This window comes from Salvelinus namaycush, chromosome 38, assembly GCF_016432855.1.
Source record: "Salvelinus namaycush isolate Seneca chromosome 38, SaNama_1.0, whole genome shotgun sequence".
NCBI lineage: Eukaryota > Metazoa > Chordata > Actinopteri > Salmoniformes > Salmonidae > Salvelinus > Salvelinus namaycush.
The window spans coordinates 12,009,813-12,077,974 of NC_052344.1; the positions used below are offsets into that span (position 1 = coordinate 12,009,813).

General features: G+C 44.9%; 1 protein-coding gene across 1 annotated transcript; it reads right to left on the minus strand.

The window, feature by feature from the left end:
* Positions 1–2,010: 2,010 nt before the first annotated feature.
* On the minus strand, positions 2,011–36,706 carry LOC120031836 (protein bicaudal D homolog 1-like). Its single transcript, XM_038977655.1, has 10 exons — positions 36,491–36,706; positions 12,657–12,869; positions 11,823–11,975; positions 11,178–11,654; positions 8,218–9,249; positions 7,747–7,941; positions 7,256–7,407; positions 6,753–6,963; positions 2,586–2,671; positions 2,011–2,137 (listed from the first exon to the last, which is right to left on the minus strand). The coding sequence occupies exons 1-10, from the start codon at positions 36,704–36,706 to the stop codon at positions 2,011–2,013; spliced, it is 2,862 nt and encodes a 953-aa protein (XP_038833583.1).
* Positions 36,707–68,162: the final 31,456 nt, after the last annotated feature.

Sequence of the window (68,162 nt, forward strand, 5' to 3'; positions counted from 1 at the left end):
AATTTATTGTCTTTGAAGTGTAGGCTTTACATGGTTAAATATGCAATAAAATGATTTGAAAGATACCATACATTTATATATTGCTGTCAGAATGTCTAATGGTTTTTATTGAGTTGTCGAGTAGTGTTGAAATTGTGCAAACCAGTCCGTTAATCTTTATTATGGGACACACATTCAGTGCTTCATCTTTGTGCCCTGAGTACTATACACTCCAGGTACAGAAAAAGTAGCTTGTAACAATCATCATTTTCTTCATAGCTTACTCTATGTCCAGTTGGCCTATGTATACCTTCAATGGTATTTGAACCATCTGATACGTTTAAAGAAATCTTCAGATAAGGGAGAAATACATATGGTGGGGAAAATAGACATAGCGACCCACAGCGTTACAACATACAGAATACTCCTGATATCCTCATTATTGAGACATTGTGACTGTTAACTGTACCATCCGCTAAACAGATGCGGAAGACACATTTCGGGTTGAACGCGTTCAATTGTGAAACTGACTAGATATCCCCTTTCCCTTACTCTCGCCATTGGGCTCCAAAGCCAGTTTGCTCTCCCAAACGAATGCCTAGGGTTTTAGCTCTGTGGGTTAATACAGTCTCAGGCTGGTTACACAAAACCCCTTCCTTCTCCTTCATCTGCTTCGTGTGATGTCTGAGAAACCTAGTGGGAATGGAGCAGACAGCATTCACCAGAATAACACAAAAGCATGTCAAAACCCAACGTTTTTGAAACCTTACTGCAGTTAGCAACCACAGTTCTGGTCAGAGATCCTGTAGAAACAGAATGTTCTGTCTAAAGCCAGGCTGAGGTGTGTGAATTCATCCCATTTTGCCACGCCTCTGAGCTGTGACTGAGTGGACGTTTTATATAGATGGTTAAAAGTAGCTGGGTGGTGGTTTGAGAAAAGCTCAAAATTGGTATTTCTAGGTTAGGATACATAGCATCATGGTTGAATACAGTACAGCATAAACTGCCAACTACCTCTACTATTACTACCACTACAGTGCTACTAGTACTACTATTCTATAGTGAAAGCTGTCTACACTCCGATCCAGCATGGTTACTTCCATATACAGGATGTCGAAAACAAAAGGCAATCTTGGATAGAGATCTACTTTCAACATCATTATTTAACCCAGTGGGGTTAACAGTCAATCACAGCTAGTATTGGAATGCATTGGTCAGTTTGTGCTTGTTATTCAGGAGGTTGATTGAGGCCTTCAGAGAAAGAGGAAGGACGAAATGTACGTCCCGAATGGCACCCTATTCCCTATGTAGTGCACTACTTTGGGGAATGTGGTGTCACTTGGGACGAAGATGATGTTTCAACATAGATACTGTAGAAGCAAGGAAGGACGATGATGGTACAAACACTGTCAGCCTTTACAATGTTTGTAAATCTCTTATCCTGTAAAACACATTAAAAGTGCAATAGAAACATATTCATATACCGTAGGGTGCGTGAGCGAAGTGCGTTTTAAAGCAATTCCAGAGAGTATAAAAAACAAGCTACGGTCTTGGTGAGGAGCGATGAAAAGAGAAGAAAATGACTTAAACAATCTGTTCGTGAAAGCTAATACTTTTTACATGCATTTCAAATACACAGTTATGGCTTTGTCCTCTGCCACCTTGGCGTTTGCTACATACTGTATGGTACCGTCAATGATCGTACAGCTAGCTAGCTATACATTCAGCAAAACCCAACAGTTGTCCACCTCTTGACCCCAACAAAATAATCATCACTGGTCGTAACATAGAAGAATGTTTTAACAACCCCAAAACACCATAGATAAAGACATGATGAACAATGACTAATAGCTAGCGTGGTAGCAAAGATGGCGGCATGTCGCTCTTTTCTCCCACAAACCCTCAGTCAGACAGTCTCTTATAAGTCTTTGTGAGTGTCGTCCTTCTCTTCCACAGCGAGAGGCACTGCTCTGGCTCTGCCCTGCAGAGTCCTGTGATGGGGTGCGAGGTCAGGGTGTAGTAGTCCCAGGGTTATAGAGGACCAGGGGGACAAGGCGGCTGGGCGAGCCAAAGGAGAGGCACTCGTGGGGGGCCGCTGCGGTAGCTGCTCAGCGGGCAGTGAGCTCGGTGCTCCTGGATACCTGACACAATGCTACATCTGGGAGGAGCATGACCAGAGACAACCAGAAGACAAGAGGAAGAGGAGCGGAGATAACAGGAGATACACTGTACCTGACAAAGATCTCAGACATCTACCTCGATTACTCACAGACAAAAGGAGGTATCAGTGATGATTTACAATGGTAGGTCATGTTAGGTCAAAGCATTAAAAAAAACTCACACACACAAAACACACAGGATTGATTTCCTGATGCTGTACCCTGGCTATACTGTACAAGCAAAATTACATGGAAAAATGTACTTAAACTGTAAACACATGCAACGTTTCAGTCCCATGTAAAGTTTTAGCCTGGTCCCAGATCTGTTTGTGCTCTTGCCAACTCATTGTTTCTTTGTGGCATGATAATGAGTGAGGAGTTGGCATGATAGCACAAACAGACTGGGATTCAGGCTAGTTTTAGCCTGTACTGGTCTAATTTGTTTACCTGCTGGCTTGGGAGGCCTTCTCCCACCTTAGCTGTGAGGAGACTGGCGGCACTGTGGCAGCAGACTTCTGACGATCTATGAGAGACTGACAGATTAGATGGAGAGACAGTACTGTAGAGAGGTGACAGGAATGGGGAGTAGGGAACATCACAGATGATCATATCCAGGAAAGAAAAATACAGACTACTTACCAAAGAAAATCACCCCAGTGTCAGCATTTTCAAGAAGCACATTCAACATTTCTGCCAGAATGTTCCTATTCTTAAATAGTCTCAAATGCCTAAAAACGAATGTATTTGATATATTGTACTGTTCAACGGAATGTACGCTTACGGTATGCTATGATGAACCCGTGTGCTTGTGCAATAACTGAGCAGGCTGTGTAAAGCATTCCTCCCTAACCCATGAGAGATGTTCAAGACCACTCAAAACAGAAAAGACAACGACACGCAAAATACAGGTCGTTTATACATGATATTTACAGTATATACGAAGAGTATGAACATCGCACTGTACACAGGATACAGCTTTCCAATACTCTGTGTTATATACACATGCATATAAAGTGCTCAAAAGCTAACAGGCTGACAATCAGTGGTAACTATTAACAGTCTGCCTGGAAATGGATATGGCGTTAGCACAGGGATTGGCAATGTTTCACATTATGAAAGACTCCTGAAACAGAGCAGAGGAGGAAAATGGCATTCACTGTATTCACATAGAGGGAGAAATCACAGGCCAATAGACCTGGTGGGAAACAAATCAATCTGAAAGGAGAAGGAGGAACAACGCATTTGACAGGATTAAGAGCCTCTTGCATGTACGGATGGAACTTTGATGTAGCGGGACCGAAAACTGGAATGAGTTTGGTGTGTGTGTGTGATGTGTGCGTATTGGAGCGTGTGAGTCGGGCGGAACGAGGAGGGTTTCACAGAGAGGAGGTCACACTGGTTTCCTTTCTTGAGAAGCTAAGACAGCGACCCCTAGCATCTATTTGATATTTGACAATCCTTCACTTTTTATTCCCTTATTGCAGAAAAGATCTATATCCAGCTAATTTACCCAACGATGGAAATGTTCCATATTATAACCTACACTATACTACAACTACAAATGTGTTCTGCTCAAAGTAACAGGTATACAGTGTTGTGCCAAGGCAGGTAGATGGTGCTAACGTGATGTAGCGTAATAAATTAAGCAGAGTAATACAAACTCCATGTATAAAAATGTGAAGGTCACTGAGGTGGTTCCCACACCAAATCTACAGTGATCATTGTGTTTCTGTACAGTCACCATTAGATGACTATTGGAGAAAAAAACATTCAACCAGCTCAATCAGCCCAACAATGAGTGCAAGAACAGTCAGTATTTCTGTTATGGAAAAAATGTAAATGTTCACCTAACGGTGTGAAAAAGTAGTAGCTAAGAGGAGTCCTGTCAAATGCGTTTTTTTTGCTCCATATTGCATGTTATAACAAAATGTTGGGGTATATGTAGATCACTTGAACCAATGGAGACTGGGATTGTTAGAGTATAGACAGAGAGTTGTTGTGGTACTCTGGGCTCCAAACTTGGGACTGGTGGGGGAGGGGGAAGGGGAGACTGGACTGGGCCAATACTAGAGAGGGGAGTCAAAACAGGGAGAGACTAAGGAGACTTTTCTGACCAGCATCCCATTGACAGCCCAACTAGCCAAAATCTATAACTGACCCTTACCTTAACCAAACTCATAACCTTAACCTAATTTTAACCAATTCAAAAATGAAATATCGGTTTGCGCGTCAGCCACGTCCCCTTAGTTCTTCCCGTCAAAACCAAACTGTGCATGGATTGGGCCAAAGTTGGCAAAGCCTACTCACTGGCCAACACCCAGTACCAGTGTATCCCTCATCAAGAGCACTGTTTACAGACACTTATGCGGATCATCTGGCAAGGCTTTGTTATTGTCCATTCTAACCTATTGGATAGGGCCAAAAAAAACAATGTGAAAACTGCTGTTGTTGGCATGAAAAAAAGAGTTGTGAAAGAAAAGCAGTGAGCTGATAGAAATGATGTCTGATCAGTCATTGTCGTTGCACTGATCAGGTGCTATAGTTGTTAAGGCACACACATACACAGGTGACACACTATCACGTGTGCAGAAACTGTGGAATCCCATCTATGCATCATACAGTAGCTCCACACTAACTAACCCATAGCCTAAATGTCATTCAAATGTTTGTCTATATTTCTATAACAGTGTAATGATAATTCTGGTTAACAACACATCCTTGTTGAACCCCAGTTGAAAAGTGTGTGTGTCAGCTTCCTGAGTTTTCTATCTATTAATTACATTCATCCATCTATGCTGCTGTGTTCCTCTGGAGTTACCCTCCGAGGCACTAGGGGCGCTACGTAGACACAGCTCACTGTCTGTCTCGCCTACTGATATGAAACCCAGAATCACCCATCTCGCTCTGTCTCATAATGCTATCATTAAAACCATCATGGTGTGCTGATTCCAGGTCATTTATGTTACAGGTTTAATATGATATTCAACCTCGACGGAAGTCTTCAGTCTAAGTTCTGAATATACAGTGATATTACAAACTGCCATTGGGTGGTGCTAGACTCTAAATATGTGCCAGGTTTACACAGCAGATGTGAGGATGATTGCAATAACATTGTGAGGACAGTGTTACAGAGCTGTGAGTAATAACTGAACAATTACAAATAGCAAACAATCCACAATCATTGACCTGTCTTATCCAGTACTTGCTTTGAATGACATTTGGTTACAGTATCTGTGTGATTTTCATTAAAAACAGAGAGAGAATAACACTGTCAAGTGGTTGATCTGTGGAGACCTCAGTCCAACATTTGAACAAATTCCTTCAAATGTCCAGTTAACCTAAATGTCCTTCTCATCTGTCTTTCCAAACAGCGGTAAGGTCCTGCACACATATTCACTTGCTTGTGTGGATGGTGATTTGATTTAAAGGGCAAGACCAAAACTACTGTGTATGTATAGTCTGAAAAGTGTTCTCTCTCCTGTAGTTTAGACCGATCAACAGTCTGTGAATAAGAGGAAGGCAGGGCCACTTGTGCTCCATGTTGTGTTAAATCCCTGAGCAGAGTCAGTCTGAACATTCACGCCGATACAGAGCCTCATCCACACGCTGCATCGAACACCAGAGGCTTAGGCACAAGAAACAAGAAACCAGTCTGTCCTCCTCTCTGTGAGCCCCACCCACTCCCCCAGGGGCTGATGGGAAATGTAGTTTAGCGCCATTAAAGAGGCTGATGGGATTTGTAGTAGTGTCAGTGAGGAGGTTGATGGGAATTGTTGTTTAGTGTCTGGGAAGGGGCCAATGGAATCTGTAGTTCTGTTAAGAGAGGAGACGCATTGGATTTGTAGTGTTGTCAGTGAGGAGGTTTATGGGAACTGTAGTTTAGTGTCAGTGAGGGGGCCGATGGGAACCGTAGTACCTAGGGTAGAGTGGACTGTAGCTGCTGGTGTGGCTATATGAAGTGTGGGGGGTGTATGAAGAGGATGGGATATATGATGAAGGAGAGTAATGAGCAGATGAAGGGGTATAGGAACTGGAGGGGGTATAAGGGGAGGAAGGGGTGTAGGAACTAGAAGGGGTATAGGAACTAGGAGGGGTGTAAGAAGAGGGGGTATAAAGGGCTGAGGTACGCGTCAGGTTGGTAAGGGGGTGAGTTCGAGGGGAGCTCCATGTCAAGCGGCGAGACCCCAGTATGGGAGAACGGTAGGGGGAGGAGGGGGCCGAGCCAGGCTGAGCACCCCTGCTAGGAGACGGCCGTGTGTCTGAGGAGTAATGCCTGGAGAGCCCAGTACTGCTACGTTCTAAACTAAAACTATGGGAGTCGAGACTGAAACTGTGGGAGTCGACCTCTAACGTCCGGACACCCAGTGCCCACTGGGTGTGAGCCAGCCTGTGGGGGGTGGATGAAGGGGTCCAGGAGGAGGAGGGCGCCTCCAGGGAGGGGGGACTGCCTGGTATTGTGGGGCCTGAGGGGGCCGTGGAGAAGGGGCTGAGAGGGTGTCTATGATGTGACGTAGGGGAGCTCAGAGCTAGGGCTGTGGCGTCTGTAGTAGCAGAGGTCAGGCTTAAGGGGGCGCCAGCGCCGGTGGTGGGGCTGGAGGGAGGACCAGGACTTACTTTGGGGGTGCTTCTCTTCATGCGGGCCACCTTGCCGCCGCGGGTGCAGTGCGACTGTTCCTGGTCGAAGGCTAGGTCCTCCAGACGCTGGGTCAGGGCTAGTTTCTGCTGGATGGCCATTCGCAGGAGGGAGTTCAGGGTCTTCTTCTCGTCCTCCGCCGCAGCCAGCTGCCTCTGCATCTCGTCCAGCTGAGTCACATACTCGTCACACCTGAGAAGTTTCAAGGAGAGGGGTTGGGTGCTTGCAAAAAACAAAAGTTTTGGTTACAAAGCGTAGGTGGAGATGGATTCAGAAGAAATAACATGATAAGAAGAACTAGAGAAGAGAGAGAGAGAGAGAAGATTGGAGAGAGCGGAGGAGATATAGTAAGGGTAGGATGTAGAACTAGTCTATCCTTTTAACAAGCTATCCCTGGTCCTTGGTCTCTCACCTGGTAGTGAACAACAAGAAGTCAATAAAAGAAATTGAGATGAAGGGATAGAGAGAGGAGAGAAATAGTCACCTGGTGGCGAACATAGCTCTGAGCGATGAGAAGGTGGCAGCGTCCTCCTTCAGGGCCTTCAGTTCGTTCCTCAGCTTCATCATGGTGTCTGTCACCATATGCTTCTCATTCTCATACTTACTCTTCAGGTTGGCCAGGGCATTCTCTGCAGTCTGTAAGAACAAGGGAACAGGGACATTTCTTGAACCTTTATTTAAACAGAAAGTCCCAAGTCTGAATACATTTTTCCCCAAGGGAGTTTGAATTTGCAATTGTTTTCCAAGTGAGGACATTAGTGTGACTGTGACAGCAGCCTCTATATACTCTATATATCTCGATGGCTACTGTAGCCTGCTAGCTTTGTGTGAGAACCATCTACAGCTTTCGGAGATTTCTCGTGACCAGCCTCAAAGTAGATTCTAGCAAGGCCGTGTTAGACAGCGTTTGACCAGCGTGACGCTTAATCCAAGTTCATAGTCATCCATGTTTTGGACACCCTGTCCATGTCTGACCTGTTTGTTCGCTTTGAGCACCAGTCTGAGGGTAGCTATCTGTTCTCTCTTGGTGCTGAGCAGGGACTTGAGCTTCAGTATCTCCTCCATACAGGCCTCTTTGTCCTTGTCAAACAGTGGGGCCAGTTCCCTGGCTGCAGCCCTCTGTCTGGACAGCTGGAGTGACCGGTCCACTGCCCTCTGGAGGTGCCTCACCTACAGCATGTTCATCAAGGGAGATTGTTAGCGAACATTAGCTGATGTTGTCATATACACTCAAATCTGTGTCTGTTAGCTTCATGATGACCATTTGAAAGTTTAAAGGTGACACCCGGCATACAAACTGTGATAAACTGATTCAGGTTTCAACTGCTAATGAAAACAAAGATGTAATGATATATGCTTGCTAGTAAATGTATTATGAATTGTGAAATTATATTGTGTGTAAGTATGGCAAATGCTTAGTTTGACATGTTTATTCAAATGATTCACCTGCTCTCTGATGATGGCGTTGAGGTTATAGATGTTCATGGGTTCCCTACGCAGGTCTCCAGCTGGCTCTACCGCAGGCGACGATGATGATGAAGATGAGGAAGAGGCACTGATGCTGGGGGAGCCCGTAGGAGGGGTGCGGGGTACAGGACTGTCCCTGTCCCTCCCCCCGTCCCGGCCTCCCTCTCCTGACAACCGCTCTTTGGATGGAGATTCCGAGGGGCTACGAGACTCCGCCGCGGACGACGAGGTTGCCGCGGCAACGGCTGCGAGCCGCCGGGCGAGGCGGGGCGTGAGTAGAACGCGGGTGTCGTCACCCTTGAGCGAGGCACTGATACCCCTTAGTCCTCTGCCGTGTCTGTAGTAGTCTAGCATCACCCGGTTGGGCGTCTCGTTGTTACAGAGGCAGACGTGGTGGTAAAGTTGAGCCAGCTCCTCGCTGAAGGTGACCAGTTCATCCTGTGCTGCGTTGAGCGCCCCCTGGCTCTCGCTGGCCATGTTCTTGGCTGTTCTCAGCTCCGTCTCCAGGCCCCCTACCTTTTCCCTGCCTTCCCGGCAGCTCCTCTCCAGCCTCCCCACCTGCTGCTCCAGAGATCTGTGCTGGGCCTCTCCCCGCGTCCTCTCCTCCACCCCGCCCTCCACACACTGGTTGTACCTCTCTCTCAGCGACTTCAGCTCAGCCTTTAGCTCGACCACCTCGGTTACAGCCACCCTGTATTTACACTGGAGGATTTCCAGACCCGGGGTCTGGTGGCAGAATGCCTGGCCCCTGCTGTGTATTAATCCCTTCTCTTTCTCCTCCTCTTCCTCTTCTCCCTGCTCCATCAGGGCCTCTCGGTTGAGGTGTGCCTCCTGGTCGTGCTGGGCCTCCTGGGTGAGCTGGGCCTCCCGGTGCAGGCGCCTGAGGGCGGTGACTCTCTCGCTGAGGCGTTGGGCCCTCTCGTGCTGCTCGTTCAGGGCACCCTGTGTATGCTGCAGCTGCGTCTGACACTCTTGCAGGCTGATCAACAGTGCTGTTTTCTCTCGCTCCACCTATGGACACGCACGCACACACACACAAACACACACACAGCGATTTTCAGCCTATTGTTAAACTAGTAGCATTCTTTATCTCCAGCCCCATAACCTTAAACAAGCTGCAACATTTCCCTGCACACTCAGCACAGTCCACCACATCCCCCAGGCAACCCCCTGCTGAAAAGAAACAGCACAGACAAGCATAGGTGTTGGTTTTGCTGGTGACCAGCCTTCAGCAAAACCAGCATCAAGTCATATCATGCTGGCTTTCAAAGTGATGTTTAATTCCTATTGGAATCCAGCCAGTGTGGGGATACCCAATAGTTGTACCTTTTCTCTACCCACAACATGTATTCAGAACTGGAACAGGCATGCAATAAGTCCAACTAACAGATTGTATTAGTTTAGAAAAATGTATGTTATTTATCTTTGTGTAGCATAAGATTAATCAATCAATCAATGTACATGCAAAAACACAACAAACAAAATAGATATTGAAACAAACAATAAAAAAAATCTACTGCAATAGAGCATGCTGGGAAGTGTAATAATGATGGTCATGGTCAGGCCAGCTTGACCAGCTAGACCATGCTAGACCTGCATGGACCAGCTTGGTCACTTGCATACCAACATCACCAGCATAAGCTGGTATGTGTCCAAAACACAGCGAAGGCTGGTCACCAGCAAAACCAGCTAGACTATCCTAGTAAACCAGCATATCCAGCTTAGACCATGCTGGACAGACTAGCTTGACCAGCTAGACCATTCTTGTCAGACCAGCTTGATCAGCATCCGACCAGCACTAATCAGCATAGACCAGCAAATACCAGCATGGACCAGCTTGAAATGTATGCTGGTCTATGCAGTCTTTTTCAGCAGGGCCTAAACCCTGCACACTACAGAGGGAACAGTACACCTTGCACACTACTGAGGGTGAATCGATAGTCTAGTGTGTCAGTGAGGATATAAATAAACCTTTCCTCCAGTCCAGCCAATCGGATAGAGGCTGAGGGAATGTGTGGGGAGATGCAGTTTCACCTACAGGGACTGCAGTAAATGGTTGGACACATATCAACCCCACACACATCCTACTGCATCTTCATCTCACTGGCCCACTGGGCTGGAGGAAACTACCGAAGAGAAGACACCCACTATAAAACAAAATGGCGGACATTTAGATTAGAGTCCATGTAACAGCCAGTGGTTCAGTAACAACTGTTCCCACAACTTCTCACTGGTGCCTCTCACTGGTGCTTTATTTGACTGCTGGGATAAACTGTATTATTTATAGTCTTAAAAGAGGCAGAGAAAGGGAGGGGCAGGCCGAGAGAGACAGAGAGATGGAGAGACTGAGAAGAGAGAGAGCGAGAGAGAGAGAGAGACAGAGAGAGATGGAGAGACTGAGAAGAGTTAGAGCGAGAGAGAGAGAGAGAAAGAGAGAGAGAGGGAGAGAGAGAGAGAGAGACACAGAGCGAGAGAGAGCGAGAGAGAGGGAGAGAGAGAGAGAGAGAAACAGAGCGAGAGAGAGCGAGAGAGAGAGAGAGAGAGAGAGAGAGAGAGAGAGAGAGAGAGAGAGAGAGAACAGGAATAGAGAGAGAGAGAACAGGAATAGAGATCTGCATGCAGTGAGGTTATGTCAGCAGTCTCTCTCACTGAATAATTCAACACTTATTCCCACATCTACAATATGAGGCTGCTGAGGGGATATGGACGTGTTCATTTGTACAGTATCGGTGTGTACATGTGTTCACTTTGTAATGCTGTTTATCATTACATTAATGAGTTTGAATGAGTATGTTTATGTTTGCCAAAGTGTTCTGATATCCTCCTGTGTGTCTTTGTTACATGCTTATAACACTGAGAAATCTGAGTACCAAACTCTAGAGGCTCCCGAAACTCCACTCTACTCATATAAACTGAGTGAACTGTACTTCTCCACCCACCTGTAGCAGCTGCTGCTTGAGCTTCTGTATCTCTGTCAGGTTCATCTCACTGAACAGATCCGACACCATCCCCTCTCCTTTCCTCCCCGCTCCCCGACACTCTCCATTGGCCCTGGGCAGCGACCCTGTCCCCGTCCCAGTTCCTGACCCTCCATGTAGATGCCCGTTACACCTGCCTGGCTCCTCTGAGCTGGGCGACAGGGCGGAGACAGGTGTAGCCGTGCCACTAGGTGGAGCTGAGGTGAAAGTGAGGTGGGCGCTGCCTGTGTATTGGACGTCACACAGGCTGAGGTGGTGGACCAGCTCCTTGCGGAGGTGCTTCTTCTGCTCCCGCTCGCTCTTCAGGGAGTCCAGGGCCTCCTCTAGCTGGGCCTCGGAGATGTCTTTGAGACGTAAGGCGTCTTCTAACTGGCTGTTCAGCAGCTCGGTCTCCTCCTCCAGAACCTTGATCTCATGCTTTAACCCCTCGTACTCCACCTGAGGGAGGGAAGAAGCGAGGAAGGGGGGTGGGAAGGAGGGAGTGGAAAGGGGGAGGGGAGAAAGAGGTAAGCAGAGAGGGAGAGGCATCATGTGGTGTTAAGTATGGGGATACTGTGTGTGTGTGTGTGTGTGTGTGTGTGTGTGTGTGTGTGTGTGTTCTCTCACCTGGTTCTGTTTGAGAGTGGACACTAGTTTCTGCAGGGTGATGTTCTCCTCCTCCAGCTCAGTGTAGTCCTGTAGGAGTCGCGCCTCTCTGAACTTATACTCCCTGATCTCCTCTCTCATCCGGCTCCGCTGCAGCTCCAACATCTCATTACTCTACAGGACAGACACAAACACCAGGGCTTTAGTTATCACACACAACCCAGGCTACTATCAAATACACAAGGCATGTGGTTATTATCACAAAACAACACGGGACTGGTTTACTATCAAACACAACAAGGATTTACTGTAAAGCATTTTGTGACAAATGTTGACATGAAAAGGACTTTATAGCCTAGGACACCGTAAATACATTTTATTGATTGACCGATTGGCATTGATAGCGACACACACTAAAACGTGTTTAAGATCAAATAGTGGGCCTACCACCACCAATAACTGTGCATACATGCATATAGTAAGTAGCCACTTTTCTCAGTATGTCACAGTTTGTTTTATTTTGAGTGTGTTTCCTTAGGTTACCGCTGGAGGGCACCCTTACCTTGTTTCTAGTTTCCAGGTTACCCTGATTGTTTCTTATTGGTTTCACCTGTGTTTGATTTCCCCCTCTGTTCACCTGGTTGCCTGGGTATTTAGGTTCCTCTGTTGGCCTGGATCCTTGCTTAGGTCCTAGGTTTTGTTTAGTGCACTGTTGCCTTGTTTCTGTCAAGACTTTAAGTAAAGATCTGGATTTACCCTTACCTCTGCTTGCTGTGTTTCCCTGCGACTAGGTTCGAGTTTGTACAAGCATCATTGTAACAGAGTCTCAGAGACCTCTAACCCCTGGTGCCTCACCTCTCTGAGCTCCTGCAGCAGGGTACTGAGGTGTTCGTTGTCGGCTTGTGTGTTGACTGTGACGGCCCGGCTCTGTTTGAGCTCTGACTGGATCCCCAGAAGGCGACTCATGTAGTATGCCTCCTTAGTGGCTGACTCCTGCAGGAGGGTCTCTTCGTTGGTCTCCCCGTCCGCAGCCACCTTACGCTGGGTGGAGAAGGTCTGGCCAAATGCCTGGGGAGGGGCAGATGAGGGGCGAGAGAGAAGTTATGACGTTTCAGTAGCATAGAATCACATCATAGGATGTCCTGGTTATGTAAATGTTATTTTCTGACTTCGATAACATTTATTGATAGGCAAAGAGCAACCACCATCTGAAACTCTTCCACCATTTAGTCTGGTCTGGTGTACATTGCAGACAGCATAACAAAACCCCACAGGGTCAGACTGAAACCAGTTGAGGCACACACACACACACACACACACACACACACACACACACACACACACACACACAGTAGATTCATTGTGCAGCCCTAACACACACACACACACACACAAAATGGAGAGAGGCAAAGAATCCTGCTCCCCTCTGAGCTTCTAGAAGCAGAACACCGAACACAGCACGTTACTCACTTTTCGGTGTGGAAGCACTTTAAATGATGTGGTGCTAAACCTAAACGTAACCTAAATATAATGATCATGTAAATACATACGATTAAGTGCACTTAACGTAAAGTCGGACAAGAGGACAGACAAACGTAATATTCCCTACAGGGACACTGAATAAGTACAGTCTACAGAAACAGCCATGCAGGGACTCCACAGTGGACTACCACAGGCTATTAGTTCAGCTTCAGCGGTGGGATTCAGACTCACGGTTCCACACTGTAATAGAGAGAGTCATGATTTTGCACAGAGATGTATTTGTGTAAACTAACAGATTCCGCATACTTAAACATCAGAACTATTGGAGATACTGAGGAACGTTTGGATGTTGTGTAGTTTATGACTGTTATATATTCTGTTTTGAAGCTGTTTGCAACTGAAAAGGGACGAGACCTTTTCTCCAGCGTTTGAAGGTTTAAAGGTCATGTGTGGTTTGATGATGATGATGATGATGATGATGATGATGATGCACTGCCCTTCACCTGCCAACACGCGCGTTATATATATATATATATATATATATATATATATATATATATATATATATATTTTTATATATATACATACACACACACACACAAAATCATACACTATGTCAGATGTCACTATATGCTAGCTTTTTATGAAAGGTGTCCTTTAATAAAGAAAGCACATAAAATTTCAGCTGGATTTCCAAATGCAAGTACAGTACATAGTAAAGAGAAATACAGCACCTACAGTTGAAGTCGGAAGTTTACATACACTTAGGTTGGAGTCATTTAAACTCGTTTAAACCACTCCACAAATGTGAATGTCCACAAACCACTCCACAAATTTCTTGTTAACAAACTATAGTTAGGATATCTACTTTGCGCATGACACATGTCATTTTTCCAACAATTGTTTACAGACAGATTATTTCACTTATAATTCACTGTATCACAATTCTAGTGGGTCAGAAGTTTACATACACTAAGTTGACTGTGCCTTTAAACAGCTTGGAAAAATTCCAGAAAAGAATGTCATGGCTTTAGAAACTTCTGATAAGCTAATTGACATAATTTGAGTCAATTTGAGGTGTACCTGTGGATGTATTTCAAGGCCTACCTTCAAACTCAGTGCCTCTTTGCTTGACATCATGGGAAAATCAAAAGAAATCAGCCAAAACCTCAGAAAAGTCTGGTTCATCCTTGGGAGCAATTTCCAAATGCCTGAAGGTACCACGTTCATCTGTACAAACAATAGTACGCAAGTATAAACACCATGGGACCACGCAGCCGTCATACCGTTCAGGAAGGAGATGCGTTCTGTCTTCTAGAGATGAACGTACTTTGGTGCGAAAAGTGCAAATCAATACCAGAACAGCAGCAAAGAACCTTGTGAATGTGCTGGAGGAAACAGGTACAAAAGTATCTATATCCACAATAAAACAAGTCCTATATCGACATAACCTGAAAGGCCAGTCAGCAAGGAAGAAGCCGCTGCTCCAAAACCACCATATAAAAGCCAGACTACGTTTTGCAACTGCACAAGGGGTCAAAGATCGTACTTTTTGGAGAAATGTCCTCTGCTCTGATGAAACACAAATAGAACTGTTTGGCCATAATGACCATCGTTATGTTTGGAGGGAAAAGGGGGAGACTTGCAAGCCGAAGAACACCATCCCAACTGTGAAGCACGGGGGTTGGCAGCATCATGTTGTGGGGGTGCTTTGCTGCAGGAGGGACTGGTGCACTTCACAAAATAGATGGCATCATGAGGGAGGAAAATTATGTGGATATATTGAAGCAACATCTCAAGACATCAGTCAGGAACTTAAAGCTTGGTCGCAAATGGGTCTTCCAAATTGACAATGACCCCAAGCATACTTCCAAAGTTGGGGCAAAATGGCTTAAGGTCAAGGTATTGGAGTGGCCATCACAAAGCCCTGACCTCAATCCTATAGAACATTTGTGGGCAGAACTGAAAAAGCATGTGCGAGCAAGGAGGCCTACAAACCTGACTCAGTTACACCAGCTCTGTCAGGAGGAATGGGCCAAAATCCACCCAACTTATTGTTGGAATCTTGTGGAAGGCTACCCAAAACGTTTGACCCAAGTTAAACAATTTAAAGGCAATGCTACCAAATACTAATTGAGTGTATGTAAACTTCTGACCCACGGGGAATGTGATGAAAGAAATAAAAACTGAAATAAATCATTCTCTCTACTATTATTCTGACATTTCACATTCTTAAAATAAAGTGGTGATCCTAACTGACCTAACTGACAGGGAATTCTTACTCGGATTAAATGTCAGGAATTGTGAAAAACTGAGTTTAAATGTATTTGGCTAAGGTGTATGTTAACTTCCGACTTCAACTGTATATTACCCATGGCAAGCAACTGGTCTACCAATCTATGGTCAAAGAGGTGGGTCATACCTATATACATGCATGAGGAATAACTTACACTATGACCGCATACATCAAGTTAAAAGCCACATTAAATCATTGTTTTTTTACACCTCTATGGGTTGAGTAAATGTCATCCTAAACGAAACAATGTCCCCCTACAATTTCATTACAATGGCATCAACTCTTATCGCAGCCACTCACTTTAAGTGGAGAAGAGAAGCTGAGTTTGAATCCCAAATGGCACCCTATTCCCTATATAGTGCACTACTTTTGACCAGAGCCATATGGGCTCCATATAGGAAATAGGGTGCCATTTGGGATGCCTACCCTAACGCTGGTCATCCAATTTCCTCTGACAGTAGAGTAGAACATTCTCCCCGCTTGACTAGAGACAGATGAGGCGTTACAAAGCAGAGCAGAACAAGCCACAGTGCCACCAAGCCTTTTTATTTGCTGCAAATCCCAATATGTAGTCTCTCTCGAGGCACTCTGTCTGGCTAGGACATACATTATCCTAGTGTGGCTATGTCTCTGACTGGCTAGGACAGACATTATCCTAGTGTGGCTATGTCTCTGTCTGGCTAGGACATACATTATCCTAGTGTGGCTATGTCTCTGTCTGGCTAGGACATACATTATCCTAGTGTGGCTATGTCTCTGACTGGCTAGGACAGACATTATCCTAGTGTGGCTATGTCTCAAATGAGACCCTATGTATTCCCTGTGTAGTGCACTTGTAACCAACATGAAACATTGACTCAGTTGTGTGGTAGCCTATATGAGCAGTGTTTCGAACAGACATTCCATGGGATAGAGATCATGTTGAACTGCATCCGTGGGCTAACGCTTCAGTATGACTTAATATTTCAGCACCAAGGACAGTGACACTAACGGTACAAACGCTTACAAACTGGTCACCTGGTTTGCATGTTTCAGTTTGCTATACACTGAGTCATTGACAGCAATTCCTGCTTTTTGATATCAGGAAGTGGTGAGAGGAGAGGAGATGAGATGAGAGGAAGTGTCTCATTATATTATCCCTCAGAGGAGAGGACACTGTCTCTGCTCCTTCTAAAGATAAATAAATGACATCATTTACAGGAAGAGGCTGAGTCAGCAGACATACTGCTAGGATGCTCTAGTGAGGGAGAAGCACAGAGAAGCTTTAGGGCTGTAGTCTAGAGAGGTATTAAGAGCACATGGGAGGGTTTATGGCTCTAGTCTAGAGAGGTATTAAGAGCACATGGAGGGTTTAGGGCTCTAGTCTAGAGAGGTATTAAGAGCACATGGAGGGTTTAGGTCTGTAGTCTAGAGAGGTATTAAGAGCACATGGGAGGGTTTAGGGCTCTAGTCTAGAGAGGTATTAAGAGAACATGGAGGGTTTAGGGCTGTAGTCTAGAGAGGTATTAAGAGCACATGGGAGGGTTTAGGGCTCTAGTCTAGAGAGGTATTAAGAGAACATGGAGGGTTTAGGGCTTTAGTCTAGAGAGGTATTAAGAGCACATGGAGGGTTTAGGGCTGTAGTCTAGAGAGGTATTAAGAGCACATGGAGGGTTTAGGGCTCTAGTCTAGAGAGGTATTAAGAGCACATGGAGGGTTTAGGGCTGTAGTCTAGAGAGGTATTAAGAGAACATGGAGGGTTTAGGGCTTTAGTCTAGAGAGGTATTAAGAGCACATGGAGGGTTTATGGCTCTAGTCTAGAGAGGTATTAAGAGCACATGGGAGGGTTTAGGGCTCTAGTCTAGAGAGGTATTAAGAGAACATGGAGGGTTTAGGGCTTTAGTCTAGAGAGGTATTAAGAGAACATGGGGGGTTTAGGGCTCTAGTCTAGAGAGGTATTAAGAGCACATGGGGGGTTTAGGGCTCTTTCCAACAGACAGACACACTCAGGGATGCCTGGTCAAGCAGTCAAACACAGTCTATGGTCCTCATCCAAAAGATGGTGGTGACAGTAGTGATGGAATGATCAAACCGCAGCTGCTGGTTCTGAAGTCCGCCCCTCTACAAGGTGGGCCCGGTTGAAAACATGGCAGTTCAAACCCGCAGGTTGGTATTGGTTTCCACAGAGAGGCAGACTGTCTGAGACGTAATCTGATGTCATCCCCTGTGCTTTCTCTCTTCTCTCTCTCTCCCTCTCTCTCTCGCTCTCTTTCTCTCACACTGTCGCTCTATTTTATGTTTGTCCTCGTCTCAGAGAGAGATAGTGTGTGTGAGAGAGAGAGAGCAAGAAAGAGAGAGAGAGAAGAGAGAGGAGAGAAAGCACAGGGGATGACATTAGATTACATCGTATACCATGGAAGTGATATTAGCCTCTCGATATATTGATGATCAACCGGAGACGTTTCCTGGAATCTCCAATATGACAGAAAGTAAACAATACCACAGACAATAACAGACTGTGGCGTCTGAGGTGTGTGTGTGAGTGTCTGTGTGACTTGTGTGTGGCGTGTGTGTGTCATTATAACATTGCTACAGGAAACTGGGTCTGTTTAAGTCCACTTCTTCACTCTGGTTCTCATCACAGACTGTCACGTTCGTCGTATGGAGGAAGAGAGAAGGACCAAGGCGCAGCGTGATACGAATACATTCTTCTATTTATTAATAACGAAACAAAGAACACTTAAACAAACTAATCAAAACAACAAAACGAACGTGAAGCTATATATATATATAAAGTGCAGACACAAGCAACAAATACATAGACAATAACCCACGAAATCCCTAAAGAATATGGCTGCCTAAATATGGTTCCCAATCAGAGACAATGATAAACAGCTGCCTCTAATTGAGAACCTGTCACGCCCTGGCCTTAGTTATCTTTGTTTTCTTTATTATTTTAGTTAGGTCAGGGTGTGACATGGGGGATGTTTGTGTTTTTTGTCTAGTCTAGGGTGTGTGTATTGTCTAGGGGGTTTTGGTAGAGTTCATGGGGTTGTGTTCAGTGTAGGTGTTTATGTAAGTCTATGGTTGCCTGGATTGGTTCTCAATTAGAGACAACTGTCTATCGTTGTCTCTGATTGAGAGTCATATTTAGGCAGCCATAGGCATTAGGTAGGTTGTGGGTAATTGTCTATGTTTGACGTTAGTAGCTTGTGTCTACACTTTCGTTTTGTAGCTTCACGGTCGTTTGTTGTTTTGTCTAGTTTGTATTAGTGTTCGTTTCATCTTCAAATAAATAGAAGATGTATTTATATCACGCTGCGCCTTGGTCCTCTCTTTCACCTAAAGACGATCGTGACAGAACCAATCTAGGCAACCATAGACATACAAACACCTAGACTAGTAAACACCCCATAAACATACAAAACCCCTAGACTAGTGAAAACACATAAATCCCCCATGTCACACCCTGACCTAACCAAAATAATAAAGAAAACAAAGATAACTAAGGCCAGGGCGTGACACAGACAGATGTTCCTGTCATTCAGAGGTCTCTAACCACTTACACTCACTCATAGTCCAGGTGTTACATAGAAATCTGTGCCCCCAGAAATCTGTGCCACTCACTCATACAGTCCTACAGTACTCTTCAGGTATCACTAAGACATTTGTTTTACTGTTTTGTGTCCTACTTTCAGAGAGACATCCTCCTGGCACAGTACCTTAGGGACATCTCCATCACCCGCTCAACTTAGAGAGCAATTATTATTTTTTAAGACCTTTACTGGCCCAATAGTTACATCATTAAAAGAAAAAACTTTACTTCATTTTAACGTACCTAGAAAATGTTCACTTAGCCCACTCCTCATCTACTGTACATAGAACCCCCCTGATGCCCCACACCCCTACAAAGTCCCCCAGACGGTTCACCAGCCCCCATATACTGTACATGCTCCAGTGTGAGCCGAGCCCGCACCAGCCCCAGCAGCACAGCTCTGGTGTCCCTACACTCTTCCCCTGCATCTCATGTTTCCTGGTGTTCCACATTGCCATTTTTATCTGCCCCAACAGGTAGTTTACTAGGCAGTCCCTTCACCTGTTGGCTACGCCTTCCTAGGCCTTCCAACATGTAGGTCCGGAGTCAACCCCAACCTTAGCCCTGTACATCACCACCAAGGACAGAGTCAACCCCAACCTTAGCCCTGTACATCACCCACCAAGGACAGAGTCAACCCCAGCCTTAGCCCTGTACATCACCCACCAGGTCCAGAGTCAACCCCAACCTTAGCCCTGTACATCACCACCAAGGACAGAGTCAACCCCAACCTTAGCCCTGTACATCACCCACCAGGGACAGAGTCAACCCCAACCTTAGCCCTGTACATCACCCACCAAGGACAGAGTCAACCCCAACCTTAGCCCTGTACATCACCCACCAGGGACAGAGTCAACCCCAACCTTAGCCATGTACATCACCCACCAGGTCCAGAGTCAACCCCAACCTTAGCTCTGTACATCACCCACCAGGGACAGAGTCAACCCCAACCTTAGCTCTGTACATCACCCACCAGGGACAGAGTCAACCCCAACCTTAGCCCTGTACATCACCCACCAGGGACATAGTCAACCCCAACCGTAGCCCTGTACATCACCCACCAAGTACAGAGTCAACCCCAACCTTAGCCCTGTACATCACCCACCAGGTCCAGAGTCAACCCCAACCTTAGCCCTGTACATCACCCACCAAGGACATAGTCAACCCCAACCTTAGCCCTGTACATCACCCACCAGGGACAGAGTCAACCCCAACCTTAGCCCTGTACATCACCCACCAGGTCCAGAGTCAACCCCAACCGTAGCCCTGTACATCACCCACCAAGGACAGAGTCAAATCCCAACCTTAGCCCTGTACATCACCACCAAGGACAGAGTCAACCCCAAACGTAGCCCTGTACATCACCCACCAAGGACAGAGTCAACCCCAACCGTAGCCCTGTACATCACCCACCAGGGACAGAGTCAACCCCAACCTTAGCCCTGTACATCACCACCAAGGACAGAGTCAACCCCAACCTTAGCCCTGTACATCACCACCAAGGACAGAGTCAACCCCAACCTTAGCCCTGTACATCACCCACCAGGGACAGAGTCAACCCCAACCTTAGCCCTGTACATCACCCACCAGGGACAGAGTCAACCCCAACCGTAGCCCTGTACATCACTGTTACGGGATTTTTGTGTTTAATGACTAAAATATGTATACATTTGACTTAGAATTATAACTAAACAGAATACTACTATATTATTGTAAGAATGAATCTTATTATAATCATAAGGTTGAATGTTATGTGTTCCTTGTTAGAAAGAATGGGTTTATCTTCAGACAGGCTAGAATGATGTCTCTACCCAGGGAGGGGAAAGACCTTGGGTTGGTTGTAGATAGTTTAACAGGTGGCAGACAGTAATGAGAACTCGAACTATACTGCCATTGTATCCAAGAGGAGGATGGACATTAAAACCTATGACATCATCTTTATTATATAACCTGATGTAAAATGTATTATGATCAGTACTCTCGAGAATAAACGCTATTGATTGATTGATTTTAAGACTGGTTTCTGTCCATTTAATGCTGATAATTATCTTACAAATTCGTATTTATGGGCAGAGTGTTTTAATTGAATTGGTTGATAAACAGGAATTAAAATTCCTTTAACAATCACCCACCAAGGACAGAGTCAACCCCAACCTTAGCCCTGTACATCACCCACCAAGGACAGAGTCAACCCCAACCTTAGCCCTGTACATCACCCACCAAGGACAGAGTCAACCCCAACCTTAGCCCTGTACATCACCCACCAGGGACAGAGTCAACCCCAACCTTAGCCCTGTACATCACCACCAAGGACAGAGTCAACCCCAACCTTAGCCCTGTACATCCCCCACCAAGGACAGAGTCAACCCCAACCTTAGCCCTGTACATCACCCACCAAGGACAGAGTCAACCCCAACCTTAGCCCTGTACATCACCCACCAGGGACAGAGTCAACCCCAACCTTAGCCCTGTACATCACCCACCAGGGACAGAGTCAACCCCAACCTTAGCCCTGTACATCACCACCAAGGACAGAGTCAACCCCAACCTTAGCCCTGTACATCACCCACCAGGGACAGAGTCAACCCCAACCTTAGCCCTGTACATCACCCACCAAGGACATAGTCAACCCCAACCTTAGCCCTGTACATCACCACCAAGGACAGAGTCAACCCCAACCTTAGCCCTGTACATCACCCACCAAGGACAGAGTCAACCCCAACCTTAGCCCTGTACATCACCCACCAGGTCCAGAGTCAACCCCAACCTTAGCCCTGTACATCCCCCACCAGGGACAGAGTCAACCCCAACCTTAGCCCTGTACATCACCCACCAAGGACAGAGTCAACCCCAACCTTAGCCCTGTACATCCCCCACCAGGGACAGAGTCAACCCCAACCTTAGCCCTGTACATCACCCACCAAGGACAGAGTCAACCCCAACCTTAGCCCTGTACATCACCCACCAAGGACAGAGTCAACCCCAACCTTAGCCCTGTACATCACCACCAAGGACAGAGTCAACCCCAACCTTAGCCCTGTACATCACCCACCAGGGACAGAGTCAACCCCAACCGTAGCCCTGTACATCACTGTTACGGGATTTTTGTGTTTAATGACTAAAATATGTATACATTTGACTTAGAATTATAACTAAACAGAATACTACTATATTATTGTAAGAATGAATCTTATTATAATCATAAGGTTGAATGTTATGTGTTCCTTGTTAGAAAGAATGAGTTTATCTTCAGACAGGCTAGAATGATGTCTCTACCCAGGGAGGGGAAAGACCTTGGGTTGGTTGTAGATAGTTTAACAGGTGGCAGACAGTAATGAGAACTCGAACTATACTGCCATTGTATCCAAGAGGAGGATGGACATTAAAACCTATGACATCATCTTTATTATATAACCTGATGTAAAATGTATTATGATCAGTACTCTCGAGAATAAACGCTATTGATTGATTGATTTTAAGACTGGTTTCTGTCCATTTAATGCTGATAATTATCTTACAAATTCTTATTTATGGGCAGAGTGTTTTAATTGAATTGGTTGATAAACAGGAATTAAAATTCCTTTAACAATCACCCACCAAGGACAGAGTCAACCCCAACCTTAGCCCTGTACATCACCCACCAAGGACAGAGTCAACCCCAACCTTAGCCCTGTACATCACCCACCAGGGACAGAGTCAACCCCAACCTTAGCCCTGTACATCACCCACCAAGGACAGAGTCAACCCCAACCTTAGCCCTGTACATCACCCACCAAGGACAGAGTCAACCCCAACCTTAGCCCTGTACATCACCCACCAGGGACAGAGTCAACCCCAACCTTAGCCCTGTACATCACCACCAAGGACAGAGTCAACCCCGACCTTAGCCCTGTACATCACCCACCAAGGACAGAGTCAACCCCAACCTTAGCCCTGTACATCACCCACCAAGGACAGAGTCAACCCCAACCTTAGCCCTGTACATCACCACCAAGGACAGAGTCAACCCCAACCTTAGCCCTGTACATCACCCACCAGGGACAGAGTCAACCCCAACCTTAGCCCTGTACATCACCACCAAGGACAGAGTCAACCCCAACCTTAGCCCTGTACATCACCACCAAGGACAGAGTCAACCCCAACCTTAGCCCTGTACATCACCCACCAAGGACAGCCTGGATCAAGAAAACAACAGATGCTGCACTGTCTCCCCCCCCCCCCCCCCCCCATAGAACAAACACCCCCCCACTGATGGATCAAGGTGCGTCACGTATCTGTTCTTAGCGATAGCCCCATAGATCATCAGTACGCTTCTCTATCGGAGGCTTACACAGGGTAGCGCCAACATCCTCTCAGAGAATAGCCGGGTCCCAAATCCCCCGGCCACCCTGTTGCCCTCAGCCCATGCAGATGCTCTTTCTGAGCCACCGTCACAGCCACCGTCACAGCCACCGTCACAGCCACCGCAGACAGAGCCTTTTTGCCTGGCTGTGCAAAAGGCCCCCAGCTCCGGAGTCTTGAACTATAGGATAATTTCCCTCACCCTCCTGGTGTTCCCCCGGCGGTCCAGTCTCTGCTTAATCCCCAGAATCTCTCTCAACAAGCGTGGTAGTGCAGAATGGACGTGCTGCAGCAGCCTGGTGGACTCTATGGAGGAATCCTCCACCATGTCGCGGGCCGGATTTCTACCCAACCTCTTCTTGCAGGTGACCCAACTTAGTGAACCACGCTCTCACAAGCTAGCAGAGGTCAGCACTCTGATCTGGGTAAGTGGGTGGTGAAAATGTTGCTCCTCCATTATCCATGCTCCTGGCTGTGCAACATCTCTGTGAACACCCAGAGCACAGCGCAGTATTAAGGAGTAATGGCTGACATATATCGACCTGTTCCTGTCGTACCCAAGGTCCCCTGGCCTCCTCAGAACAGCCCAAGCCGTGTCTATCCAGGTACAGAAGTCTCTGCACAGCTTGCAGACAGAAAGCTGTCACTCTGGACCCAATGTCCACCAGCCCTTGGCCCTCCTCATGCAAACGAAGGTGTAACGCTGCAAAAGGCAGAAAGGGCAATACATTTGCCATTTTAACAGACACTCTGATCCAGAGCGAGTGCCTATGTAGCACATGGGGTGTGAAACTTACTCCTCAGCCTTAAGTGTCCCGCTTGCGTCACCTCATTAGCTGGCTTTTGAGGTGGCGTGATCAGCTAAGACACTTGAGGGAGGATGGTCACGTGTGTTTGGGAGGCAGAGGTCCCGAGTTCGCGCCACACGGGACTGGACCACGCAGACTGACTGCGAGACCACACCCTGCGGAGGGAGCCACCAGACGGCAGCAGAGAAAGAGACAGACTGTCTGCTCCTCTGAGACAGATTGTCTGCTCCTCTGACAGAGCACCTCTCAGTCTTTATAGTCTCATAGGACACCACGGTCTGCAGAGAGGATGGCAGGGAAAGTAGCTTTTAATGATTACTATAACAACAGACTATTTTACATTCTCCCAACCTCTCTCTTTCTACCTCTCACGGCCAGCCTGACAGAGAAGAATGGGAGAAATATTAGCATTTTGAAATTGTTTCTTGCACTTTGCCTGTTTTCACCGTCTCTTTCTATCACTTGTCTTTTCCCCTCTCTCTATATACACTGCTCAAAAAAATAAAGGGAACACTTAAACAACACAATGTAACTCCAAGTCAATCACACTTCTGTGAAATCAAACTGTCCACTTAGGAAGCAACACCGATTGACAATAAATTTAACATGCTGTTGTGCAAATGGAATAGACAAAAGGTGGAAATTATAGGCAATTAGCAGGACACCCCCAATAAAGGAGTGGTTCTGCAGGTGGTGACCACAGACCAATTCTCAGTTCCTATGCTTCCTGGCTGATGTTTTGGTCACTTTTGAATGCTGGCGGTGCTTTCACTCTAGTGGTAGCATGAGACGGAGTCTACAACCCACACAAGTGGCTCAGGTAGTGCAGCTCATCCAGGATGGCACATCAATGCGAGCTGTGGCAAGAAGGTTTGCTGTGTCTGTCAGCGTAGTGTCCAGAGCATGGAGGCGCTACCAGGAGACAGGCCAGTACATCAGGAGATGTGGAGGAGGCCGTAGGAAGGCAACAACCCAGCAGTAGGACCGCTACCTCCGCCTTTGTGCAAGGAGGAGCACTGCCAGAGCCCTGCAAAATGACCTCCAGCAGGCCACAAATGTGCATGTGTCTGCTCAAATGGTCAGAAACAGACTCCATGAGGGTGGTATGAGGGCCCGACGTCCACAGGTGGGGGTTGTGCTTACAGCCCAACACCGTGCAGGACGTTTGGCATTTGCCAGAGAACACCAAGATTGGCAAATTCGCCACTGGCGCCATGTGCTCTTCACAGATGAAAGCAGGTTCACACTGAGCACATGAGCACATGTGACAGACGTGATAGAGTCTGTAGACGCCGTTCTGCTGCCTGCAACATCCTCCATCCTGACCGGTTTGGCGGTGGGTCAGTCATGGTGTGGGGTGGCATTTCTTTGTGGGGCCGCACAGTCCTCCATGTGCTCGCCAGAGGTAGCCTGACTGCCATTAGGTACCGAGATGAGATCCTCAGACCCCTTGTGAGACCATATGCTGACACATGCACATTTGTGGCCTGCTGGAGGTCATTTTGCAGGGCTCTGGCAGTGCTCCTCCTTGCACAAAGGCGGAGGTAGCGGTCCTGATGCTGGGTTGTTGACCTCCTACGGCCTCCTCCACGTCTCCTGATGTACTGGCCTGTCTCCTGGTAGCGCCTCCATGCTCTGGACACTACGCTGACAGACACAGCAAACCTTCTTGCCACAGCTCGCATTGATGTGCCATCAGGGATGAGCTGCACTACCTGAGCCACTTGTGTGGGTTGTAGACTCCGTCTCATGCTACCACTAGAGTGAAAGCACCGCCAGCATTCAAAAGTGACCAAAACATCAGCCAGGACGCATAGGAACTGAGAATTGGTCTGTGGTCACCACCTGCAGAACTACTCCTTTATTGGGGGTGTCTTGCTAATTGCCTATAATTTCCACCTTTTGTCTATTCCATTTGCACAACAGCATGTGAAATTTATTGTCAATCAGTGTTGCTTCCTAAGTGGACAGTTTGATTTCACAGAAGTGTGATTGACTTGGAGTTACATTGTGTTGTTTAAGTGTTCCCTTTATTTTTTTGAGCAGTGTATATTTCCCTTTTTCTCCCGCTCTCTTCCATTTCTCTTTATCTCTCCTTTTTTCCTCCCCTTTGTGTCTTTAGACAACTACTCTAACCGAATACTAATGGGCCGTACCTCTGAGTTTCTCACACTGTCCGTCCCTGTAGAGCTAGCCAGTGTTGTGGACTGCCAGTGCCAAGGAGTCACAGAGCTTTCTGCTGTGGTATCAACACACCAAACAACACACATCAGCCAAAAGGGGTCGTATGAACGTGACCTATACGCTTTATTTTTTATCTACGTTACCTAAGTGGACACTCACACATACACACATCAGTATTCAGCAACCATTCTCACAGAAAGCCCTTTCCCAAGACTATAGACGGATTCACCATACTGCCCTGTCTCTCCTCTCTCCCTCTCTTCCCTCTCCGGTTCTCTTTCTTTCTCTTTATAATGGATAGACAGTACCCTTTCACCGTCCCTTCTCCCTCAGATGGACTCAGCTGGCCCACTCATTAACAGGGGTGATGTCATCATTAGGAGCTCTTGGAGCTCACACAGGGCCATGCTCTGGCACAGTGACACCCTGTTAAACTCTCCATTTCACACCATCGTGGATCTGTCAGGAGCCATCTGATCTGTGCCAGACTAATACAGACCAGCAGAGTGTAACTCCACCTGTGGAGAGAAACACTGGTCTCCAGCCCTGGACACACACACTCCTGTTAGATACACAGCCTCTCTTCTACCCCCTAGTATGTACAAGGCAGGATTTAATTCCAGCCCAGCTCTAAAACTCACCTGATTCAACTACTGTAACTAAGGTCTTGATAATTATGGAATGCTTGAATCAGGGTGCTGGGCTGGAACAAATACCTGCACTTCCTATAGCTCTCCCAGGACAAGGGTTGGTGACAGCGGCTGTCATATCTTAGTGACCTCACACTAAACTCACAGCATGGGGCCCAGTTCGATCGATATGAAGGACATATCACTGTTAGTTAATTGACTTTTTTCTGCCTGGTCGGTCGATGACACAGTGACAGTGGAGGACCTCTGGATGGGAGTATTAAAACTATAGCTGATCCCCCCCCCCCCCCCCCCTCTGGGCGACAGGAGGTGGGCTGGAGGGAGGGGAGTGGAGTGGTGTGGGGATTCAAATATAATTCATTCTGTAGACATTGCACTGTACATGTAACTGCCAAAATAAATGAAACACTTGAGTAAATGAAGGATGCAGAGTATATTGAAATCAGATGCTTCCACACACATGTGGTGCCTGAGTTAATTAAGCAATTAACATCCCATCATGCTTAGGGTCATGCCCAGTTGCCCATTATTTTGACTACCATGGCTAGAAGAAGAGATCTCAGTGACTTTGAAAGAAGGGTCTCAGAGGACCATAGGGGGCTTAAATGGTGTGTGTGTGTGTGTGTGTGTGTGTGTGTGTGCGTGTGTGTGTGTGTGCGTGTGTCTCAGTCACCAGATCTCAACCCAATTGAACACTTATGGGAGATTCTGGAGCGGCGCCTGAGACAGCGTTTTCCACCACCATCAACAAAACACCAAACTATGGAATTTCTTGTGGAAGAATGGTGTTTCATCCTTCCAATAGACACCTGTAGAATCTATGCCAAGGTGTACTGAAGCTGTTCTGGTTTGTGGTGGCCCAACACCCTATTAAGACACTATGTTGGTGTTTCCTTTATTTCGGCAGTTACAAAGTCGGCAGTTTAGGTTGGAGTCATTAAAACTCGTTTTTCAACCACTCCACAAATTTCTTGATAACAAACTATAGTTTTGCCAAGTCGGTTAGGACATCTACTTTGTGCATGACACAAGTAATTTTTCCAACAATCGTTGACAGACAGATTATTTCACTTATAATTCACTGTATGACAATTCCAGTGGGTCAGACGTTTACATACACTAAGTTGACTGTGCCTTTAAACAGCTTGGAAATTCCAGAAAATAATGTCATGGCTTTAGAAGCTTCTGATAGGCTAATTGACATCATTTGAGTCAATTGGGAGATGTACCTGTGGATGTATTTCAAGGCCTACCTTCAAACTCAATGCCTCTTTGCTTGACATCATGGGAAAATCAAAAGAAATCAGCCATGACCTCAGAAAAGAAATTGTAGACCTCCACAAGTCTGGTTCATCCTTGGGAGCAATTTCCAAACGCCTGAAGGTACCACGTTCATCTGTACAAACAATAGTACGCAAGTATAAACACCATGGGACCACGCAGCCGTCATACCGTTCAGGAAGGAGATGCGTTCTGTCTCCTAGAGATGAACGTACTTTGGTGCGAAAAGTGCAAATCAATACCAGAACAACAGCAAAGAACCTTGTGAATGTGATGGAGGAAACAGGTACAAAAGTATCTATATCCACAATAAAACAAGTCCTATATCGACATAACCTGAAAGGCTGGTCAGCAAGGAAGAAGCCACTGCTCCAAAACCGCCATATAAAAGCCAGACTACGTTTTGCAACTGCACATGGGGACAAAGATCGTACTTTTTGGAGAAATGTCCTCTGGTCTGATGAAACACAAATAGAACTGTTTGGCCATAATGACCATTGTTATGTTTGGAGGAAAAAGGGGGAGCCTTGCAAGCCGAAGAACACCATCCCAACCGTGAAGCACGGGGGTGGCAGCATGATGTTGTGGGGGTGCTTTGTTGCAGGAGGGACTGGTGCACTTCACAAAATAGATGGCATCATGAGGGAGGAAAATTATGTGGATATATTGAAGCAACATCTCAAGATATCAGTCAGGAAGTTAAAGCTTGGTCGCAAATGGGTCTTCCACATGGACAACAACCCCAAGCATACTTCCAAAGTTGTGGCGAAATGGCTTAATGACAACAAAGTCAAGGTATTGGAGTGACCATCCCAAAGCCCCGACCTCAGTCCTATAGAAAAATTGTGGGCAGAACTGAAAAAGCGTGTGCGAGCAAGGAGGCCTACAAACCTGACTCAGTTACATTCCTCCTTACTCTGTCAGGAGGAATGGGTCAAAATTCACCAAACGTATTGTGGGAAGCTTGTGGAAGGCTACCCGAAACGTTTGACCCAAGTTGATCAATTTAAAGGCAATGCCACCAAATACTAATTGAGTGTATGTAAACTTCTGACCCACTGGGAATGTGATGAAAGAAATAAAAGCTGAAATAATTCATTCTCTCTACTATTATTCTGACATTTCACATTCTTAAAATAAAGTGGTGATCCTAACTGACCTAAGACAGGGAATTTTTACTTGTATTAAATGTCAGGAATTGTGAAAAACTGAGTTTAAATGCATTTGGCTAAGGTGTATGTAAACTTTCGACTTCAACTGTATGCCCGCGCCTCGCATACACACAGTTATGTACTGTATCCATCTCCTCCCCATCAAACCCCCATAAGTCCACAGGTAATCACGCAACACAGCCCAGGAAGAAATGACCTATCTATCATATGAGGTGTTTTTGCAGGTTAACTCTCATCAAACACTGTGCATGAGCCTCAGAATCAATCAGCACAATACACCTTATCCTTACCGCATGCCCGGTTTGTATGCCCCTCTCACTGTGTCCTGATTAGCTGAGTTAGAGAGATCGCTAGCTAAGGGTTAGCAGCACATGGCTCAGCAGCCTTAAACAGATACTAATCAATACAGGGCCCAGGAGGGCTGCAGACGTGGGAGACCCAGTGCTCTTTGAAGAAGGAGCCCCACTGCAGCACAGCACAGAACACAGGCCTTTTGAAGTACACCCTCTCTGGAAGATAACCTTGGGTTGGGTGGACATGACCAGGAATAGAACAGGAGATAGGCAGGGTGGGTAGATTTTGTTCTAACTCAGCTTGAACACAACACGTTTAACTGATAGTGAGAGGGCGATCTCTCTGTGTCTCTGTTCTGCTTCCTCGCTAGTCTCCACCTCGGTGCATCATGCCAGTGTGTGTGTCACGTGCGTGTAATATGATGGTGTCCTATCATGCATGGATGGTATTCTGAGATGTGTCTGTAGGGATGGAAGGAATCTTTCAGTCAGGTCACATCGTCCCCCCCTTCGCTCCAACCACTACATCAACAACCACACTAGGAACACTTCTGAGAGGGTGGCTGAGAGCAGTATCTCATGAGTCTAAGGGTTAATTATGGGAGAGCCACAGCCTCATATTGTTGAATTATTCAGCCTATCCCTGTGCTCTATGTGAGTAATACAGACTGACATCAGGCATCCAGAGGTTTTACCAGCCGTCTCTTAGGTGCCTGTGAAAATGTGACCAAGAGGAAGAATCCATCATTTAATGAGAGAGGCAGATGGCACCCTAAAGGGCTCCGGTCAAAGTAGTGCACTATGTAGGGAATAGGTTGCCACTTGGAAGCAGGCCAGCTACAGTAGCTGTTGAAGAAAAGTTAGCCTACCGATAAGGGACTTCATCCACTCTGGGGTTTAAAAGGTCTGTGAGACTTTAGCCACTCAGTCAAAGTAGGCCTCACATTTTTTTTACACACAGTGAATTGCCCAAAATAAACTGAAAAGATTCACTAACACACTACAGTAAGTGTGCAGAAAAAGTTCTCTTAGCATTTCAGTATTTTAGATAATTCTGCACAATAGCAGCATGATCAGATGAGGGATAGATTCCCAGCCAACTACACTATACCCTACAGTGGTCAAGACATAATGCAGTGGGCTAATGCTCTTTCCTAATAGACCTAAGTCATTCTCCTCGCTCTGAGAGTCAATGATAGACGGTCAGTAGCTATACCGTAACTCACACTAACGCTTTAGCATAGACATGCAGACATGGATCCATTTGCTTCCTGTCAAGGTAAGGTGCTGTTGGTGAGAATATAGTCGACAACACAGCAGTACTGTAGGCGGGTTAGGGCCACAAAGGTGTGTGTGTAATATGTATAGCAGAGAGGAATATGGGGCAGACATAGATACAGGTGTGTGTATGTGGCATGATGTAATGTGTGTGTAATGTATAGCTATAGAGTGAGGGAGGCTTTACAGGCTTACATAGAGGAATGTATAGCAGAGAAGTGTAGATAGCCTGTTTACTCTACCCAGCTCCTCCCAGACACTGGTGCACTTTACACAGGAAATGGAAAACTCTCACTTCAAGCACTCTTAACAGTTACTGATATTCCCTCATCACTTCCTCCCTGGCCTTATACTCTCTCCATCTCTCTCTCTCTCTCTCCATTAGAGATTGAGTTTGCTAAATGAAGTAGCTCTGTAAACATACAACACAGTACATATACAGTGAGCTCCAAAAGTATTGGGACAGTGACCCATTTGAAGTTATTTTGGCTCTGTACTCCAGCACTTTGGATTTGAAATGATACAAGTGCAGACTGTCAGGTATTGGGACAATGTCACTTAAATGTGTATTAAAGTAGTCAAAAGTGTAGTATTTGGTCCCATATTCCTAGCACACAATGACTATATCAAGCTTGTAACTCTACACATTTGTTGGATGCATTTGCTGTTTGTTTTGGTTGTGTTTCAGATGATTTTGTGCCCAACAGAAATAAATGGTAAATAATGTATTGTGTCATCTTGGGAGTCTCTTTTATTGTAGAATATGTTTCTAAACACTTCTACATTAATGTGGATGTTACCATGATTACAGATAATCCTGAATGAATCATGAATAATGATGAGTGAGAAAGTAGTGAGTTGTGCGTTGTGAGAAAGTTGTGTACCCCCACAAAAATGCTAACCTCCCCTGTTATGGTAATGGTGAGAGGTTAGCATGTCTTGGGGGTATGATATTTGTGCATCTGTAACATTCTCACTCATCATTATTCACGATTAATTCAGGACTATCTGTAATCATAGTAGCATCCACATTAATGTACAAGTGTTTAGAAAACGACTATATTCTTATTTAAAATAAAAGCGACTCCAAAATGACACAATACATATTTGACCATTTATTTCTACTGAACACAAAATCATCTGAAACACAAAATACCCTCAAATTAAAGTTGACAGCATGCATTTTAACCTCGTGGTAATTGTATCATTTCAAAGTGCTGGAGAACAGAGCCAAATCAAAAGAATTGTCACTGTCCCAATACTTTTGGAGCTCACTGTACTACATGGTACTATAACCTACTCTTTGAAAACTACTTCCAATGAACAAATTAATGCACCAATTCCTGGATGGAGTGAGTGTACGTTACGTTCCCAAAGCAAATAAATAACATGAGCGGAGCCTAAATATACCTCCCTTCAAAACCAATCTAATGGGCTACTGCGGAGCAGGCTGATTAACATCAAGCTGTCAGTAGATCTTATTGCCAAGGCTGGTCCTTCTGGGTCCTGTCCCGTTGTTAACCAATGGCTATTAGATTATACCAGGCCTTCTGAAGAACTCAATTACCTAATGATTATATTACACCAGGAATCAATTACATCATGTTTTAGAACTAACAAAATTACTTAAGACGTAGAGCAGAAGGCAGACTGTCACTAGGTTAATGTCTGAATTAGAAAATGTTGGTTTAAATTCAGGTTTAAATTTGGCTCAGGGAAATATCTAGCATAAACACTTGATAGTGCTTAGAATCACTGACTCCTGCTACCTGTACGCTGAGGAGATCTTGTTAGGTGCTTGAGTTGATAATTAACAATCAGGCTTGTACATTCCCATGAAATGAAACTGACTGTCTAGCACAACACTACCATGATGAAAGCAGAGCATGCTATGATGAATCATTTATGACAAAGTCTCTCTTTTTCCCTTTCATCCAGTAATGCTCACAGAGGGAACACGGTGGACTGTTTCCAGTAAAGCTCACAGAGGGAACACGGTGGTCACGGCGGACTGTTTCCAGTAAAGCTCACAGAGGGAACACGGTGGTCACGGTGGACTGTTTCCAGTAAAGCTCACAGAGGGAACACGGTGGTCACGGTGGACTGTTTCCAGTAAAGCTCACAGAGGGAACACAGTGGTCACGGTGGACTGTTTCCAGTAAAGCTCACAGAGGGAACACGGTGGTCACGGTGGACTGTTTCCAGTAAAGCTCACAGAGGGAACACGGTGGTCACGGTGGACTGTTTCCAGTAAAGCTCACAGAGGGAACACAGTGGTCACGGTGGACTGTTTCCAGTAAAGCTCACAGAGGGAACACGGTGGTCATGGTGGACTGTGTCCAGTAAAGCTCACAGAGGGAACACGGTGGTCACGGTGAACTGTTTCCAGTATGAAGTAGCTAAAGTAGCTTTCCTTCTGAACTGAACCTAGTCTAAATGAGCAATGAGGAACAGAGTAGTCCAGCTCACAACACATCAAGAAAAACCTAAAGAAGTGGATGTTTGATACTTTACCAATTTTAGCAGGTACTAACCCTGCATACTGCCATATGCCCCAAGTATAACTCTGCACCCCAAAGCCAACTGTCAGCCCCAATAAACCAATCAAAGCTCAGCTTCAGTTTAAGACGTGACAGTTTATTCAGTTACTTCAGGACTCAGGGAAGATGATGAGGCAATTATAGCTACAATGGCCTTTTCCCCGCAACACCAACTGGACCAGACCACCGTGTGAAAGACTACTATCCACAGGACTAGTAAAAGTAGGAAATCTACCTTTTCTCAAAGTGGTAAAGAAAACCTCTTATTACAGCGACGTGAGATAACTGTCAACAAATAGTCCAATCTAGATAGATCATTCTGCGATCAGTATAGCCCTTTTCCCAGCAGCAGCGGTATGCCTGAGAAACATAGTGATCGATAGGAGTTAATTGAGATTAAATTAGGTATTGAGCTGACTGATGGAAACCTATACCAGATGAAGACTTTCTTTAAGGATCAGTGGCCATGGCCAAGGGGGAGAGAGGAGGAGAGGGTGGAGAGGAGGAGAAGGGGGACAGACAGCAATAGAGAGAGAACTGGGGGTGGTGTAGCAAATGGGGATGTGTGAACTTTACTCCTCAGCCTGAAGTGTCCCCACTCGCGCCGGTGAATAGATAGCTTTTTAGCAAGCAGTGTGATGTCCTTCACAGTATCACAGAAAACAGAACGAGGTGGGGGAAGAAAGAGAGGGGGAGATAGAGAGAGTGGAAGATGGGGTACTACAGCAAATGCTGAGCTGATTTGACATCTAAATACACATGGTTTAAACTGCATATGACATATACAGAGTGGACAGGACAAGTCACAGGCATGCCTTCATTATTGGCTGCCTACACCATGTCCAAACCAATCTAACAGCGCTTCAGAATGTATGCCAGGTCCACCCACACACACACACACACACACACACACACACACACACACACACACACACACACACACACACACACACACACACACACACACACACACACACACACACACACACACACACACTGACCTTCAGTTACTGTAAATGCATTGTCAGCTGCCTACAGACACACCCGTCTGTATTATAGCTAACAAACCAGTGAATGAATACTGCCATAAGATTCCATACGGCAAAGAAAACACAGTTTGTTGCAGATCGACAGAGTATTTGTAAAAAATGTATTACACCTTGGCACAGTGTAGCTAATTAGCAAGAATTGATTATTGAAATGAACAGGAATCAATTACCAACCATGTTAGTGAAGAACAGACTTGGGTTGAAAAACAATTTCAAATATCTCAATTTACTTTTACATACATTGGAAAGTAAGTATTCAAAATATATATTTTTATTTGAAAAGATGAGTAATTTTTATGTATTTGGTAATACACTTGGAAAGTTCTAATACAATTATTATTATTAGAATAAAATTCTAATACACTGACTCAAATACACTCCCATGCATTTACCCAGGTATTTGAAAATAGTATTTGAAATAAGTATTTGCTTGACTATTTGGTTTATACAAATAATCATTAAAATACATAAAAGTACTTGTTTTGGGCTGTGGATTTGAAAATGCTTACATTTGGAAAATACTCAAATACTCCGATTTTTTAAAACTTTTACGCCATATATTCAAATACACATTTAGTTGAACCCAAGTCTGATGGAGAAATATGTATTATGATTATATGTAGTGTAAAGGTGAAAAGGCTTGCTTTGATTAGACCAGTAATATAGAATTATGGTTAAATCAAGTTCTGTCAGGCTTGATGATGCCCTTGATTTGCTTTGTAATCTTATTTTGTTTTTATATCAAACTCTAGTGAATTTAAAAATACTGACTGATTTATTGTGAAGCACGTGTTCACTGGGAACAATCAGAGAACAAGATGTGGGGAAGAAGAGAGACAGACACCAATTCTGAACAGAGAACAAAGGATATGGAGAGGAGCGAGAGAGAGAGGAGAGAATAGGAGAACAGAGGACAGAGAGAAGAGTGAGAGAGAGAGAGGAGAGAGGAAGAGGAAAGGAAGAGAGGACAGGAGAGAGCACTGTCCGACTCTGATGATTTTAGAGGTGTGACTCTTAGAGCAGGACATGACTAACACAAATGTGGGTGTGCCACTGAGTGAGTCTGCCAGCCAGATAGATAGTACCACTATAGTACACCATTCCCTAAGTACCGTATAGCGTACACAATGTTTCACAGACCTACTTTTTGAATAGATGGTTAACACTTCCCCCCATTGGTGTTCAAGTGTATTGCAGAATTCAGTATCTCTTAAAAAAATCTGTTTATAGAGGCATGCAAAAGCTGTTTGACACATAATTAACAACCCCCACCCAGGCACGCAAAGTAGCCTACCACAACAAACATATGATATTCCATTGCACCAAAATGCGCATCAGTAGCACACCTTGGAAAGTCCATACCTGCGAGTCAGACTTGCGCATAGCATCAAGTTACTACGCTACTCCCTGCTCGGACAACAAAGCCCTCTCCGTCCCCTCCCAGTTCTCTGCTGAGGCCTGTGTATCTCTGACAGACTCAGATCCGCTGTGGGGTGTCTGACTGGTGCCAACTTCTGTGGATGAGGCGGGGGGCCCTGCCCAAATCTCGCTGACATCACCCATCCTTTAGAAGGGATGTAGTCTACCCGCTTGGGGCCGAATGAAGATGGATTTGGAGGCTAACTAATAAATGCATGTTTACGAATACATTTCCAGGAAGCACTGAACTTATATCACATGGGCCAATGTTTATGGTTAACTTAGGGTGTTATTTAATAGCGTGTTTTAAGTGGTTGATACCTCTTGTAGCTGCTCCAGCTCCTGTCGGAGCGCCTCTTGCTCGGCCTCTAGATCCGAATATTGCTGCTTCAGGGTCTGGTTCTCCTCCAGAACCACCAGACCGCACTCCGCAGCCCGGATCTTCTCCCGGTTCGCCTCCGCTAGCTCACGGGTCAAACGCTCCACCTCTGCCCGGCACTGCTCCACCGTCTCCCCGCATCCTCCTCCAGCAGCCATCGCCCTCCCTCTCTTCCCCTTCTCTCCTCTCCTCCTCGCCCCTGCGTCAGATGGGCAGAGAAGCGGAGGAAGAAAACAGATGTAGCCTACCGGACAACAATCTCCTCACCTCCTCCGTTGGAAGGAATCAACCGAGGAGTTTAAAAACGCATGAAAAGGGCGTTAACATCCCCGGAGCGAAATGATTGTGAACGAGAGATGAATCCCTCCATCGCTGATGTGTTGAATTGAACGGTTTCCCCTCTAGGCGTAGGGTCCAGCATCATCCCCTTTCCTCTTCTTTTTTTGCTTATTCATCGGGATGCGGACGCCATCTCTCTCTATTGCCATGAAGCAGCGGCAAGGTACACACAACTCTCGCTTATCCGTCTGATGCCTGTGGCTGTGACGTCGACCGTTCACCGGCACATCTCTCCCTCTGCCGTACGGTATGAATACTGCCCGTCACGCTGGGTTGGCCCACAGACAAGGAGGACCATGTTTATGTTGACGATGACATCTGTTGCTTTTACACTCTTTCTTCACCGTTGGTGATCACGGATTATTACTAAACTAATGTGGCAAGAAAGCTATAGGCCTAATCATTTGTTTTATACCATCCCCCTACACCAGGGGTTCCAATCATTTTCACCCAAGGATCCCTGATATATCTGATCCCTATATATACAGTTGAAGTCGGAAGTTTACATACACTTAGGTTGGAGTCATTAAAACTCGTTTTTCAACCACTTCACAAATTTCTTGTTAAGAAACTATAGTTTTGCCAAGTCGGTTAGGACATCTACTTTGTGCATGACACAAGTAATGTTTCCAACAATTATTTACAGACAGATTATTTCACTTATAATTCACTGTATCACAATTCCAGTGGGTCAGAAGTTTACGTACACTAAATTGAATGTGCCTTTAAACAGCTTGGACAATTCCAGAAAATAATGTCATGGCTTTAGAAGCTTCCGATAGGCAAATTGATATCATTTGAGTCAATTGGAGGTGTACCTGTGGAGGCCTTCCTTCAAACTCAGTGCTTCTTTGTTACAGACATTATGGGAAAATCAAAAGAAATCAACCAAGACCTCAGAAAGAAAATTGTAGACCTCCACATGTCTGGTTCATCCTTGGGAGCAATTTCCAAACGCCTGAAGGTACCACGTTCATCTGTACAAACAATAGTACGCAAGTATTTTTATTTATTTATTTTTATTTCACCTTTATTTAACCAGGTAGGCAAGTTGAGAACAAGTTCTCATTTACAATTACGACCTGGCCAAGATAAAGCAAAGCAGTTCGACACATACAACAACACAGAGTTACACATGGAGTAAAACAAACATACAGTCAATAATACAGTAGAAAAATAAGTCTATATACAATGTGAGCAAGTGAGGTGAGATAAGGGAGGTGAAGGCAAAAAAAAAGACCATGGTGGCAAAGTAAATACAATATAGCAAGTAAAACACTGGAATGGTTGATTTGCAGTGGAAGAATGTGCAAAGTAGAGATAGAAATAATGGGGTGCAAAGGAGCAAAATAAATAAATAAATACAGTAGGGAAAGAGGTAGTTGTTTGGGCTAAATTAAAGAATAAACACCATGGGACCACGCAGCCGTCATACCGTTCAGGAAGGAGACCCGTTCTGTCTCCTAGAGATGAACGTACTTTGGTGCGAAAAGTGCAAATCAATCCCAGAACAACAGCAAAGGACCTTGTGAAGATGCTGGTGGAAACAGGTACAAAAGTATCTATATCCACAGTAAAACGAGTCCTATATCGACATAACCTGAAAGGCCGCTCAGCAAGGAAGAAGCCACTGCTCCAAAACCACTATAAAAAGCCAGACTACGGTTTGCAACTGCACATAGGGACAAAGATCGTACTTTTGGAGAAATGTCCTCTGGTCTGATGAAACAAAAATAGAATTGTTTGGCCATAATGACCATCGTTATGTTTGGAGGGTAAAGGGCTTGCAAGCCGAAGAACGCCATCCCAACCGTGAAACACGGGGTGGCAGCATCATGTTGTGGGGGTGCTTTGCTGCAGGAGGGACTGGTGCACTTCACAAAATAGATGGCATCATGAGGGAGGAAAATGATGTGGATATATTGAAGTAACATCTCAAGACATCTGTCAGGAACTTAAAGCTTGGTCGCAAATGGGTCTTCCAAATGGACAATGACCCCAAGCATACTTCCAAAGTTGGGGCAAAATGGCTTAAGGACAACAAAGTCAAGGTATTGGGGTGGCCATCACAAAGCCCCGACCTCAATCCCATAGAACATTTGTGGGCAGAACTGAAAAAGCGTGTGCAAGCAAGGAGGCCTACAAACCTGACTCAGTTACACCAGCTCTATCAGAAGGAATGGGCCAAAATTCACCCAACTTATTGTGGGAATCTTGTGGAAGGCTACCCGCAACGTTTGACCCAAGTTTATCAATTTAAAGGCAATGCTACCAAATGCTATTTGAGTGTATGTGTAAACCCACTGGGAATGTGATGAAAGAAATAAAAGCTGAAATAAATCATTCTCTCTACTATTATTCTGACATTTCACATTCTTAAAATAAAGTGGTGATCCTAACTGACCTCACTGACAGGGAAGTTTTACTTGGATTAAATGTCAGGAATTGTGAAAAACTGAGTTTAAATGTATTTGGCTAATGTGTATGTAAACTTTCGACTTCCCTATACGGTGTCTTCGGAAAGTATTCAGACCCCATTACTTTTTCCTCATTTTGTTAAGTTACAGGTTTTAAGACATTTTTGCAAATGTATATATATATATATATATATATATATATATATATATACACATATATATATATATATATACACATATATATATATATATATATATATATATATATATATATATAAATATAAAGAAAAAAACGTATTTACATAAGTATTCAGACCCTGAGACTCTTAATTGAGCACAGGTGCATCCTGTTTCCATTGATCATCCTTGAGATGTTTCTACAACTTGATTGGAGTCCACCTGTGGTAAATTCAATTGATTGGACATGATTTGGAAAGGCACACACCTGTCTATATAAGGTCCCACTGTTGACAGTGCATCTCAAAGCAAAAACCAAGGCATGAGGTCAAAGTAATTGTCTGTAGAGCTCCAAGACAGGATTCTGTCGAGGCACAGCTCTGGGCAAGTGTACCAAAAGACTTCTGCAGCATCGAAGGTTCCCAAGAACACAGTGGCCATCATTCTTAAATGGAAGAAGTCTGGAACCACCAAGACTCTTCTTAGAGCTGACCGCTTTCTGCAGCACTCTACCAATCAGGCCTTTATGGTAGAGTGGCCAGACGGAAGCCACTCCTCAGTAAAAGGTACATGACTGCGTGCTTGGAGTTTGCCAAATGGCACCTAACGACTCTCAGACCATGAGAAACAAGATTCTCTGGTCTGATGAAACCAAGATTAAACTCTTTGGCGTAAATGCCAAGCATCACGTCTGGAGGAAACCTGGCAACATTCCTACGGTGAAGCATGGTAGTGGCAGCATCATGCTGTGGGGATGTTTTTTAGCGACAGGGACTGGGAGACTAGTCAGGATCAAGGGAAAGATGAACAGAGAAAAGTACAGAGAGATCCTTGATGAAAGTCTGCTGCAGAGCGCTCAGGACCTCAGACTGAGGCGAAGGTTCACCTTCCAACAGGACAACGACCCTAAGCACACAGCCAAGACAACGCAGGAGTGGCTTCGGGACAAGTCTCTGAATGTCCTTGAGTGGCCCAGCCAGAGCCTGGACTTGAACCCGATCGAACATCTCTGGAGAGACCTGAAAATAGCTGTGCAGCAATGCTCCCCATCCAACCTGACAGAGCTTTAGAGGACCTACAGAGAATAATTTGAGGAACTCCCCAAATACAGGTGTGACTCCAAGCTGTAGTAATCGCTGCCTAAGGTGCTTCAACAAAGTACAGAGTAAAGGGTCTGAAACCTTATGTAAATGTAATATATATATATTTTTAGTATTTCAAAAATGTATTGACTTCTTTTTGCTTTGTCATTATGGGGTATTGTGTGTAGATTGATGAGGGGGGAAAACTATTGAATTAAAAAGTCAAGGGGTCTGAATACTTTCCGAAGGCAATGTATATGGTCCCTATTGGGACCCCTGGGATATTTTAGCCTAGATCCCGACGTGTCAACTGCATGACCCTACGATGTTTATTTATATGCTCCAGATAGACCGCTAATACAAATCATAGTGAGAAAGATGACAGGAAACAATATCATGTTCGAGCCAGGAGAGGACGCAGAAGTGGAGATAGCATCTCGACAGTAGCCTATTCTAAGTCCTACAGCACCATCACCTGTTCAAACCAGGAACACAGCAATAAGGTGTCAGAGCTGTGATAGCCTTATTGAACCACAAGAGGACATACATGCCAAGCTCATCAAAATATCTGAAACAAAGTCCAATTTATTTTCAAAAATGAGTTAGAATTATCCATCGTTCTAATGTTGATCAGCTTTCAGTAGCCTACTTCGATCCATTAGATACTTTTATTGTTTCCTGATATACATTTGGAATTAAGTGATATAGCAACAAGCACATCTTATTTAAAACATAAATCAATATATATGTATACAGTGTACCGCTCACTGGTCACGCCATAATAAACCAGTTATACAGAACTGTGAAATGAAAAGGAAATGTTCCTCTATTTGAAATGCATGACTTTGATCTTTGGACGTTGGTTAAAGCTCAGCACTTCAGGCATTTTGGAAACACACCAAACAAATTCTTGGACAATTTTATAACACCCCCAGAACTCTGCCAGCCTTTGGCCAAACTGGTGTGTGTGTGTGTGTGTGTGTGTTCTAATATCAGCCTGTGGATGGGGACACATCTTAGCTCATCTGATAAGACAGTTATAATACAGGCTTCACCCAAATTCTAATCGCATGAAAACACAGATAAGATGGGGTCAAAAGTTCAGCCGAGGGAAGAAGTGTTGTTGAGGCAAGGCAAGAGCGCCGTCGTAACTAGATCACAGCTACAAGGATGGAACAAACCACCTCACTGAAATGTTCTGATCAGGGTTCCTCAACACCAGACCTGAGGTCTCACAGCACAGGGCTGCACGTTTACTCCAGCCCATTCATTGACTAAGACACACCCGATTCAATGACTCAACTAATCATCAAGCCATTGACCAGTTGTTTCTCTAGGACTGGAGTTGAGAAACATTTAGTTGATCATGTGTTCAGATGGGATGACATTTCCAGAACTTTGCAGTTAAAAACGTAATTCTCAGAGATTGAATTTAAGAGATCTATTGAGAGCTATTGATCTACTATATTTCTATCTGAAACACTGAAACATTTAACCATCTTACACATTTGTGATGACTCTACACCTGGTTGTGTGTGTGTGTGTGTCTGTCTCAGATGATGACTGTACACCTGCCCTACCCTCAGATTCACCCCAGGTGAATTAAGATAAGGTAGTACCATGAATGTACCATATATTTAAAGTGCAATAAAACAATTGAGTGATAATCTGAAATCTCAACATACTATCCCTTTTATAGGCCCTATATCGTCTGAAATAACCCTCTTTCTTTCTTTCTTTCTCCATCTCTCCATCTCTCCATCTCTCTCTCTCTCTCTCTCTCTCTCTGTGTCTCTCTCTCTCTCTCTCTCTGTGTGTCTCTCTCTCTCTCTCTCCGTCTGTCTCTCTCTGTGTGTCTCTCTCTGTGTGTGTCTCTCTATCTATCTCTCTCTCTCTATCTCTCTCTCTCTCAAACCCTGGCACTGTATGTGTAGGCTTCATGTAATTTATTGAGTTTCTACTATAAACACATAATGATAATATATAATGGTTTCCTTGGCAATCGTCACTCATAAATATTCATTGTTTAAAGACTCCAGAACATTGTCCTATTAATCATATCACATAAACTACTTTAACCTTTGAGAGGACTTCTCAGATTCAAGGAACTATATGGTTGACTCTACACACACCGCCTGGCCTGCCCTCTGGAAGTGACGTAAGACTGATGATGATGACTGAGTCAGAGTGTTTCTCAGAATCCCAGAGAACCCAGGATCAGTCTGGGACATGGGTCTCCAACTCTCCCACTCTGGTCCTGGAGAGCTACTGGGTGTTTCATTCCAGCCCTACAATAACACACCTGATTCAGCTATTCATGCTCAGACTGAAGACCGTTATTTACGATACTTTGTATGAAATTAATGAAAATAGAATTGTTTTACGTACAGAAAACACATATGTACAGGGACATACAAGACGTCCGGTGTGTGCGTCTGTCAGCTGAGTGTGTGTCCAGGTATGGTGTGTGTCATTGTTGTCAACAAGCACTGGGCTGGGTGGGGAAGCAGGTAGGGCTCAGAGTAGGGTACCAGGGCTGGGTGGAGCTTGGGCAGGAAGTGCTGGTAAACACCAATGGGATGGTAGGGGGGCCTGGAGAGGAAGAGCCTGTGCCGTAGTGGGTGTGGCCTGGTTTGGAGGGATCCAATCAGCAGAGGAAACGGCACCATCCTCTCAGACTGTTGGTCGGTGTCTGAGAGTTCGTCCAATCCTCTGCTCTCTCCCAGAGCTCCAGTCTTCCTCCACTTGGCCCGGCGGTTCTGGAACCATATCTGGGTCAGGATGACAATACACAGCAGATATGCTAGAGGACCATCAGGAAACCAACCACGGACGCACACACACACACACACACACACACACACACACACACACACACACACACACACACACACACACACACACACACACACACACACACACACACACACACACACACACACACACACACACACACACACACACAAAGAAACAGTAGTGTACCTACCTGTACTCGTGCCTCTGACAGCTGTGTTTGGGAGGCCAGTAGTTCTCTGGAATGTATGTCAGGGTATTGGCTCTCCTGGAAGAACCTCTCTAGCATCTCTAGCTGGACCGAGGTGAATGTGGTTCGTACCCGCCGACTGCCGCTCTGCGACACTACTCCAAACAACACACACACACACACACTTTATTGCTTTTTAAATGGAAAGCAGATATCTAGCAAACTCTGTAAATGTGTTTGGCCGTTTAGCTAAATATGTCATTGTAAGTCTATTTACAGGCAACTATCCAACTACAAGTAGACCTGGACAGTTACAGAAACTGTTATGACAGGAAATAAGTTATTATTTGTGCACTAAATGCACAGGGGGTAACATATTTGGAGAAAATGTTTGTCCTTCAGAAAATGTTAAAACAACCCATAGCTACACAATAATTGTCATTACCATGTCTCAAGTGTATTTCTGATCATAATTGTTTTGTTTATAGTCGTTTTTTTATTTTTTTCCCTCCAGAATAGAATTTGAAGTCATCCAATTCCCTAAGCCGCTCTTATAAAAGACGGAGCGTTGAGCGTTTATGAATCACTAACAGACATTTTTGAAAATCAACATCAAAGCACCACCATCAAAAGGGTAGAAAAAAGCACAAAACCATGAAACAACCTCTGCCTTGGCTCTGCACTGCCTGAACTTTAGTACACCGGAGAAGATAGAAACACTTAGCCAGAACAAACTTAAACCTTCCTCAAATAAAATATAAAGCCTCATTCAGTACTGTTACAATCACATGTACAGTACTGACTCTGTGTCCAGCCTCTGAGTTAAACTCTACAGTTAAGAAGGCTGTAGCACAAGAAACGCAATCTACATTATTGAATATATAATGTCCTTATCTATTTATCGTGCTCATTTGAATTTAATTTGACCCTTGTATTTTGGATATTAAAGTTTTCTACTGCTACTAATACGATCATTTAACAGATACTTTGATCAAAACCACATCATACAGTTCATCAAATCCACAGCGTGCTCCAACAAACTGAGCCTTTGAAACCACTGATTAAACACACCTGGGCATCTGTTGACTTTAGGCTGTTGCTCAGCGGTGGTCTTCACACACACAGACCCCGTTTCTCCCGCCATGCTCCCTCTCTCCTCCTCTCCTCCGCCCCCCCTCTCCTCCCCATCCAGACACGGTGCTCTCCTCAGGATCCGCTCAATGGAGTGAGACAACACCTTCGGGGACACACACTCTGGAGTCTGTCTCTGTGAGCCTCCATGGTGCCCTGACATATCCGGCACCACCGGCCTATCTGGTTCCCCTCCACTGACTTCCAGTCTCCTCCGTAGAGGGTGAACCAGCCTGCTAATCAGAGCTCTGTAGACGGGGTACAACTGTCTCCTTGTTACACCTCCTGGTCCCCTCACTGGTTGTCTGTAGTCTAGAATTCAGACTTGCTTCTCTCTGTGTCTCTCTGTGTCTCTCGCTCTCTCTCTCACTCTCTCGCTGTCTTGTTCTATCGCTCTTTTCTTCTCAGTCTCTCTCTTCCTCCCTTTGTATCTGTATACCTCCTTCTGTCTGTGTCTCTCTGTCTCTCTGTCTCTCTCTCTCTCTCTCTGTCTCTCTCTCTCTCTCTCTCTCTCTCTCTCTCTCTCTCTCTCTCTCTCTCTCTCTCTCTCTCTCTCTCTCTCTCTCGCTCTCTCGCTCTATCGCTCTCTCTTCCTCCCTTTGTATCTGTATACCTCCTTTTGTCTGCCTGTCTGTCTCGCTGTGTCTCTTTCTGTCCAGCCTGTTCTCTCGCCGTAGGTCGATTTCTGTCTGTCTATCTTCCTTCCTAGTCTCTGTACCTCTCTGCCATATAACTCCTATCAGCTGTCATAACTGTGTCCCCAGGTAAAGACAGATAGGGTCTGTAGGCCAATTCAGTGGATCATTAGGATCAATAGAAGGAGGAGCAGGTTTACTGTGCAACTCACACACTGCCATAAACTCCTTTACCTTGACAGCTGACTGTTCTCATTCAATGTCGAGAAACTTTGAAGATTATAAATGTATAATTGAATTAACACTCAAGAGTGTAGCTGAGCTATAAAGGGTAGCATTCTGTTTCTGCTCTGGACAAATTCTTTGTTGTTGACACGCCACAAAGTTGGCTACATCAGAAAGAGATTTAGCAACCAGAGCAGGCCAGCTGAACCTCGTTGCCAAACTCATAAACATCCCCGGAATGATATTCCATTTTCTGAGTTGTCCTTGCATTTAATTGCAAAATTAGTCCAAATGAATGATACCTCATAATGAGACTGGGGCTACTAGAAAAGCCCAGAAAAGATCAATGTGTTCATTGATCATAATAGCGTTTTGGCTCATGTGTTTACGATATGCAATTAGCTGACTTGATAACACTATCTATCTACGGAATAGAGTGTGGCCTTTTGGTGAACTCTGGCTGCGTATCAATAGTCTGAATTGGCTTCCTCTCCTCCTCTCCTCGTCTCCTCTCATTCCTCTGCACCCATATGGAAGATCTGTTCTGTTGGGGGCAAACACCTGATAGGTAAACATTGCCATGCTGCTGTCGTCTATTATGTCTCATTCAATGCATAAGAAGAAGCGGCGAAGGGGAGACACGAGGAGAGCGAGGGGAGGAAATCACGTCAGACTATTGAGATGCACCCTCTATCCAGTGATAGGCTCTGCAGTTATGACCTGACCGAGGTGGGGCTTTATAGCACCTCCATGTGGTCATTAGGAAGAAGGCCACTGTTTATGGAGCACTTCTAACACAATTAAAATGGATTCTGCTCTGTCTCTCGTATCTATAAGAAAACACTACGACCCACGTCCAGGAAATGAAGTTACTGTCCATGTTACACAGAGATGATTCCCAGAACCCCACAGGAACTTTGGGAGCTACTTCCTACTTAGGGACTCAGTCTGGAAACACATCATAAAGTAGAGAGAGGAAATAGAAACGTTTTTTTGGGGGGAAAAGCAATGTGGGAAGTGTATTCATTCATTTTTCAGAGCGAGAGTGGAGGGGGGAGTATTTCTTCTGTTAAGGATGCATGGGGGAGGGTGTGCATGCGTGTGTGTGTGTGTGGATGGATGGGTAAAGTAGGAGATGGATGTTCCAGCTCCATCCAAAGCGATACATCTAAAATTCTGGGAGGATATTTTGGAGAGAGAGATGGTCCTGAATAACAATGGTGTTCTTACAATTACTGCACCTCTAGATGGCAGCCTTGCACACCAAACCACCATAGCTCACTCCAACTACTCTCAGAGGCAGTGTCCACTATGCTAAAAAAGAGAAGAGAGAGAGAGAGAAAGAGAGAAAGAGAATGCCATTAATCACTTGGACTAGTCAGGACTGGAGGGAACATCTTTAGCAGAAGCTTCTCATCTGCGCTCCTCTCTCCTATCCTATCCTCTACTCTCCTCTCTCCTATCCTATCCTCTACTCTCCTCTCCTCTCTCCTATCCTATCCTATCCTCTACTTTCCTCTCCTCTCTCCTATCCTATCCTCTCCTCTCCTCTCTCTTTGTTCCTCTGTGCTGTATCTTGTCTGTATGGACCTCCTCTGCTCTCTCTCTCTCTCTCTCTTCTTCCTGCTCCTCCGCTCTGCATCTTGTCTGTGTGGCCCTCCATCCACTCCTTCCTGACACTCCACCTGTTGGTTAATGCTACATTATGTATGACCCTCCCTGATACCTGCTACATGATACCACATTATCCATTTGTCCTCACTGTTACGTCATCATCCAGTTTTATCTGACCAGGCAAACTAATTGATGCAGAAAGGAGCAGATGTCCTTTCACCAGGCCCGCAGATTCACAAATAGATTGCATTGGCCTAGTGAGGATGTACAGGCTTCTCAAGGGAGTTTTCTCTTTCTCAACCCTTCTGTCTAAGGGGAGATAGATAGCACAGTGAGTGAGAGACAGTCTCTCATCTCCTAGTCTCGCTCTCCTTCATGTAGTAGATATGTTAATTCTGAATAGTGCGTAGTAAAAGGATGATAATTGGTGAGGCCAGAGAGAGAGAGAGAGAAATAAATAGAGAAAGAGGTTAGAGGAGTAGAGTACTTGTGTTTTCACATGATACTGTCGTACGGGGGTAGAGAGAGAGCAACCTGGTCTCAGAGCAAAACGTATGATATTTTTGCCTAATCCGTGCCACTCCATTTAGTATGATACGTTACTTTACGCTAGGTTAAATTGCATTGGCCTACAAATGTAACAGCAGTCACACAATATATTACGAATTGTAGGACATATAGTGTCCTACATCTTGATTGCACCAGTTTGCTTTGACCTGTTTTGTGATATATTACGTTCGCCTGCTTTATTATGATATGCTACAACAGGTTAGGGGTTAAGGTTAGGGTTAGGAGAACTGTTAGCTAACATGCTAAGTAGTTGCATAGTAGCTAAAAAGTAGTAAGTAGTTGGAAAGTTGCTAATTAAGTTGTCAGTGATGAGATTCAAACATGCAACCTTTGGGTTGGTAACAGTAGACGCCATGTGCAAACAACCACCCTTTTTTTGTTTTTTCCTTAAGTATTCTATTGTCTTATATAACCATACCGAACGTAACATATCATACTAAAACAGTCGAATGTAATAGATCATACTAAATGGGTAAAATAATGTAACCTATCGTAAAGTAACATATCATACTAAATGGAGTGGTACGTATTTTTGTAAAATATAATACGTTTTGCTCTGAGACGAGGCTGGAGAGCGAGAGCAGGGTAATGCACTCTCATCTTATTGAAGTATTCTCCAGACAACGGCCCGCTCTGCGCCAGAGAGTGTCTTCTATGATGGTGCTAAAACCTCTATGTGTGTGTCCGTGTATGTGTTCTCAGATATAGAAGAGGCATTTGTGCAGAGAAATCTTGAGTTCTGCAATAATTACGAGACTTTGGAGCTTTCAGTCCCTTGGAACTCCCTGGAGATGCAGAAATGTTTCATTGGGGAAGAGGACTGGACAGAAGCTCTCTCTCTCTCTCTCTCTCTCTCTCTTTCTCTCTCTCTCTTTCCCTCTCTCTCTCCCCTAACTCACTTGCAGTGGCAGTCAGTGCCGTTTAAGATGAGGGAGGACAACTTTTTTTCATGAGCATGACCTTATTTCTATTACAGCATATTGGATGACTGTCATTCATATTCCATTCACCCAGTTCAATGTAACACCGATAGGTTTAGCCTACTACATGATACTCACATTTTCCCTATACCTATCATGAGGTTGCTACAACCTAGCCTATGAATTAAAGTTTATAACGTAAGTGCACACAAGTCAAGATACACATTTGAGGTGACAGACAATGAATAATCATGTGTTTTAATCAATTATTTGGTGACATGTGAGTATATTTAGTTTAGTTTGACCTGAAAAGGATAACTGGGGACTTGGGACTTGGGATTCAAAGAGAGAAAGAGAGACAGAAAGAGATGGAAAGAGAGAGATAGAAAGATAGAGGGCTGTAGAGAGAGAGAGAGAGAGAGGTGTAGCGAGAAAGAGCTGTAGAGAGAGAAAAATAGGTATAGAGAGAAAGAGAGACTTAGCGAGTGAGAGAAATGCAGATAGTCAGTGAGTTGGAACCAGAGTCAGGAATTAGCTGTACTGTAAGGCTCACATAGGACTGAGCTCAGTCCTCATCTCATCACACACACACACACACACACACACACACACACACACACACACACACACACACACACACACACACACACACACACACACACACACACACACACACACACACACACACACACACACACACACACACACACACACACACACACACACACACACACACACACATCCCATGTGTTCACATACTGCACACACCTACCATGCCACGTGCATACCAGTGTTGGGGAATAGTGAACTTCAGTAGTTCTACTTGTACTTGAACTCCATTTTGCAGTAGCTTGGTGGTAGTTGAATTAAATTCTAATCTTGGTAGTGTTTTCAGTACGTTTTTTGCCATGTAGCGAGGTAGCTAACTGCACTACTTTTTTTGCAAAAATTAAGTTAAATATGGGTGAAGTAGGCTCTCTTTTTCTACATCAGACCTGCCTGGTTCTCACTTGAAACATATTTTTTTGTTTTGAATAGGCTAAATGACACATTCTGTTAACATCTGACTCTAGAGTGATCTGTTTGTAGTCTATGACTCTTCAGATTTAGATATGATCATTTATCACTAAGTAGTTTGGATGTAGTGAACTACTATTTCAAAGCAACTAAGGGTAGATTTAGTGTAGCAACAAAACTCTGCCGGTTAGTGTGTGTGTGTGTGTGTGTGTGTGTGTGTGTGTGTGTGTGCGTGTGTGTGTGTGTGTGTGTGTGTGTGTGTGTGTGTGTGTGTGTGTGTGTGTGTGTGTGTGTGTGTGTGTGTTTTTAATGATGTGGCCGCCATTGAATCATTGATGGCTAATTTATCTATTTGCTGCCCATTCTGTGTGTGTACGAGCGAGCGTGTGTGTTTATGTGTGTATTTTAATGGATGTGTATGTGGAAGTCCCCACAAGAATAGTAAACAAACAAAAAATTTAGCAACTGGGGACATTTTGTTAATCCCCACAAGGTCAAATGCTATTTCTACGGGGTTTAGGTTTAAGTTTAGAATTAGTGTTAGGGTTGAGCTAACGTAGGCTAATGCGATTAGCATGAGGATGTAAGTAACAAAAAAAAATCCCAGGACATAGACATATCTGATATTGGCAGAAAGCTTAAATTCTTGTTAATCTAACTGCACTGTGCAATTTACAATAGCTATTACAGTGAAATGATATCATGCAATTGTTTGAGGAGAGTGCACAGTTATGAACTTGGAAAGTTATTACTAAACCAATTAGGCACATTTGGGCAGTCTTGATACAACATTTTGAACAGAAATACAATGGTTCATTGGATCAGTCTAAAACTTTGCACATATACTGCTGCCATCTAGTGGCAATGATGGTACAAAAAAAGAAAACGTTTTTTTCCTTTGTATTATCTTTTACCAGATCTAATGTGTTATATTCTCCTACATTCTTTTCACATTTCCACAAACTTCAAAGTGTTTTCTTTCAAATGGAATCAAGAATATGCATATACTTGCTTCAGGTCCTGAGCTACATGTAGTTAGATTTGGGTATGTCATTTTAGCCGAAAATTGAAAAAAAGGGTCAGATCCTTAAGAAGACTGTGTGTGTGTGTTTGTGTGAGTGTGTGCATGAGTGTGTGTGCGTGTTTATTCCCTCAGCACAGCGCTCATTTTAAACAGAGCCACAGAAGTGAAGAGAAACACTGGCTTCACTGCAACGAGAAGAATGTGTGTGTGTGTCAGTGTGTGTGGGATACAGTATACATACATCAGCATGGTAAAGGACAGATAGGTCTCAAGGGGTGATGAAGGTTCATTGTAGACTATACAGAATAGCTTAATGAGCAGCAATATCAGATGTTGACGTGGTACTTCTCAGATCTGTTAGTGAGTGACTTTGTGGAATATAGTCAAGGCAAAGCTAGCATGAGCAGTGAGTAACCCCATCCGACAGTAAATGTTTTGACCAGGGGATGTAACCGGTTAAGGGAAGAGAACCAAAAACCAGAAAATAACGAAATGTTTTGAGGAACAGAATCAGAACCGGGAATGAAAGTGATCTATACTGTTCCGGAACCGTTATTTTTATAGAGGGCCGGCAGGTAGCCTAGCGGTTAGAGCATTGGGCCAGTAACCGAAAGGTTGCTAGATTGAATCCCTGAGCCGACAAGGTAAAAATCTGCCATTCTGCCCCTGAACAAGGCAGTTAGCCCACTGTTCCCAAGAATTTGTTCTTAACTGACTTGCCTGGTTAAATTTTAAAAAAGCATGGGAACCGGTTAATAACGGTTTATGTTCCGGCTATTTCCAGAGTCCCACGAAAAAACGCAATAAAGTGCCTATGCAAAGTCCTCTCTGTCACTCAGAAACTTATTCCAGTGTCTGCATGTCTTCCTGAAAATCTTTGCCAGTGTTTGTGTGTGTACTTGCCACTCCCCAAAGAAGCATATGCTACTGTAGCCTACTGACGACTAGTGCCGCTAACTAGCTAGCTAGCTCTGGTCCAACATTAAAGTCAACTTTGGGCAAAAATGATAAAAGAACGTATTTAAAATGTACACTGAACAAAAATGTAAACGCAACATGTAAAAGGATGGTCCCATGTTTCATGAGCTGAAATAAGAAGTATTTCTGTCTGTAATAAAGCCGTTTTGTGGGGAAAAACTCATTCTGATTGGCTGGGCATGGCTCCCCATTGTGGGTGGGCCTATGCATTCCAAGGCTGCCGGAATGTCATGCTGGAGGGTCATGTCAGGATGAGCCTGCAGGAAGGGTACCACATGAGGGAGGAGGATGTCTTCCCTGTAACGCACAGCGTTGAGATTGCCTGCAATGACAACAAGCTCAGTCCGATGATGCTGTGACACACCGCCCCCAGACCATGACGGACCCTCCACGTCCAAATCGATCCCGCTCCAGAGTACAGGCCTAGGTGTAATGCTCATTCTTTCGATGATAAACGCGAATCCGACCACCACCCCTGGTGAAACAAAACCGCGACTCGTCAGTGAAGAGCACTTCTTGCCAGTCCTGTGTGGTCCAGCGACGATGGGTTTGTGCCCATAGGCGACGTTGTTGCCTGTGATGTCTGGTGAGGACCTGCCTTACAACAGGCCTACAAGCCCTCAGTCCAGCCTCTCTCAGCCTATTGCGGACAGTCTGAGCACTGATGGAGGGATTGTGCGTTCCTGGTGTAACTTGGGCAGTTGTTGTTGCTATCCTGTACCTGTACCGCAGGTGTGATGTTTGGATGTACCGGTCCTGTGCAGGTGTTGTTACACGTGGTCTACCACTGCGAGGACGATCAGCTGTCTGTCATGTCTCCCTGTAACGCTGTCTTAGGCGTCTCACAGTATGGACATTGCAATTTATTGCCCTGGCCACATCTGCAGACCTCCTGCGTCCTTGCAGCATGCCTAAGGCATGTTTACACAGATGAGCAGGGACACTGGGCATCTTTCTTTTGGTGTTTTTCAGAGTCAATAGAAAGGCCTCTTTAGTGTCCTAAGTTTTTATAACTGTGACCTTTATTGCCTACCGTCTGTAAGCTGTTAGTGTCTTAACGACCGTTCCACAGGTGCATGTTCATTAACTGTTTATGTTTCTTTGAACAAGCACGGGAAACAGTGTTTGAACCCTTTACAATGATGATCTGTGAAGTTATTTGGATTTTTACGAATTATCTTTGAAAGATAGGGACCTGAAAAAGGGCTGTTTCGTTTTTTGCTGAGTTAGGCTGATGTTGTCTCAAAACGCAGTCTGTGTGCGTGTGTGTGCTGCAGGTAGGTTGGAGAGGGACTGGGAACCGTGGCTTGCTGCAGTCATACACCATGCTGTTAGAGCGAGGGAAAGAGGAAAGGAGAGAAAGAGGGAGGGAGAGAGAACTGAGGATGTGAGGAGAATCCTACACACCATCTGAGATTAACAGGAGGGGAGATAGAGAAAGCGAGAGAGAGAAGAAAGTGAGGGAGAAGACAGAGAGAGAGGGAGGAGATAGAGACAAAGGATAAAGAGAAGAAGGAGTAAAAGAGAAAGAGGTAGAGGGAGGGGAAAGAGAGTGAGTGAGTGAGAGAGAGAAAAAGGATCTGTGTTACTTGTGTCATTGGTCTTGATTGAGAACAAGCCAGTGAGCGATAAAGGAAATGAACAACAGAGAGGAGACAGAACCACAACATTACACCAGGCAACACAATTTGATGGTATTTTCAGAGTTACTCACAGCGCTACAGAGAGGATTGTGTGTGTGTGTGCATGTGTGTTTGCGTGTGAGTGTGTGTCTCTGCTCTGACGCTGTCACAAAACATAAGATTTGCTTTGACGTTGAACATACTATTTTGACGATATGGTTCTTCTGTTTTCAATGGAGAGAAGATTTCATAGCATACATAATAAACCAACAATCCACATATTTCCATTCCTAAATGTTGCTTCTCTTCCTATATGAAGAAACCTATGAGAAAACTAAGCAGGGTACACAAACAGATCCCAACGCCACAATGACAAAACGCCTCCAACTACAATCAATGGCTGTTCTCTCTCAACGATTCCTATGCATCATTACTTACATATTACAGAAAATGTAAAGACAACACAGCCTGCAGCCAAACCAACACTTTGCTGTGTCATAACATTTATGCAATATATTTTTTCCCTTGCAGTTTGTTTCCCCGTGAAATGATTTGACTGACTGTGTTCACATAGTGTGACACTCACTAATCGATGTCCCCTGCCACAGTGTGCAGTAGTATTGTGGCGGTGTTGTAGAATGTTATATACATTAGGAAACCCCAAGGCCTGAATCTCAAGCTGCTCTCAGGTTTATGCTGTATTGAATATGTCAAATGTAATATAGAATATCATAGTTTATTTTGTCCTCCCGAGGAGGAATTGTAAAAGACCGGCATAAGGGCGGGTTACTGTGGTATTTCCCTCTCACACAGGCTAATATAAGGGCCAGAAAGTTCTACCTCAGCCGTCTAGCATAGAGCCAAAGAGTCAGACTGATGGGTGGAGAGAGAGAGAGAGAGAGAATAAGAGAAAGAGAGAGAGAAAGAAAGAGACAGCAGGGGAAATCAGGTCTCTTCTGTTTCAGAGAAGAAAGGATGAGGGGGAAATGAGAGGTAGAAGAAGAAGGGAGAGTACTTTCCACCAGTTAGGAGAAGAGACGTGTCAGCTTCTATTAGAGCTTCCTGTGGGGACGGGGGATTAACAATAAAAAATACAATAAAAATATAGGACAAAACACACATCACGGCAAGAGAGATACCACAACACTACATAAAGAGAGACCTAAGACAACAACAACAACATAGCATGGCAGCAACACATGAAAACACAACATGGTAGCAACACATGACAACAACATGGTAGCAACACAACATGACAAAAACATGGTAGCAACACAACATGGCAGCAAAAACAAAATGGTAGCAGCACAAAACGTGGTACGAGCACAGACAACAGTACAAAGGGCAAGAAGGTAGAGACAACAATACATCCCGCGAAGTAGCCACAACTTTCAGTAAGAGTGTCCATGATTGAGTCTTTGAATGAAGAGATTGAGATAAAAGTTTGAGTGTTTGTTGCAGCTCGTTCCAGTTTCTAGCTGCAGCGAACTGAAAAGAGGTGCGACCCAGGGATGTGTGTGCTTTGGGGACCTTTAACAGAATGTGACTGGTAGAACGGGTGTTGTATGTGGAGGATGAGGGCTGCAGTAGATTTCTCAGATAGGGGGGAGTGAGGCCCATTGGGCTCTGGTCAGAAGTAGTGCTCTATGTAAGGATAAGGGTGCCATTTGGGACACAGATCAGTCACTGCCTGAGATCAGTCACTGCTGAAAAACTCCAGTTAGCCACAAATCTAGGATCGGCATACCCTTTCCACATCCCAACCTTAGCCATGAGAAGGGAATACTTTTTTTACCTAAGATTAAAATTCACTGGCCGTCCATTTCCAGATGCTGCATACTGAAAGCTGAACTCTGATTCAGAGGGGTTGGGTTAAATGTGGAAGATACATTTCAGTTGAATGCATTCAGTTGTACAAGTGACTAGCTATCCCCCTTTCCTTTCCTTCCCTTTCATAGACACATTTTCAAAAAATGAATTGTCCAGTGCAGATCTGCCGTCCACTCAGACACCATCTCTTTTTTTCCCTCCTCCTCTCTCGTCCAAGAACGCGTCTCATGTTCTCATTTTATCTCCTTGTCTTGTACATGCGCTGCCCTGGGAGTGAGAGCCCAGTGTTCTCCATTCGAATTCCTGTCAGCTGCCAGCATGGCTGTACAATCACACTCTGGCTGTGGAGCTGAAACAGGGCTGAGACTGAACTGAGAGGTTCAGACAGGTAACCCTGATGAAAGCATGCAGCATAGCAGTCAAAAAAGTTGGTTTATTAAATGTATTGCATCTGAGGCATGAGACTGTGCTGATTTTCCTTTCTAAGACAGGTAATAACCACTACTGACAGGTTATAACCACTACTGACAGGTAATAACCATTAAACTGTTCCCATTTATCTGTCTCTGGGCTTCCCTCTAGTCCAGTGTAACAGATGTATAATGTACTCTCCATGCGTTGTGTTTTCTCATAATAAATCACTTCGGCCAGTGGTCCCAGTTGAGCATCATTTATTTCTGCTGTTGTTAAATGGGAAACAGCACGTTAGTTGTGCAGGGCTTAACAGTGTTGATGGCTGTCGATGGCAAAATCCCTTGCATCACATTTTCATACTGGGCGAACAAAATACAAAAATACAATACAAAATATAACATGTGTAAATACCTGTTGTTAAATGGGAAACAGCACGTTAGTTGTGCAGGGCTTAACAGTGTTGATGGCTGTCGATGGCAAAATCTGTAGCCTGAAGACAACTGTGTTAGCCGTGGCTTATGTGACCATGACATCAGTGTATGCTAGCTAACACAATTATTTACAGCAATCATATGCCAAAGCACATCCCAGAAAGCCCCTCAATCCCTAACAGGTACCATATACCCACACATGTATAAAATCAGTAACGTACAGCAAACTTGTACACATTGTAAAATAGAAAATAGAAAACAGTATTCAGAACGTGACCTACCCCTTGCATCACATTTTCATACTGGGAAGACCTAGTCCTGAGGTATATGAGGATTTCAACACAGTCAGGTCTGTGGGTGTGTGTGTTGTTTCCTGCTTCAGACAGATTTTAGCGTAGGATGCCGCTGTGTAAAACCACAAACCCCCATGCAGAGTGATAATGTCTCTTTAACCTTGGCTGCCATGCTCATGTTTTAAATCATTACTTTCTCCCTTTGCCAAGATGGAGTGTGTGATATTTTCCACAATCCAGAGAGAGAAATTCTGATGGCAAACTAAGTATTTTTTATCACCAGGAACTCGCGGGTGAACAGGTGAGCCTTCACTATGAGGTAGAGTAGGGTAGTAGACCAGTCCAGACAGGAGACGTGTACTCATTCATACCAGAACTGTGCACAGACACACATGCTGCCGTCTTGGCCATTAACACTTTGAACAAGCACCGGCTGTGAAAAATGGATGGGACTTTATGTACGTATTCCAAATGGCCCATAGAGGCCCATAAGGCTGTGGTCAAAAGGAGTGCGCCATGTAGGGAATAGGGTGCCATTTTAGTTGCTGCCATCTTTCTCCCCAGCCCAATGGCTGCCCTCTGAAGGGAACTCAATAGCCCCGTTAAAAGGACTAGGTTGAGGCGGGCGCTAAGTGACGGGCGATGAATAGTTTAGGTGCCATCTAAACCTCATGCTCAGTGGTCTATTCACCTCACTGGTGCAGGCACGGAACTATGGGGAGGGGATGGAGGGAGGGGAGAACGCGTAGAAGGAGAGGAGAACGACAAAGGGGAAAGGAAACGACAGGGACAGGAGAGTGATATGAGGGAAAATAGAGAGTGGAAGGGGTGAGTTGAGAAAAGAGGGAGAGGAGAGCTCCCGGTCAGAAAGCAGCCCAAATCAGCCATGTCTGGCCCTCTCAATGGGAGACTGAGGAGAAAAGGCCCTTCAAAACCCCCAAACTTAATTTCCTGCTCCTTTGGAAGTGTCAAGTTCACCGCCGTCACAGGAGGGGGGGGATGACAGGTACTCTGAAAGGAAAAAGAGAAAAACTAAGTGTGTGTGTGTGTGTGTGTGTGTGTGTGTGTGTGTGCGTGCGTGCGTGCGTGCGTGCGTGCGTGCGTGCGTGCGTGCGAAAGTCTTCATTCTAGGCTTCACACCAAGACAGCTTGAGGGTGTTAGCAGAGCAGATCTAATATTCACATGGGACATTCATTTTTTTGGTTCAGCGCTATCATCAGTTCTTAAATCAGTGTTCATAAAATATCCTACGTTTGGAATAAAAAACATGTTATTCGTAGCCAGTATAGCTACATTACCGCTCAGCTGACATGTTTGGTTGTTGTTCAACACAGAACTATATTTGTGTTTACTGATAATGCTTATTAACGGCTAGACTGTAGAGTCTGTGTCGTTGAGGGATGACAGAATGCACTTTCAGGTGATTCTGTCTGGCTGTCACCCAAGCCCCTATCAGTATACATCATCAAAGTTTGTGGAGATTCTATGACTGCTAATAGATTATGCGTGTTTTGTATAAACTATACACTGAGTGTACAAAACATAAAGAACACCTTCCTAATATTGAGTTGCGTTTCGACAGGGATACTGGGCCATGTTGACTCCAATGCTTCATACAGTTGTGTCAAGTTGGCTGGATGTCCTTTGGGTGGTGGACCATTCTTGATACATGGGAAAACCCAGCAGTGTTGCAGTTCTTGACACAAACCCGTGCGTTGTACACTCAGTGTAAATTGACATCAAGTTCAGAACTGATTGGCCAAATTATAGACCATCCTGTGATATCAGAAGAGTACAAAAACAATGAATAAATGCCTAGCCTTGTCACGTCCGTCGTATGACTCGGACCAAGGCGCAGCGTGGTATGCGTAAATTCTAATTTATTAAAAGAATGAACACTGAACAAACTAACCAAAATAACAAAACGAACCGTGAAGCTATACAAATGAGTGCTGACAGGCAACTACACATAGACAAGAACCAACGAACACCAAAGAGGAAATGGCTACCTAAATATGATCCCCAATCAGAGACAACGATAAACAGCTGCCTCTGATTGGGAACCATATCAGGCAACCATAGACATACAAATCACCGAGACATACAAAAACCCTAGACATACAAAAAACCCTAGACAATACAAAAACTAACGTACCCACCCTAGTCACACCCTGACCTAACCAAAATATAAAGAAAACAGAGATATCTCAGGTCAGGGCGTGACAAGCCTACTACATTGATCCATTGGTTTAGAAACCTTTGTCTTGGTTTTAAACTGGTCTTTTCTCCATTTTGCTCATAAGTGTAGTAGACAACGTTTTTGCCATGGTAGAAAAAAAATCTTACCAGTGATTCCAACAAGATAATGTAGAAAAGAGAAAATGGAAAGCAGTACTAGCAGGCGATGTAATCAATTTTCAAACAGCAGGGTGAATATATCGTCTGGGGAATTGGAGCAGAACTTCTCCAACTGAAAAAGGCACTTTCATAGTCAGTCCGTTTTCACTCAAAGACATGAGCAGGAAACAGGCTCATGTGTCCTGAACACAAATGCACTGTAGCCTACTGAATGTGTGTGTGCGTACGTGCATGAGTGTGAGTGTGGAAATAGTATTTCTATGGTGGGTAAATAATAAAGATAGATTAGACAGTAAATAGCATTATTTTAGCAATGAGCCTTTAAAATGCCTTATTAATGACAGTTCTAAAGTGTTACCAAACCCCAAACCCTAACAAGACAAGAAATGAATACCAAGGATGTATATAGAGGCTTTGAAGCAACCGGACGCCATATCGGTACTTCTCAGAAGGAGCAGTCCTCCATAGGAATGAATGGAATTCCACAGTACTTCAATAAAATTTAATTTATTTCTTTTTTGTAGTGGGGACAGTCAAATTAGTACTCTCTAAAAAATACTTTAAGGAATAGGTTTTTATAAATATGAAATGTTTATGTTCAGTTCTCATAATATAATTAAAAAATATGCATTCATGTATTGGTAATATAATGTACTAGTCAAAAACAAATGCAGACATTAATACATGGATTTTATAGCTTCCAACATCTTTTTATTTATTTTTACAACAGCGCCCCCTTCAGTCCTCCAGGGTTTATACACATCATTGATTACAGCACGTGCAACTCATAAACACCACAAGCAAAAAAAAACATTTTAAGCCACACACTGTAAACAAATTCAAGATGTTGTTGTTGATTACGTTATGTCAGACGCGATCAGATTCATTACTGACCAACAACAGCTGCAAATCACATTAAAACTACATCACACTTTGAACCTCACATTCTTTTCTTTGTCTAATAACACTATCATGAATCTAGCAAATAGGTTTTGTGGATCAGAGTGCAGTATTTATTTAGTTCCATAGCACAAACGTTTGGTAGAAAGTTTCTTTAGTTGCTTTAGCCGCGGCCTGCCTGGTCCATGGGGTTGCCTAGCCACATGTGCCTCGGAGGGAGGGAACTTCTGCATATCATGACAAATTCCAATGATTCAATGCCATAGGGATGCTGGCCCATGTTGACTCCAATGCTCCAACAGTTGTGTCAAGTTGGCTGGATGTCCTTTGGGTGGAGGACCATTCTTGATACACACAGTTCTTGACATAAACCGGTGCACCTGACACCATCTACTACCATACCCCGTTCACCCTCTGAATGACACACATACACAATCCATGTCTCAATTGTCTCAAGGCTTCAAAATCTTTCTTTAACCTGTCTCCTCCCCTTCATCTGCACTGATTGAAGTGGATTGAAGTGCCATCGGTAAGGGATCATAGCTTTCACCTGGATTCACCTGGTCAGTCTATGTCATGGAAAGAGCAGGTGTTCTTAGTGCTTTGTATACTCAGTGTATAAAAGAAATGTGGGTACATATGTGGACAAAATTCTAACTTACTCAACCTTAAAGTAACTTTTTTAGTTTACTCAACTTTTTACAAAAATTCCATTATCTTAAAATGTGCCAAACCAGCAGCTACACTTCCTGGGGTCCAGCAAAAATAAGACAGTTTAGACAATAAAAACATTACAATACATTCACAGATTTCACAACAATGTGTGCCCTCAGGCCCCTACTCCACCACTACCACATATCTACAGTAATAAATCCATGTGTATGTATAGTGTGTATGTTATCGTGTGTTTGTGTGTGTGTGCATGTGTCTGTGCCAATGTTTGTGCTGCTTCACAGTCCCCACTGTTCCATGAGGTGTTTTTTTTAATCAGTTTTTTAAAATCAAATTTTACTGCTTTTTTAAATCAAATTTTACTTGATGTGGAATAGAGTTCCATGTAGTCATCGCTCTATGTAGTACTGTGTGTGTTACGGCTGTCCTCGCTGACAGAAGGTGTGGACCAAAACGCAGAGTGGTTAGTGTTCATTCTTTTAATGAAAGTCAACAAAACACTTCAAAATACAAAAACAACCAACGTGACAAAACCGAAACCGTCCTGTGTGGCAACAAAACCTCCACAGGAACAAACACCCACAAAACACAAGTGAAACCCAGGCTGCCTTAGTATGATTCTCAATCAGGGACAACGATAGACACCTGTCTCTGATTGAGAATCATACCAGGCCGAACACAAAATCCCAACATAGAAAATCAACCATAGACAACCCACCCAACTCACGCCCTGACCAACTAAAATAAATACAAAACAAAGGAAAACAGGTCAGGAACGTGACAGAACCCCCCCCTTAAGGTGCGAACTCCGGGCGCACCAGCACAAAGTCTAGGGGAGGGTCTGGGTGGGCGTCTGTCCACGGTGGCGGCTCTGGCGCTGGTCGTGGTCCCCACCCCACCATAGTCAACCCCCGCTTCCGTGGCCTCCTCCCAATATCCACCCTCCATGTCAATCCCACTATTCCAAAGAGCAGTAACAGACTGAGGGGCAGCACCGGACTGAGGGGCAGCACCGGACTGAGGGGCAGCACCGGACTGAGGGGCAGCACCGGACTGAGGGGCGGATCCTGGCTGGCTGGCTCTGGCGGATCCTGGCTGGCGGCTGGCTCTGGCGGATCCTGGCTGGCGGCTGGCTCTGGCGGATCCTGGCTGGCGGCTGGCTCTGGCGGATCCTGGCTGGCGGCTGGCTCTGGCGGATCCTGGCTGGCGGCTGGCTCTGGCGGATCCTGGCTGGCGGAAGGCTCTGGCGGATCCTGGCTGGCGGAAGGCTCTGGCGGATCCTGGCTGGCGGAAGGCTCTGGCGGATCCTGGCTGGCTGGCTCCGGCAGCTCCTGGCTGGCTGGCAGCTCCTGGCTGGACGGCTCTGGCTGGTCCTGGCTGGACGGCTCTGGCTGGTCCTGGCTGGACGGCTCTGGCTGGTCCTGGCTGGACGGCTCTGGCTGGTCCTGGCTGGACGGCTCTGGCTGGTCCTGGCTGGACGGCTCTGGCTGGTCCTGGCTGGGCGGCACTGGCTGGTCCTGGCTGGACGGCTCTGAAGGCTCGGGACAGACGGGCAGCGCTGGGCAGGCTCTGGCTGGACGGCTCTGGCTGGTCCTGGCTGGACGGCTCTGGCTGGTCCTGGCTGGACGGCACTGGCTGGTCCTGGCTGGGCGGCACTGGCTGGTCCTGGCTGGACGGCTCTGAAGGCTCGGGACAGACGGGCAGCGCTGGGCAGGCAGGCAGTTCAGACAGCGCTGGGAAGGCAGACAGTTCGGGCAGCGCTGAGCAGGCAAGCAGCGCAGGCGGCGTTGGGCAGACGGCCGACTCTGACCTGCTGAGGCGCACAGTAGGCCTGGTGCGTGGTGCCGGAACTGGAGGCACTGGGCTGGAGACACGCACCACAGGGAGAGTGCGTGGAGGAGGAACAGGGCTCTGGAAACGCACTGGAAGCCTGGTGCGTGGTGTCGGCACTGATGGTACTGGGCTGGGGTGGGAAGGTGGCGCCGGATCTACCGGACCGTGAAGGAGGACACGCGCTCTTGAGCACCGAGCCTCCCCAACCTTACCAGGTTGAATGGTCCCCGTAGCCCTGCCAGTGCGGCGAGGTGGAATAGCCCGCACTGGGCTATGCAGGCGAACCGGGGACACCACCTGTAAGGCTGGTGCCATGTACGCCGGCCCGAGGAGACGTACTGGAGGCCAGATATGTTGGGCCGGCTTCATGGCACCCGGCTCGATGCCCAACCTAGCCCTACCAGTGCGGCAAGGTGGAATAGCCCGCACTGGGCTAAGCACGCGTACTGGGGACACCGTGCGCTCCACCGCATAACACGGTGTCTGACCAGTACGACGCCCTCTCACTCCACGGTAAGCCCGGGGAGTTGGCTCAGGTATCCAACCCGGCTTCGCCACACTCCCCTTTAGCCCCCCCCCCCAAGAAATTTTTGGGTGAGCCTCTCGGGCTTCCGTGCTAGCCGCGTACCCTCATACCTTCGGTTCCTCTCTCCGGTTGCCTCTGCTCTCCTCGCTGCCTCCAGCTGTTCCCATGGGAGGCGATCCTTTCCAGCCAGGATCTCCTCCCATGTGTAGCAACCCTTGCCGTTCAAGACGTCTTCCCATGTCCATTCCTCTGTCTGTCTCTGCTGCTGTCGCTGCCCTTCTCCACTCCGCTTGGTCCTCTTGTGGTGGGTGTTTCTGTTACGGCTGTCCTCGCTGACAGAAGGTGTGGACCAAAACGCAGAGTGGTTAGTGTTCATTCTTTTAATGAAAGTCAACAAAACACTTCAAAATACAAAAACAACCAACGTGACAAAACCGAAACCGTCCTGTGTGGCAACAAAACCTCCACAGGAACAAACACCCACAAAACACAAGTGAAACCCAGGCTGCCTTAGTATGATTCTCAATCAGGGACAACGATAGACACCTGTCTCTGATTGAGAATCATACCAGGCCGAACACAAAATCCCAACATAGAAAATCAACCATAGACAACCCACCCAACTCACGCCCTGACCAACTAAAATAAATACAAAACAAAGGAAAACAGGTCAGGAACGTGACAGTGTGCCTCCCATAGTCTGTTCTGGACTTGGGGACTGTGAAGAGACCTCTTGTGGCATGTCTTGTCGGGTATGCATGGGTGTCTGAGCTGTGTGCTAGTAGTTTAGACAGACAGCTCGGTGCAGTCAACATGTCAATTCCTCTCATAAATAAAAGTAGTGATAAAGTTATTCTCTCCTCTACTTTAAGCCAGGAGAGATTTGCATGCGTATTATTAATATTAGCTCTCTGTGTACATCCAAGGGCCAGACGTGCTGCCCTGTTCTGAGCCAATTGCAATTTTCCTGAGTCCTTTTTTGTGGCACCTGACCACACGACGGAAGAGTAGTCCAGGTGCGACAAAACTAGGGCCTGTAGGCCTTGTTGATAGTGTTGTTAAGAAGGCAGAACATTGCTTTATTATAGACAGACTTCTCCCCATCTTAGCTACTGTTGTATCAATATGCTTTAACCATGACAGTTTACAATTCAGGGTTACTCCAAGCAGTTTCGTCAACTCAACTTGCTCAATTTCCACATTATTTATTACAAGATTTAGTTAAGGTTTAGTGAGTGTTTTGTTCCAAATACAATGCTTTTAGTTTTATAAAGATTTAGGGCTAACTTATTCCTTATTCGTTATTCCACCCCCTCTGAAACTAACAGCAGCTCTTTGTTGAGTGTTGCAGTCATTTCAGTCACTGTAGTAGCTGACGTGTATAGTGTTGAGTCATCCGCATACATAGAAACTCTGGCTTTACTCAAAGCCGGTGGCATGTCGTTAGTAAAGATTGAAAAAAAGCAAGGGGCCTAAACAGCTACACTGGAGAATTCCTGACTCTACCTGGATTATGTTTGAGAGGCTTCCATTAAAGAACACCCTCTGTGTTCTGTTAGACAAGTAACTCTTTATCCACATTACAGCAGGGGGTGTAAAGCCATAACACATACGTTTTTCCAGCAGCAGACTAAGATCGATAATGTCAAAAGCTGAACTGAAGTCTAACAAGACAGCCCCCACAATCATTTTATCATCAGTTTCTCTCAGCCAATCATCAGTCATTTGTGTAAGTGCTGTGCTTGTTGAGTGACTTCCCTATAAGCGTGCTGAAATTCTGTTGTCAATTTGTTTACTGTGAAATAGCATTGTATCTGGTCAAACACTATTTTTTCCAGAAGTTTACTAAGGGTTGGTAACAGGCTGATTGGTCAGCTATTTGAGCCAGCAAAGGGGGCTTTACTATTCTTAGGTAGCGGAACGACTTTAGCTTCCCTCCAGGCCTGAGGGTACATGCTCTCTAGTAGGCTTAAATTGAAGATGTGGCAAATAGGAGTGGCATTATCGTCTGCTATTATCCTCAGTAATTTTCCATCCAGATTGTCAGTCCCCAGTGGCTTGTCATTGTTGATAGACAACAATAATTTATTCACTTCTTCCACACTGACTTTACGGAATTCAAAAGTACAATTCTTGTTTTTCATAATTTGGTCCGATATACTTGGATGTGTAGTGTCAGCATTTGTTGCTGGCATGTCATCCCTAAGTTTGCTTATCTTGCCAATGAAAAAGTAATTAAAATAGTTGGCAATATCAGTGGGCTTTGTGATGAATGAGCCATCTGATTCAATGAATGAAGGAGTTGAGTTTGCTTTTTTTCCCCAAAATGTAATTTAAGGTGCCCCAAAGATTTTTACTATCATTCTTTATATAATTTCTCTTTGTTTCATAGTGTAGTTTATTTTTATTTTTATTTAGTTTAGTCACATGATTTCTTAATTTGCAGTACGTTTGCCAATCAGTTGGGCTGCCAGACTTAATTGCCAAATCTTTTGCCTCATCCCTCTCAACCATACAATTTTTCAATTCCTCATCAATCCATGGGGATTTAACAGTTTTTACAGTCATTTTCTTAATGGGTACGTGCTTATTAGTAACTGGAATAAGTAGTTTCATAAATGCGTCAAGTGCAGCGTCTGGTTCCTCCTCATTACACACCACAGACCAGCAAATATTCTTCAACATATGAATCACTACAAAACTTATTTTATGACCTCTTATACACTATATTAGGCCCAGCCTTTGGAACTTAAGTTTTCCTAGATATGGCTATTATATTGTGATCACTACATCCTATGGATTTGGATACTGCTTTAAAGCAAATATCTGCAATGTTAGTAAAGATGTGATCAAAACATGTTGATGATTACATTCCTGAAGTTTTTTTTTAAGTGGGCAGCTTGATGATAGCCAGTCAATATTTAAATCACCCAGAAAATATACTTCTCTACTGACATCAAATCAAATGTATTTATATAGCCCTTCTTACATCAGCTGATATCTCAAAGTGCTGTACAGAAACCCAGCCTAAAACCCCAAACAGCAAGCAATGCAGGTGTAGAAGCACGGTGGCTAGGCAAAAACTCCCTAGAAAGGCCAAAACCTAGGAAGAAACCTAGAGAGGAACCAGGCTGTGAGGGGTGGCCAGTCCTCTTCTGGCTGTGCCGGGTGGAGATTATAACAGAACATGGCCAAGATGTTCAAATGTTCATAAATGACCAGCATGGTCAAATAATAATAATCACAGTAGTTGTCGAGGGTGCAGCAAGTCAGCACCTCAGGAGTAAATGTCAGTTGGCTCACACACATTATCAAGCATTTCAGACATATTATCATTTCTGTCCTTTCGGTAGATGTTATAACCATGTATTGCTGCCACTGTATCATCAAAGGTATTATCTAAGTGAGTTTCAGAGATCAGAATATGAATGTCATCTGTTACAAGCAAGTTATTGACTTCATACCTTGTTTCTTAGGCTACATATGTTAATATGGGCTATTTTTAGCACCATTTCTGTGTCAATTTACTGACTTCACCTGTATTGCTACATTTTTGCACTTCAATCTCAGCTCTATTAAAAGTACACATGAACAACTATTCTATTTATCATAGTGATCAAGGAGTAAAATTAAAACAGATTAATGTTCCCTCACCAACATTAGACAACTTTACAGAAAACACAAACATTTCTGAAGTAAGTAAATGAAATCAATGATTAGAGAATAATCAGATGAACTGATAATTGACACAGACATGGGTGCGTAGCAGGAAGATAGGAATGCCATGAATCAAGAGGTTGTCAGTTCAAATCCCAGGTGAGGACGTTGAATAATAACTACTGCATAAATGAACATGCACAATGTAATCATGTACGTCAGCATCACAGGAGGTTGGTGGCACCTTAATTGGGGCTCGTGGTATGGACTGGAGCGGAATCAGTGGAATGGTATCAAACACATGGTCTCCAGGTGTCTGATGCCATTCCATTGTCTCCGCTCCAGACATTATTATGAGCCGTCCTCCCCTCAGCAGCCTCCACTGGTCAGTGTGTGTCAAATATGGAAGTTGAAAACATTGTTTGTTAAAAGCACTGGTTGTGTGTTCCAGACAGCCTTTTTAGTTAAGATACCCAAATATACATTTCTAGTTGGATTAACATACTGTATTAGACAAGTTGAGCAAACACATCATTTTAAGTTGACTGAGGTTTCTAAAGTTCGAGCCAAGTTTGGGCCAACTAAAAAGGTTAAGTTCAGGTAACACTTTAAACGAAAACTAAAATAGGCTGTGGAACAAGTTACTTAATAATTAGTTGAAACAACTCTATTTTTTTCTTTACAGTGCATGGGATGTTAAGTAATGGAGTGTGCGTGAGTGTGTGTGTGTGTGTGTGTGTGTGTGTGTGTGTGTGTGTGTGTGTGTGTGTGTGTGTGTGTGTGTGTGTGTGTGTGTGTGTGTGTGTGTGTGTGTGTGCGTGCGTGCGTGCGTGCGTGCGTGCGTGCGTAAATGCGAGTGTACAGAGTGTGAAGACAGCCTGGCAAAACACAGCCCCTCATCTAAGCCAAAAAACATACACAACTCTTCCGTTCATTGCTAATTGGCCTCAATTCAACGTCCCTCAAAATATAGCCAGAGGTCGACAATCATAATTAGTTTCCTGGTTGACTGACACACTCTGGACAAAGTGGTCCCTGTATACTGAATAACCAGTGGCTCATTGTGGGTTTCTGATTCTAGCACAAGGGTTATTTCATAATGACATGGCCATCTCCGACTCCCAGTCCCCTAGAACTGTTTAATCTCCCCTCCCTGGGCCTTCATTCACTCTCTCTCACACACACACACACACACACACACACACACACACACACACACACACACACACACACACACACACACACACACACACACACACACACACACACACACACACACACACACACACACACACACACACACACACACACACTGAACTCTCCATGTAGGCTCAGTAGTAAGAAATATGGGCCGTGGGGATTGAGAGACGGGGAACGACCACTCGGCTTTGAAGGTAAATCCTCTCCATGGTCATAGTACCAGGGCCACTTTGTGTGAGCTGGCTGGGCCGTGTATAGAGGTAGGTTATGGACATTTCACTCAGTATGTATGTCGTCCGTATCTACTGTATCTACTGAATCTACTATACAGCAGAATCAGGAAGAACTGCTCTCACTTTGGTGGTAAGTGATCCCAGAGGAAGTGTTTCCCATACAGTGTCTTCCTCCAGCCAAACCCACTGTCTCTGCTCTCTGTCCCACTTACTTCACGACTTCAGTGTGTGTACTGGCATGTGCATGAGTGTGTGTGGAAGTGTGTGTGTGTCTCTGATCTCTGTGTGGCACATCTATTACCCAGGCTAGGGTGGGCTAAACTAGACACACTCTCTCTCTCCCCTTCAGGATAACTTGGATTACTGTACGACACAAGTGTTTGGCTGCCATCCCTCTGGAGAACCATTGTGTTGTTGTTGTTTCTTTGATGTACTGAAGCCATATGTTTTACTGTCTCGTAAAGCATCATGTTTTACTGTCTCGTAAAATATTTAAGACACCTTTTGATGACTGTTGTCAAATGACATGAAT

Bases quoted from the DNA above. Each gene is read 5' to 3' on its own strand.
- LOC120031836 (XM_038977655.1), bottom strand. From the start codon at position 36,706: ATGGCTGCTGGAGGAGGATGCGGGGAGACGGTGGAGCAGTGCCGGGCA. The intron at 11,655-11,822 runs GTGAGAGAACAC...TCCCTCCCTCAG, and splicing joins CCACTCTCAAACAGAACCAG to GTGGAGTACGAGGGGTTAAA. The intron at 9,250-11,177 runs GTGGGTGGAGAA...GCGTGTCCATAG, and splicing joins TCAAGCAGCAGCTGCTACAG to GTGGAGCGAGAGAAAACAGC.